Source organism: Lactuca saligna, chromosome 3, assembly GCF_052625555.1.
Source record: "Lactuca saligna cultivar CGN05327 chromosome 3, ASM5262555v1, whole genome shotgun sequence".
Lineage (NCBI taxonomy): Eukaryota > Viridiplantae > Streptophyta > Magnoliopsida > Asterales > Asteraceae > Lactuca > Lactuca saligna.
Genome location: NC_136419.1, coordinates 108,629,596 through 108,701,684, shown reverse-complemented (window position 1 = coordinate 108,701,684; position 72,089 = coordinate 108,629,596). Strand labels below are relative to the sequence as shown.

At 38.2% G+C, this 72,089-nt stretch overlaps 1 pseudogene; it reads right to left on the bottom strand.

Moving 5' to 3' along the window:
* Nucleotides 1-24,712: 24,712 nt before the first annotated feature.
* LOC145038060 (5S ribosomal RNA) lies at nt 24,713-24,831 on the bottom strand (annotated as a pseudogene).
* Nucleotides 24,832-72,089: the final 47,258 nt, after the last annotated feature.

Below are 72,089 nucleotides of genomic sequence, written 5' to 3'. Positions count from 1 at the left end.
GAATACTTGAAGATCTAACCAAAAAGAATGATTCCATAATTGAAATCAAAGGGTGATACAAGATCAAGAAGAATAACACAAACAGAATAAAAGGATTCCTTACTTTTTGGATGATCAAAGTGAAAACTTGATGAATGTGGAGAGGAAATCAGATTTCTTGAGTTAGAGGTGGAAAAACTGTTGAAGGAAGAAGGAATATCATACTTAAGGAGGTGAGTTCACGGCCAAGGAGGGGTTACGGCTATAAACTCTTGTTTACGGCCGTAAACTCCTTATGAAGGAGTTTCTGGCTTATATGTTGCACACTTAACTCTATAAGATACTTACTAACACTTATTCCTTGAAGGTACTAGGCTTAAAACACCCAAACATATCTTTAACTGGGCTAAAAGATAGCTAAAAACAAGTATGACTTTGATTGAATCAGATGGATGTACAAGATAGAATTTTCGGGTTGTCACATCATTCCCCCGTTAGAGGGAATTTCATCCCGAAATTAGAGTTTAAGCAATTACAAATAACTAAGTAAAAAGATGAGGATGTTTTAATTTCATTCAATCCTTGCGCTCCCAAGTGAATTCAGGTCCCGCTTGGCATTCCAGTGAATCTTCACTATTGGGATGCAAATTTTCTTCATTTGTTTGACCTCTCGGTCCTTAATCTCTATTGGTTCTTCCACAAAGTTGAGGCTCTCATTGATCTAGATCTCGTCGAGTGGGATTAAAAAAGTCTCGTCGGATAAACACTTTTTCATGTTCGAGACATGAAAGTAAGATGTACGTTACTAAGTTCGTGAGGTAGTTTGAGTTTGTAGGCTATAGGGTCGATTCTAGGAATAATATCGAAAGGCCCTACGTCTTGGATTTAGCTTTCCACTCTTTCCGAAGCGTATTAAGCCCTTCCAGGGTGAGACCTTCAAAAGAACACAGTCTTCCACTTGGAATTCCAAAGGTTTCCTTCGTTTGTCTGTGTAACTTTTTTGCCGGTCTCTAGAGGCTTTCAATCGTTCACGAATTTGAACGATCTTCTCTGTCATTTCCAATATGATCTCTGGACCTGTGAGTGTGTTGTCGGGAACTCGTCCTTTAGCTAACTGAGTGTCACCCACCTCAGCCCAACACAGAGGGGATCTGCACTTTTGGCCATAGAGGGCTTGAAAAGGAGCAACCTTTATGCTCGTGTGATAACTATTATTGTAGAAAAATTCGACAAGGGGTAGATAAGTATCCCATGCCTTCCCAAATTCTGTCACGTAGGCTCTCAACATGTTTTCCAAAGTCTAGATAGTCCTCTCACTTTGTCCGTCGGTTTGTGGATGTTAGGTTGTACTCATATCCAACCAAGTTCCTAGGGAACTTTGTAGCGACTGCCAGAACCTTGAAGTGAATCTACTATCTCTATCAGAGATAACAGATATAGGATAACTATGCAGTCATACAATATCCCTTATGTATGTTCTTGTAAGTTTCTCCATCTTATTAGTCTCTTTGATAGGCAGGAATTGTGCGGACTTTGTTAACCTGTCTACGATCACCCAAATGGTATCGAGACCACCCGTTGTCTTGGGCAACGTGGATATGAACTCCATTGTGATCCGCTCCCACTTCCATTTTCGTATCTCCGGTTGCTGTAGTAACCTTGAGGGTTTCTGGTATTTGACCTTAGCCTTGGCGCAAGTAAGACACATACTCATGAAGGTAGCAATTTAAGCTTTCATATTAGGCCACCAATATAGCTTTTTAAGGTCAAGATACATGTTATCTGACCCTGGGTGGACAGAATATCAAGTGTTGTGTGCTTCGGTCATTAGCAAATCTCTGAAACCACCGTGCTTCGGTGTCCAAATCCGGTCCATGAGATATAAGGCTCCGCCACCCTTGTTTTTAAATTTTTTATCCATCCCTTTTAGGGATGCACACACCACATTTTCAGGCTTCAAGGCTTCAAGCTGAGCCTCCTTAATTTGTGTGGACAAAATATTCTTTCCGACTTAAGGTGTTAGCTATTAAGTTGTCTTTAACCAGATGATAACAAATTTCACATTCGTAGTCATTCAGTTGCTCAACCCACCGTCGTTGTCTCATATTGAGCTCCTTCTAGTTGAATATGTGTTGCAGGCTTTTGTGTTCTGTAAAGACAGTGCTTTTTGTACCATACAGGTAGTGTCTCCAGATCTTTAGAGTAAATACAACTGCTCCGAACTCAAGATCATGTGTGGTGTTGTTGACTTCGTACATCTTCAGCTGTCTCGAGGCATAGGCGATAACCTTACCTTGTTGCATCAGGACACAGCGGAGCCCTTGGTTGGATGCATCGCAATAGTCCACGAAGTCTTCTATCCCTTCTGGGAGGGAAGGTGCCACACCCCCAAACCGAATTGGCGGAAACATTCGGGGGTGGAGGACGTCATATATAGTATCATAACAGTGCATAATAGTAAAAACAAGCAACAACATCCATTGCATTAATAGACTAGTTAAATACATGTGTGTTCTTTTGTAAGGTTTAAATGAAACTGAAAATGTACAATCAAAATAAAGACGAGTCTTGGATCCACTCCATCCTTCAAAAGCTGCATGGGTGTACCTGTCTTACTGGTTCCCTCAAAATACAAGTTATTTTGAAAGAGAAAATCAGCATAAAATGCCGGTGAGTTCATAAGTATTTAGTGTCATTTAGTAGTTCAAAACCTTGAAATGTTTGTATTAAAACCTTGAAAAGTTTGTAAAGTTTTCCCAGAAAATCCTATATTACCTACTTATAAATAAAGTAGCCTTCTACCCAATGCTCGACTATTTTACATGTCTGTTTTTGTATAAAAATGTAATGTTTGCATGTGTACTTATGGAAAAAATATAGTAGTACTTTGTTACTGTGTAAAAGTATGTTTTCTCCCATTTATCACTATCATCTATATGGAAAATAGAACATTTTATCTCAGTAGTAATACTACTGAAAATGAAGTGAATAAATGAAGACTCAAGGGTGTATTAAATGTACTATACTCCTTGGGGAGTCTTATTGCCTTTAATTCCTATTTGGTTAATTAAAAGTTTAGATGTGAATTAGTTTGTAACCATGTTGATTGACGGCTGAATACCTGACGACCTTTCGGTGTAATAAAATAGTGAGGTGCAAACATTTTGTCACCCATTGGCCTTACCGGCTGGGACTGTAGCTAACACTCGGGGTGTGTGAGTGTCTGTCCCATATAGATCTATACACACGATGCCCGCTCTCCCTCCAAGAGACTCTGGTTACAATGTGATCCAAAAGTGCATTGTTGTATCATGAACTAGTATTTCACATTCTAGTTATCGTATTCTAGTGTTTGTATAGTATGTTATAGTGTATTGAATGCTCTCTCTATACTAATGTGTAGTATGTTCTCTTAGTTTAACATTATATTATGTCTATTCTGTTTCTCATAATAGTAAGTTTGTATCCATTCATAAATGAATTGACTCTTGTATGTTTCATTGTACTAGAAATAGTGAGTAGTAATCTCTTAAACTATACCTATTATAGTTTACTAGTAAGGTTGATTGAAATGATTGTGTGTGTATTGAACTAAAATGAAATATTTTATATCTTTATGCATGTACATAATGTATAACTAAGGTTCAAACGATACTCGGACAAACAACCGAATACTCTAAGTCCACAACCAAACAAGGAAAATGAAATAAAGCGAGTTATCAATCCTAAGTCCTTTCAACCTTAGTTATACAACTATATCTATATAGACATGATTTTTGACAATATATAAGTTAATAGGCTTTGAATTCAACGTTTTAGTATGAAAAGAATTTCATAAAGATGTTTTGAAATAGATGTTTGATATCATAATTTGAAAGTATTAGAAATCTATCTGTTTACTTTAGTTATTAATCACATGCGATTGATATAATAACTATAATGATTTAACATGTATCCCCACCCCAATAAAAGCATTAAAAAATCATTTAAAAGGTAGATTAAGGGGTATGAACTCACCTGTAGTGAGTGGTTTGGATGAAAGAGTGGTATAGGATGCTAAGTGTCAGGTGAAGACTTAAGCACACACGGATCCTATTTAGCATATAATGACACATATATGTCTAAAATTAGTGTTTATCTAATTAATCAGATAAGGGAAACACCTTAAGGACTAAGGTACACTTGAATGGATAGGTAAAAATCACAAAGGATTGTGTATTAGGTGAGTTTACGGCGACACTTCGAGTTTACGGCCAAGTGCTCATGGACAAAGGTAGTTTCGGCCAATGAGTTTACGGCTAATGAGTTTACGACCGTAAAATCATGATGAAAAGTATCAATGGGGGTGGCCTAAGGTCTTACAAACCACGAGGAAGGGTTCTAGCCTCAACTCGAAGCCTTAGGAATAGTTTAAGGCACGTATGCACCTCAAACTAGGGTTTACGGCCAAGAGAATCTATGCACCTCAAACTAGGGTTTACGGCCAAGAGAATCTATGCACCTCAAACTAGGGTTTACGACCAAGGGAGATACTCTTGGCCGTAAACACCTCTTGTTCTTTGGAATGGACAATTTCAAGGTGTTTTGCATGTGATTTAACTAGATATCGAGTATAGGGAAGTAATATTTACAATATAAAAGTTTAAAAAGGGTGATTTTGGACCAAAACACAAATGTGTTCTTGGTGTTCTTGAAGATCTAACCCCAAAAGATGAAGTTAGTGTACTGAATCAAGCGGTATTGGTAGATAAGAAGGTGTATCAACTAGAAAAGTGAAGATTCTTCATGATAGTTGAGAGAAAAACCCGATTTCATGGCTTGGAAATGGTAAAAGTGTTGGAAAAATGGCTAAGTATCATATATATAGGGGGAGTTCTCGGCCAACCAAGAGTTTATGGCCAGCCTTGAGTTTACGGTTGTAAACTCCAATCCTTGGAGTTTTCCGGCTTTATATAGTATACTGAACTCTAGAATATACTTCTTATCATTCCTTATGGTGGGTACTAGGCTTAGAGTGCTTAACCAGACTCTAAACAGTGCTAAAAGTTAGCAGAAACAAGTTTGACTTTGACTGAATTGAATGGTTGTACATGATAGGAATTTTGGGTTGTCACATCATCCCCCCATTTGAGGGAATTCGTCCCGAAATTAGAGTATAATCAATTAAGTAGTTACAAAGAACTAAGCGCAAAGTTGAGGATATTCCAATTTCATTTGATCCTCACGCTCCCAAGTCAATTCAGGCCCTCGCATGGCATTCCAGCGAACCTTCATTATCGGGATACGACTTTTCTTTGTTCGCTTGACCTCTCGGTCAATGACTTCTATTTGTTCCTCCATGAAGTTGGGGCTCTCGTTAATATTGATCTCGTCGAGTGGGATTACAAGAGTGTGGTCGAATAGGCACTTTTTCAAGTTCGAGACGTGGAAAGTAGAATGTACGTTACTAAGATCGGGGGGCAGGTTGAGTTTGTAAGCTATAGGGCCGATTCTAGCGAGAATCTCGAAAGGCCCTATGTATCATGGATTTATCTTTCCACGCTTTCTAAAGCGTATCAAGCCCGTCCAGGGTGAGACTTTCAAAAGGACGCAGTCTGCCACCTGGAATTCCAAAGGTTTCCGTTGCTTGTCTGCATAGTTTTTCTGTCGATCTCTAGAGGCTTTCAATCGTTCACGAATCTGAATGATCTTCTCTGTCATTTCCTGAGTGATCTCCGGACCTGTGAGAGTGTTGTTGGGGATTCGTCCTTTAGCTAACTGTGTGTCAACCACCTCATCCCAGCACAGAGGGGATCTGCACTTCCGGCCATAGAGGGCTTCGAATGGAGTAGCCATTTTGCTCATGTGATAACTATTGTTGTAGGAAAACTCGAAAAAGGGGAAATGAGTATCCCATGCCTTCCCAAAGTCGATCAAACAGGCTCGAAACATATCAAGAAAGATTCAGTGTCATACTTCATTTAGGGTTATCAAGAAAGATTCAGTGTCATAATAGGACTTAAAAGAGATGACATTATAGTAGAAACTACTCCTGTCATTGTAGTTGGTGTGGAATTACATAGAGTTCAGAAAATTCGACCTTGGAGTAGGACTTGCATCATACCAACAAAGGAGCCACAAGGGGTAGGTTATTGACCTTAGGCTCGACGTTAGAGACCTCATAAAATCCCTCTGTGAGGTGATCGTCCAAAGGGATTGGATGGTTCTCTTCTGGCTCATCATCGAGCCACCCACCATTACTTTGGTTGGGGAAGTACGAATCGAAGGGGAGATTGAAGCCAACCATGTTATCTACGCGGGAATAGGGGAAAAAGAACAGTTAATAGACGCACTAATTAAGATAATTATAGGATGATCCTTACCAGTTACTTCAATACTTGCGCAGTGCATACCAGTCATATGTGACAAAAAATAGAATAGACCGTCGAATAGGTGACCCTAACTCCAAGTCCACAGCCAAACAAGGAACAGGAAATAAAGCACAAATCACAGGCTCTAAGTCTCTGACACTTTAGTCACATATAAACTTAGTGTATTGACTCCGCAACTATTAACCTATTGGTAAAGGAATTTTTAATTCTTAAATAAATAATTATGGTAGCACAAAATTCTCCAATAGTATTTTAAGTTTATGTTATGTTTTAATGTTTTCGTTGTAGTAGTGTTGATAAGTTTTTAGACTTGTTACAACAACACAACTATTCTTGGGCATATGCTAATCACTTCTCGGACTAACATAGTTGATCATGCTATGTCGTTCCCAGAACTGACCATACATCTCCAAGCCTACCATTGTTGTTCAACATTCGTAATACATTTGTTATGTTCTAGTATGATACTGACCTTGGTATGAATACATGTATGTATACTTAGTTAAATATTTTATTATTTAAAAGTATGAACTCTTGGTCGGAGTATTTTAATTCCGTTGTGTTTATAGTTTGTATATCTTGTATGGGTTGGTATACTCGATTCACTATAAAAATGCTCCGATATGAATCTATCACACCGCCAAACCGAATTGGCGAAAACATTCGGGGGTGCAGGACGTCATGTACAATATCATAAAACTGCATAATAGTAAAAATAAGCAAAAACATCCATTGCATTAATAGAATAGTTAAATACATGTGTGTTCTTTTGTAAGGTTTAAATGAAACCGAAAATGTACAATCAAAATAAAGATGAGTGTTGGATCCACTCTGTCCTTCAAAAGCTGCATGGGTGTACCTGTCTGACTTCTTCCCTAAAAATACAAGTTATTTTGAAAAAGAGTATCATCATAAAATGCTGGTGAGTTCATAAGTGTTTGGTGTCATTTAGTAGTTCAAAACCTTGAAATGTTTGTATTAAAACCTTGAAAGGTTTGTAAAGTTTTCCAAGAAAATCCTACATTTCCTGCTTATAAATAAAGTAGCCTTCTACCCGAAGCTCGAGTATTTTACATGTCTGTTTTTGTATAAAAATGTAATGTTTGCATGTGTACTTGTAATAGTATGGAAAAATATAGTAGTACTTTGTTACTTTGTAAAGGTATGTTTTCTCCCATTTATCACTATCATCTATTAGGAAAATAGAACGTTTTATCTTAGTAGTGATACTACTGACTATGAAGTGAATAAATGAAGACTCAAGGTCCTATTAATTGTACTATACTCCTTGGGGAGTCCTATTGCCTTTAATTCCTATTTGGTTAATTAAAGGTTTAGATGTGAATTAGTTTGTAACCATGCTGATTAATGGCTGAATACCTGGCGACATTTCGGTATCATAAAATAGTGAGGTGACATTTTGTCACCCCTTGGCCTTATTGGCTGGGAACGTAGCTGGCAATCAGGGTGTGTGAGTGTCTGTCCCGCATAGATCTATACACACGATGCCCGCTCTCCCTCTAGGAGACTCTGGTTACAATGTGATACAACAATGCATTGTTGTATCATGAACTAGTATTTCACATTCTAGTTATCGTATTCTAGTGTTTGTATGGTATGTTATAGTGTATTGAATGTTCTCTCTGTATTAATGTGTAGTATATTCTCTTAGTTTCTCATTATAGTATGCCTTTTCTGTTTCTCATAATAGTAAGTTTGTATCGATTCATAAATGAACTGAGTCTTGTGTGTTTCATTGTACTAGAAATAGTGAGTAGTAATCTCTTAAACTATACCTATTATAGTTTACTAGTAATGTTGATTGCTATGACTGGGTGTGTATTGAACTGAAATGAAAGATTTTATATCTTTATACATGTACATAATGTATAACTAAGGTTGAAATGAAAGTCGTACAAACAACCAAATACTCTAAGTCCACAACCAAACAAGGAACATTAAATAAAGCGAGTTATCACTCCTAAGTCGTTTCAACCTTTCTAATACAACTATATCTATATAGACATGATTTTTGACAATGTATAAGTTAAAAGGGTTTGAATAAATAGTTTTAGTATGAAAATTATTTGTTAAATATGTTTTGAAATAGATGTTAGATATCACAATTTGAAAGTATAAGAAATCTATATGTTTACTCTAGTTATTAATCACATGTGATTGATATAATAACTATAATGGTGTAGCTTGTATCCCCCCCCCCCCCCATAAAAGCATTTAAAAATAATGTAAAAGGTACATTAAGGGGTATGAACTCACCTGTAGTGAGTGGTTCGGATGAAAGAGTGGTATAGGATGCTAAGTGTCAGGTGAAGACTTGAGCACACACGGTTCCTATTTAGCATATAATGACACATATATGTATAAAGTTAGTGTTTATCCAATTAATCAGATAAGGGGAACACCTTAGGGACTAAGGTACACTTGAATGGAAAGGTAAAAATCACAAAGGATTGTGTATTAAGGTGAGTTTACGGCCACACTTGGAGTTTAAGGCCAAGTATTCATGGCCAAAGGTGTTTTCGACCAATAAGTTTACCACCAATGAGTTTACTGTTGGATTAGTGTCTAAGCCCGAAACTATATTTGGTATGTACTTGACCTGGTTGTGCATGGTCCTTTTTGGTTGCCTTCACCAAAGTAACTTGACTAGGTTATTTAAGAGAGAGAAGATATTATGGGTTTTTAATATATTATAAGAATAATATATTAAAGGAAAAATCACATTATTTTATTAATATTAATCATAAATTAATTAGGAATCAATTTGGTGACTAAAAGAGATTAATTGAATAAAGAGGCATAAATTGGCAAATGTGTGATAGTTGAGTTTTTGGCTGGGAAACCTAATGGACTAAGGGGGAACGACATTATGATGGGGATCCATCATATTTTTATCCAAAGGCCCTAATCTAGAAGGTTCCATGGGCTGCTTCGTGACTAAGCGGTCTATTAGGGTTTAGACTGAAACATTAGCAGCGTACACTATAAATAGATGCCTTTGGATGCAGTTTCTGAGACCTTGACTCCAAGTGAAACCCTAGGGCCGATTTCTACTGTTTTTCCTCCTCTCTCATAATAGCCTTCTTGTTTGTGGTGTTTCTGAACCATTAGAGGAGTTACAATTATGACTGTAAGCTCAAGATCAAGAAGATTCAAAAGATTCAAGCCAATTGAAAGAGGGAAACACTTAGATCTGTTCTTATAATGTTAATTTCGAATTATACATGCTAGATCTAGGGCAACAAGTCATGGATTAATTACGTATACAATAAAGAAGCCTAGATCCAAGCTTTAGGGTTTTGCATGAGCACATAGGATGTTCTTTTTCTTTAAAACCATTAGTGGTATCAGAGTCTTGATTGGTTTATGTTTTATGTGATGTAATTGTCGTGTTTTTGCTAAAAATCATTTTTCTGGCCTTTGGCTAATTGAACTCGGCGAGTTGGCCTAACTCGGCGAGTCTAATAACTGACTTGGCGAGTTTAGGAGTCAGACAGAGCATATCTCGGGATTTCTTGCTGTTTTGCTATAGGATAAATGCCAAAATCATTTTTTGATAATAAAATCCTAATTTTATTGTATATAAATGATTATCCTTACTAAAACAAAAGCTAATTTTAGATTTTTGAATAATAGGATCTTTATATGATAAATATGGATTATTTAAATTACTTGGTAATTATCTTGTCACTAAAATTGGATTAGGTCAAATATAGATAATCATGAAATTAATTGTTTAATTTATATTATTTTTTATTTCATCCCTTGTGTTTTGAAAAGTTCAAAACTTGTCCTCAAGTTTTGAAATTTAAATTTTATGACTAAAAGTTTAATTTTGAATAATTTAAATTTCAAACCCTTAGAATTTCACATGCTTAAAATTCATCCGTATACTATTATATTATTACAAGATTAATTAATATATATGTATAACTTAAAGTGCTAGTCTTACCGTTAGTAGGCCTCATTCACGAAGCCGATCTATAAGGGGGGTATAAGGTCATGGCCTATAAAATGGTGGTTTAATGGGTATCGACTCTTACCCACTGCTTCCTTGATTGGTGGAGGGTCATTAGCCGAACGGGTAGGATAAGGCAATCCTCTCCTCGTTAAAAGTATAATGAATGATACAAAGTAACTACAATGTTTTTTTGTTTTACAAATTCACAATATTAGATACTTTAGGGTAAAATGTGAAAAATGATGTTATTCCATGTAATTACACTTTGTACCCTTGTCAAATGTTAGTGGAGCGCGCATGGTTAACCAGCACACTAATTTGGGATTGACATTGGTAGCGAAGGGTCGTTTAATGTTTTTCATAGATCAATGGAGCGTGTGTGGTTTACCGGCACATTGATTAGGTGATAGAGACATTGAGTGCACCATGTTGATTCGCATGGTTATTCACACCTTATTAGTGATCCTCGGTATCCCAGTCACAAACTTGAAGGGCATATCAATATTTAAACATGCCATTGAAAAGTTCAATCAATCTCAAAAGAATCTAGGAGTTTTCAAACACATTTAAAAGTTATTTTTCTTTCATTTTTTTCATGGTTAAAATTAGTGAATCCTCATTCACTTACCTTCAAAATTATTTACTTTTAGGTTATGGCATCCCTTTTCTAAGTTGTGAATAATGTTTTTGGATCCTAGCCCTAATTTTTCATTTGGGTGTTTAATTAGGGATTCATTTCTAATCAAACGTTGTTCCTTTCTTCTTCAGATGTCTGCTAACAACAACAACAACGCTTCTGGGTCATTCTCGCTGATGAATCTATGTAAAAAGGTGACATTTGATGGGTCAAAATTCAACGAGTGGATAAGGTACATTCGCATGATCACTCTCTACGAGGACAAAGAATATATCCTCGATTAGAAGCTTGAAAATATCATCCCAGATGTTGGTACTCTTGAAGAGTTGGCCGCCTTTGAGGCCCACGAGCGTGATGCTGTGAAACTTCATTGCATCATGTTGGCCACCATGAACCTCGAACTCCAAAAGTCCTATGAGGACATGTATCCGTATGAAATGCATTAGGATTTGTTGGATATGTACCACCAAAGCGCGAGGCAAGAGCATTATGAGATCATTACAAACATGATCACCACTAAGATGGGCAGTGGAGAATCCCTAACCTTTTATTTGCAGAAAATGCATATTTATGTTAATCGTCTTCTCAAACTTAATGTTAAGTCTGATGAGGACTTGGCTATCGAAATCATCCTCCACTCCTTGCCTTCCCGCTACAACCAGTTCAGAATGACCTACCACATGAATAAAGAAGAGGTCTCCTTGAGTAAGCTTCAAGGACTACTGAGAGCAACCTTAAGGAGAAATCTGTTACACCATCCCCTACTATGGCTACTCCTGTGTTGGAAATGGCCTAGGGAAAGGAAAGAAGAGGAAGGCTCCTTCAAAGAGCCACCAAAAGGGAAAGTCCCGTGATTGTTCATCCTCTAGTAGGACCAAATCAGGTTCTACTAAACCCTCCTCTGACCCTAAGGAAGCAGAGTGCTTCTATTGCCACGAGAAGGGCCACTGGAAACAAAGCTGCCCTAAATATCTGCAACATATTAAGGATAGGAAGATAAAGCCCACCTTCTTAGGTATATATTCAATTAAATCTAACAACTCGTCACTTGCTACTTCATGGGTTCTTGATACAAGATGCAGTTTTCACATTTGTTCTAATTTGCAAGGCCTAAGAAGAAGTAGGGAGGTGGAGCATGGGAAAATAAACTTGATTATGGGAAACAAAAGATCGTCGCCTATGACCAAAGTGGGAGTTTATTCTTTAGTGTTGAGTAATAGGTTAGGGTTAGATTTAAACAAATGTTGCTATTTTCCAGATATGGCAAAGACCATCATTTATTTTCATGGATTATATACACGGGGTTTTAGATATTCATTTGATAATAGTAATGGTTCTATTAATGTTTATTTGAATGGTGTTTTTTATTTCAATGCATTTCATTGTAATGGAATATATGAATCTGTGTTGGTTGTAGACAATTCAGGAAATGATGTGTTGAATATTGATTCGTTTAATAGTCTAGACAAAGCATGCTTGTGGCATTATTGCCTTGGACATGTCAACAAGAAACGCGTAGCCCAACTCCAAAAGGATGGAGTGTTGGAGTCATTCGACCTTAGGGACGATGACGTGTGTGAATCTTGTTTACTTGGGAAGATGACCAAGTCATCCTTTACTGGAACTTGTGGAAGGGGTGAGGGTATATTGGATCTCGTACACACCGATGTGTGTGGGCCCTTTAGATCCACCACAAGGGATGCTAGCCGCTTCTATGTGACTTTTACGGATGATTATAGCAGATATGGATATATCTACTTGATCAAGCATAAGTCAGAAACCTTTGAAAAGTTCAAAGAGCTTAAGAATGAAGTGGAGAATCAGTTGGGAAGGAAAATCAAGATGCTTCGGTCAGACAGAGGAGGAGAGTACCTAAGTCTTGAGTTTAACAACTATCTAAAGGAATGCAGAATTGTTTTGCAATTGACGCCTCCGAGAAAGCCACATTTGAATGGTGTGGCTGAGAGACGTAATCGAACCTTGTTGGACATGGTTCTTTCTATGATGAGTCGGGCTTCATTACCAATAGATTTCTGGGGGTATGCCTTGGAGACTGCCGCCCATATCCTTAACCTAGTTCCCACCAAGAAGGCTGCCAAAACACCTCACGAGATGTGGATAGGGAAAGCTCCCTCGTTGGCACATATCAAGGTACGAGGCTTTCGTAAGACGAGAGATCACGACAAGCTTGAATCTCGTAGTGAGAATTCTTATTTCATCGGCTATCCACAAAAGTACTTTATCTATATCTTCTACAGACCGAGTGACAATGTTTTCTTTGTTGCCAGAAGAGGGGTTTTCTGAGAAAGAGAACTCATAAGCCAAGAGGAAAGTGGGAGGAAAATTGATCTTGAAGAGATTCAAGAGAAAAGCGATGAAGGAACTTATAACACTAGCACTCAACCTGAGGAGGAAAATCCTATTGAACTTGTTGACGAGTCTTTAACTATTAGACGTTCCAGTAGGGCTAGTATTCCACTTCAGTTGTATGGATTCAATATTACTACTAAAGGGGATACATTTATTAGTGATTGTACACTAGTAAATTTAGACGAACCTAGCAGCTATAAGGAAGCCATGGAAGGCCCGGAGTCTGCTAAGTGGAAAGAGGCTACGGACAACGAGATTCAGTCCATGTATGACAACCAAGTTGTGAATTTGGTTGACAATGTGTCGAGTTGTAAGACAATCGGGTGCAAGTTGATCTTCAAGAAGAAGACAGAAATGGATGGGAATGTGAACACTAATAAAGCGCGATTGGTTGTGAAGAGCTTTACTCAAACTCCTAGAGTTGACTATGACGAGACCTTCTCGCCAGTTGCCAAGATAAAGTCTATTAGAGTGATGCTCGCAATAGCTATGTTTCATGATTATAAAATATGGTAGATGGATGTGAAAACTGCTTTTCTTAATGGAAACTTGGCTGAGGATGTTTACATGAATCAGCCAGAGGTTTTTGTCAAAGCGAAGCATCCGAATAGAGTGTGTAAGCTTGAGAAATCCATTTAGAAGCAAGCGTCTCGCAGATGGAATCTTTGTTTTGATGAGAAGGTCAAAGAATTTGGTTTTCTACGAAGCGAATATGAGTCATGTGTGTATTTCAAGGCCAGTGGGAGTATGGTGAGCTTCCTCGTATTGTATGTTGACGATATACTACTCATAGGAAATGACATCCCAACCTTGCAGGAGGTCAAGTCCTGGCTTGGGAAGTGTTTCGCTATGAAGAACCTCGGAGAGGTTGTGTATATTATGGGAATAAGGATAGTAAGAAACAGAAGTAAGAAACTGATAGGACTCGGTCAGGATACATACTTGGATAAGTACTAAAGCGTTTTAGTATGGAAAATTCCAAGAAAGGGGAGTTGCCAATCCAAAGCAATACCAAGTTGAGTAAGACTCAAAGCCCGAGTACAGAGGCCGAAATAGTTGGTATGATTCGAGTACCTTACGCTTCCGTAGTTGGCTCGATCATTTATGCTATGACTTGTACTCGCCCTGATGTGGCCTTAGCTTTGAGCGTGGTCAGCAGATATCAGGGAAACCTTGGTAGAGCACATTGGACCGGAGTTAAGAATATTCTTAAGTGCCTTCGGAGGACAAGGAATGGTTTCTAGTCCTTGGTGGGAGTGATGAGTTAAGGGTGCGAGGGTATAATAATGCTAGTTTCCAGATAGATCGGGATAATTAACATTCATAGTCAGGCTGGGTCTTTACCCTTAATGGAGGAGCGGTGATTGGGAAAAGTTCCAAGCAGGAGACTGTGGCTGATTCAACGTGTGAATCAGAGTACATTGCAGCAAGTGAAGCATCAAAAGAGGCAATATGGTTGAAGAACTTCATTGGAGACCTTGGAGTTGTTCCATCCATAAAGGAGCCCATGGAAATTTTATGTGATAATGAAGGAGCGGTTGCCTTAACCATGGAACCAAGGGATCATGGTAGATCCAGGCATATGGACAAAAAATACCATTTTATCATACATCGGGTAGAAGAGGGACTCCTCATAGTGAAGAGGGTATAGGCAGAAGATAACCCAACAGATCTCCTTACGAAGGGATTGAGCAGGGTTAAGCACTTGCAGCACACTAGGAGAATTGGGCTAAAGGATGATATGAGTTTAGATTAGATAGATAGCAAACGTGTAATAGATAATTTGTACTTGACATTTGATATAAATAAAGGTGTTTTGTTTAATAGTAAAATTACTATCTTGTGTTGGTTATTTATCTATTGTTTCAGTTTTGCATGTTTTGACTTCCTAAATAATAAGATTATTCAAACGATCCACAGTCATTCATATGTTGGAATTAGATATGAAAGAAGACTGTCATTAACCAGTTTGTAGATTGTCTAAAAGGTTTTAGTCATAGCAATAGTCTGTTGCAAAGTTCATGAGTGCTTATGAATTGTTATTTGAGTATTGGAATAAGCCCGCGTTTATTGTTATCACTTCTTGGTATTTTACCTGGGGTGATCGCAAAGTGATAATATCTTATAGTCTTAAAACATAGAGATATGGTTATTGTTTGTTGGTTAGTTGTGCATTGATGATGTGTATACGCATTGCTAACTTGATGTTATAAACACATTATTGTGCATGATTTAATTAGTTAATAGTAGTTGCATATGAGTCGAAGTGAATATGTTCCTTTTATTCTAAGATAATAAAGGTGATATCTTGGCCACTCGATTATTTGATTTGACTTATGTGTCGGGCCTGGTCAGAACAAGGTTGATGTGTTCAACTAAGTTCTATGTCAAACGAATCGGAGATCGAGAAACAAAGTGTTGAATGATAAGTATGGTAAGCATGATATTTAGAACAGAGGATTATATGATCCCTTATCTGAAGGATGAGTTATTGATCAGAGTTGACAGCGCCGTGTAAGAGCTACGATTGCTAATCAGATCCTGAAGACATATGTAAGGTATAGTTACTAGACTTATCCAAGTGGGAGACTGTTGGATTAGTGTCTAAGCCTGTAACTATATTTGGTATGTACTTGACCCGGTTGTGCATGGTCCTTTTGCGTTGCCTTCACCAAAGCAACTTAACTAGGTTATTTAAGAGAGAGAGAGAGAGAGAGAGAGAGAGAGAAGATATTATGGTTTATTAATATATTATAAGAATAATATATTAAATGAGAAATCACATTATTTGATTAATATTAGTCATAAATTAATTAGGAATTAATTTGGTGACTAAAAGAGATTAATTAAATAAAGGGGCATAAATTGTCAACTGTGTGATACTTGAGTTTTGGGTTGGGAAACCTAATGGACTAAGGGGCAATGAAATTATGATGGGGATCCATCATATTTTCCTCCTAAGGCCCTAATCTAGAAGGTTCCATGGGCTGCTTGGTGACTAAGATGTGCATTAGGGTTTAGACTGAAACCCTAGCAGCCTACACTATAAATAGAGGCCTTTGGTTGCAATTTTCAGGACCTTGACTCCAAGTGAAACCATAGGTCCGATTTCTAGTGTTCTTCCTCCTCTCTCATAACAGCCTTCTTCCTTGTGATGTTTGTGAACCATTAGAGGAGTTACAATTGTGACTCTAAGTTCACGATAAAGAAGATTCAAAGGATTTCAAGCCAATTGTAAGAGGTAAACAATTAGATATGTTCTTATAATGTTAATTTCGAATTATACATGCTAGATCTAGGGTTACAAGTCTTGGATTAATTACATATACAATAGAGAAGCCTAGATCCAAGCTTTAGTGTTTTCCATGAGCACATAGGATGTTCTTTTGCTTTAAAGCCATCATTTATGGCCGTAAACTAATCATGAAAAGTGTCAATAGTGGTGGTCTAAGGTTTTACAAAGAACAAGGAAGGGTTCTAGCCTCAAGTCCAAGCCTTAGGAATAGTTTAAGGTGCATATGCACCTCAAACTAGGGTTTACGGCCAAGGGAGATGCGCTTGGCCGTAAACACCTCTTGTTCTTGCGAATGGACGATTTCAAGGTGTTTATCATGTGATTCAACTAGAGTATATGGAAGTAATACGTATGATATAGAAGCTTAATAAGGGTGATTTTGGACCAAAACACAAATGTGTTCTTGGTGTTCTTGAAGATCTTGAAGATCTAACCCCAAAAGATGAAGTTAGTGGATTAAATCAAGGGATATTGTTGGATAAGAAGGTGTATCAACTATACAAGGGATAAAACACTTACATTTTTGGTAGAAAAGTGAAGATTCTTGATGATGGTGGAGAGAAAAACCCGATTTATTGGCTTAAAAATGGTAAAAAATGTTGTAAAAATGGTTAAGTGTCATATATATATATATATATATATATATATATATATATATATATATATATATGGGGAGTTCTCGGCCAACCAAGAGTTTACGGCCAACATTGAGTTTATGGCCGTAAACTCTAGTTTACGGCCATAAACTCCAATCGTTGGAGTTTTCCGGCTTTATACAGTGTACTGAACTCTAGAATATACTTCTTATCATTCCTTATGGTGGGTACTAGGATTAGAAAACTCAATAAGACTCTAAACAGTGCTAAACGTTAGCAAAAACAAGTCTGACTTTGACTGAATTGAATGGTTGTACATTATAGGTATTTTGGGTTGTCACAGAAGGATCGGTGCGCATCATAAGGCTCGTTTTAGAGTTTGGAACAATTTTTTTTGTTTCCCCTCCTAGTCAAAGGCCACACCTTTCTGATTCAATATAGTAAGTGGCTTCGTGATCCTAGAGAAGTTTGGTATGAACCTGCGATACTAGCCAGCGTGGCCTAGAAATTGACAAATTTCTGTAGGTGTCTTTGGTGCTTGCCAATTCTCAATGGATTTATTTTTGCAAGGGTCTACATAAATTCCTTCTTAACTGACAACGTGACCCAAGAATCCGATTCTTCGGATCCAAAATTTGCATTTAGAGAACTTCATGTAGAGCTTCTCTAACCATAGTGTTTCTAAAACCTATCGTAGATGTTTAATATGCTCTTCCTTACTACGAGAGTAGATAAGTATGTCATCGATGAATAGAATGACAAACTGATTCATGTAAGGACGACACACCCTATTCATTAAGTCCATAAATACTGCGGGTGCATTAGTTAATCCGAATCGCAATACTATGAACTCAGTGTCCACAAAGAGTTCGGAAGGCTGTTTTTGGAACATCTTCCTCTAGAACTCGCAACTGGTGATACCCAGATCTCAGATCAATTTTTGAAAAGTAATTTGCCCCTTGCAGTTGGTCGAATAAATCGCCTATGCGAGGTAGAGGGTAACAATTCTTGACGGTAAGCTTGTTGAGTTCTCTGTAGTCGATACACATACGGAACGATCCGTCTTTCTTCTTTACGAATAATACCGGTGCTCCCCAGGGAGAGAAGCTTGGTATAATAAAGCCCTTGCTGAGCAGTTCGCTAAGTTGACCAGCTAGTTCCTGCATCTCAGCTAGGGCTAGGCGATAGGGTGATTTGGCTACTTGGGTAGCCCCTGGACCTAAGTCGATTCTAAACTCGACTTGTTGTTGTGGTGGCAATCACGGTAGTTCTGCTGGAAAATTCTCGGGAAAGTCACGTACTTCCGGAATTTTCTTTAGGTCCTTTGACTCTTGGATTGTATCAACAACATGAGCAAGGAATGTATGACATTCCTTTCGTAAGAACTTTTGGGCTTGAATACTCGAGATGATACGAAGATTCGTGTCGGGTTGGTCGCCATAGATAACTAGAGTTTTGTTGGATGGAAGATTAAGATGAACGAATTTTTCATAAGACATGATGTCAGCGCGATGAAGACTCAACCAATCCTTGTCGATTATGTCATCGCAACTTTTAATCGAGACCGGCATGAGGTCAATTGGAAAGGAATGGCTATCTAGAGTTAGAGTACATCCTATGTATATACTGTTAGTGCTATCTGTTTTCTCGTTAGCCATTTCTATAATGAATAGTTCGTTAAGTGCACGTGATTGTTGTTTAAGTAAGTGAGCAAAATTCTGGTTCACGAAACTCCTCTCTGCTCCGCTATCAAATATTACACACACATAAGAGTTATTGAGGAGAAACGGACCAGTGACCGCAGTAGGGTCGGCTACCGCTTCCTTGTGGCCTATAGCCTAAACTCTTCTAAAGCCTCCCGTGCTCACTGCCTTCAGGAATTTCCTTTTGTAGTGTCCCACCTTGGCATATCCATAACAAGCCTTACCCACACCAGCGTCGGGGACTTGGTTAATAGGCCTTTCTGGAGACTTGCAGAAAATGGGCTGTGTGTCCCTTCCTGTTGCAGTTAGAGCACTGCATTTCCTGGCAGGGTCCATTATGGTGGAAGATGTAATTGTTGCACTTGGTCAAGCTTCTAGCATACTTCTTCGTAGGTGCAGAATCAATAGGTGTTATCGCAGCACGAATAGCCATGACCTGCTACTTTTTGGCAGTGTTTTGTGCCGTTTTTTCCTTCTTGTTACCCCAGTATTTCCAATTTTTGTCAGTCCTCTTGGAAGGTTTTCAGATGGCAAGGGTTGTTATTTACAGGGTGAGGACTCTGTGATCCACGAGCCACTGTGCCAGTTGCTTGGCACTATCGAAGGTAGTGGGGTTCGAAGCTAAACATTCCCCTGGAATGGAGGCATCAGCCCCCAAATATACCTCTGGATTTTCTTTCCCTCCGTAAGGACCATTCTGGGACACAATCCAACCATATCGTTCAATCTAGGAGTGTAGGCAACTACGTCGAAGCCCTTCATGGTTAGGCTCCATAGTTCCTGTTCAAGTTTCTGAACCTCGCACCTCGGATAGTATTCCTCGATCATGAGATCCCTCAGAGCTTCTCAGCCCATTGTGTTAGCCACTATAAGAGTTAGTGACTTGACATGGCTATTCCACTATGTGAGGGCTCTGTCCGAGAAGGTGCAGACAACAAAGTTTACTTTGCTTCATTCTTGGCAGGAGCATATCTCAAAGATTGACTCAGTTTTATCGAACCATTGCAAGAGGGAAACGATTCCACCGGTCCCGTTAAAGGACCTGGGCTTACAGTTGGTGAAGTCATTATATGAACACTCCCTAGCACGCACTGGAGCATTAACTTGAGCAGATTGAGCAGCAACACCACTTTCGCTAGTACCGCTAGCACTCAATTGAGCTAGGGATGCCACAACATCCGCAGATACCACAACTTGGAGAGCTACAAAGTTGTGTTGTAGAGGAGGTGGTGATGGTTGAGTTGGAGTTATCGGAGGGTTGCATCTTATCCCTCTTCATGGAGGCATTGTTTGTTGAAAGTTTATAATTATGATGATGATAGTAAGACTTAATTGTAAGTATAATGAGAGTGGTCCTAGGACTAAATCGCCATAAGCCAACAAAACAGATAAGAGTATGATGGTAATAGAGATCTATCAATAGAAAGATGAAAGCATTTGGATAAAGATATCCCATGAGATTAGATTTTTGTCAATAACATTGTCATAAATGATGTAATAAGTTCAGAAAAACGACTTAGAAGTAGGTCTTACATCAAACCATACAGAGAAAATTTTAACAGCTTGGAAACGTAGTAGACTGAAGGTTCAAAGTCTTACCATAGACAGGAAATTAAAACTATAGTTTTTACATAGACTTAAGTTATATCCAAAAGAGAATATAGAATAGGCTCTATCTGAGTCGAGAGCTAATGGAATGAGTCGTTGATTCTTCCAGGAGACGCTCCATGTATCATATCCGCTTTTTAAAGGTCCCACGATGGGCTCGCAGTCCCCTAAATTCATCTTGGGTTGCAATAAGTTCTCTCTGCGGGGATGCATTCTGGTTCAGGGTCCTTCCCTGAGTACACTCCGGATGGAGTATGCGAATGGTATTAATTCCCGCATCGGCATCAACCTCCATGACTCGCTCGATGTTTTCCCTTCCCTGTTCCACATTACAAGCAATCCTGCGAACCGGAATAGGTAGGACTCTGTCCGTTGAGCCTCCTTCGCTCAAATTGTAGAAACTTATGTCTCCGTTGTAGGCTAAGGGTTGACCTTGTTCATGAATCCATCAGTTCAAGTTTTTGTTTCCCACAGAGGGGTGGGGTCTTGAAATCCCGGTCGAGGGTTAGGATTTGGAATAGGAGCCACTGGGGGTAGATTATTGAATTCTGGCACAAAATCAAAATCCTCCGAAACCTTGTCTGCGAAGTCATCATCCAATGGGATTTCCTGATTCTCTTTTGGCTCTGCCTCGAGACATCCAGCATTGCCTTGGTTGCGAAAGTACGGGTCACCAAGGAGATGGAATCCAACCATGCTATCTACGCAAGAATAGGGATAAAAGAGATAGTATAAGATGTACTATGGCAGATAATTATAGCCTAATCCTTACCAGTTACTTCAATACTTACGTAGTGCATACCAGTCATATGTAACCAGAAATAGAATAGACATTTGAAAAAGTGACCCTAAGTCCAAGTCCACAACCAAACAAGGATCAGGAAATAAGGCAAAGATCACATATTCTAAGTCTATGACACCTTAGTGACATATAACCTTAGCGTATGCACTCAGCAACTATTGACCTACTAGTAAAGAACTTTTTAGTTCTCAAATGAGTAATTATAGTAACACAAAATACTCCTATAGTATTTTAATTTTATGTTATGTTCTATAGTTTTCATTGTAGTGGTGTTGATAAGTTTTTAGACTTGTTGCAACACTACAAACATTCTTAGGCACATGCTAATCACTTCTCGGAACAATATAGTTGATCAGGATATATCATTCCCAGACCTGATTACGTCTCTAAGCCTACTTGTGGTGTTCAACAATCGCAATACTTTTGTTTTGTCCTAGTGACACTGATTTTAGTGTGAATGCTGGTGTGTATACTTAGTTAAATATTTTATTAGTTAAAAGTATAAACCCTTGGTCAGAGCATTTTAATCCCATTGTGTTTATAGTTTTTATATCTTTTATAGGTTGATATACTCAATTCACTATAAACAAAGCTTTGACACCAATCTCTCACACCGCTAACCGAACTGGCGGAAACATTCGGTGGCGGAGGATGTATGTACAGTATCACAATAATGCATAATTGAAAATAAGAAACAACCTCACCCATTGCACAAATAGTATAATTGAATAAAAGTGTGTTCTATGCAATAATAATAAGACACCAAAAATGAATAATCAAAATAAAGATGAGTCTGAAAGTGCTCTGTCTTAACAAAACCTATCATCTGTACGTATCTACCGGTGACATGAGAATACAAGTTATTTTAAAAGAGAGGATCAGCATTTAAGTTGGTGAGTTCATAAGTATTTACTGTCAAATGTTGTATATGTCTGTAAATGTTTGTACTGAAAGTTTGTTGTAAATGTTTGTAGTAATTCTTTGAATCTCCTAGAAAATCCTATATTTTTTATTAAAATATAGTATTCTACCATGACCCGAATGTTCTGAATGCTTGTTTCTTTGTAAAAGTGAGTGTTTTTCCCAAGTGTGACTATCATTACCAAAATATAGTTTTACATTACCATTTATGTGAGAAGATCACAATGTGAATGCAATATGAAAATAATAAAGTACTGTACAATTATATATAGTAAAGACGGTTGTACCAACTACCTTAATTCAATTGTTAATTAAAGTATAATGTGATATGATTGTAACCATACTTGACCGACTAGTGGAAAACACGACGCTTGAAGACGTCGAAATGTTATGACATCCATCACCTGTAGACCTGCACGTCCCACTATACCTAGCAGCAAGGTGTAGGATTGTTAATCCAATATAGATCTATACAAAAATTCACGCTCTCTCCCTCCAGGAGACTACGGTTACAAAACGAGAGATTGTTAATCCAGTATAGATCTATACACAAATTCACACTCTCCCTCCAGGAGACTATGGTTACAAAACGAGACACAACAGTATGATGCCATGCCCCGAATAGTGACTCACATTTATGTTATAGTATTCTTGTATTTGTATAGTACGCTCTATCTGTTCTAGTGTATTGTATGTTCTCTTTGTATAGTATGTAGTATGTTCTCTTTGTATTGTGTATAGTATGTTCCTCCGTGTTTCTCATTATAGTATTTTCTTTCTGTTTCTCGTTATAGAATGATTGAACTGACTCTTATATGTTTCTTTGTACTAGAAATAGTGAGTAGTAATCCCCTACACTATACCTATTATAGTTTACTAGTAATTTTGTTTGAATGACAGGGTATGTTTATACACCTTTGTTATCTAAAAGCATTGAACTAATGTAAGAACTTTTATATCTATACATATATACATAATATATAACATAGATTCAAATGACATTCGGACAAAAACCTGATACCCTAAGTTCACAACCAAACATGGAACAGGAAATAAAGCGAGTTATCAATCCTAAGTCCTTTCAACCTTATTTATATAACTATATCTGAATAGACATGATTTTGACAATATATAAGTTTTAAAAGAGTTTGATAAAGAGTTTTTTCATATAAAAGTGTTTGATAACATGTTTTGAAAGAGTTTTTTGATAACATAGATTTGAAGTACAAGAAATCCATCAATTTGATAGTTATTAATCACATGTGATTGATATAATAGCTATAATATATCAACTTGTATCCCCCCCCCCCCCCCATAAAAGCACTTAAAATCATTTAAAAGGTTAGTTACGAACTAGGAAACACTTATATTGAAGTGTTACAACCACAAAGGATTGCATTTAATGTGTTTACAGCCACACTAAGGTGTGTACAGCCAAAGAGGTATACGGCCAAGGGGAGTATACGACCCTTGGTGTATACGGTCCTAGAGTGTACTGTCAAGAAGTTTACGGCCGTACACTCATGGGAGGACTTGAAAACAAGGCGTTTTCATGGCTCTAACAAGCATTCCCTAAGTGTTCTCGGTCCTAGGTTTGGTTTTAAAGGATTTTGAGGCCAAAACATACTCCAAACACAAGAGTTTACAGCCACGCAAGGGTTTACGGCAGTAAACTCTTGATGTTTATGGATTTTATGATGATTCAAGGCTAAAATAAAGAGTTTAACAAGTCTAAAAAGGAGATAGAATAGTTACTCACGTTCTTGAAGCTTGTAGGGGGGTTTACGGTCCAAGAACAAGTATGTGTTCTTGGTGAGAGTGTTGAATACTTGAAGATCTAACCAAAAAGAATGATTACATGGATGAAATCAATGGGTGATACAAGATCAAGAAAGATAACACAAATAGAATGGAATCATTGCTTACTTTTTGGAAGATCAAGGTGAAAACTTGATGAATGTTGAGAGGAAATCCGATTTCTTGAGTTAGAGGTGGAAAAGTGGTGAAGGGAGATGGAATATCATACTTAAGGTGGTGAGTTCTTGGCCAAGGAGGGGTTTACAGTCGTAGACTTCTTGTGAAGGATTTTCCAGATTATATGTTGCACACTGAACTCTATACGATACTTCCTAAGACTTATTCCTTGATGGTACTAGGCTTAAAACACCCAAACAGTCCTTTAACAAGGCTAAAAGATAGCCAAAAACAAGTCTGACTTTGATTGAATCGGATGGATGTATAAGATAGAAATTTTGGGTATTACTATGGACTCGTAGTGTCCGCATCAAGTTTGGAAGATTGTCCTCGGGACATCCTCCTTTAAAACTTGTAACTGATGATGTTCGGACCTCAAACCTATTTCTGAAAAGTGAATAGTTCCTTGCGGTGGGTCAGCCAATTCATTTATGTGAGGTAGAAGGTAATGATTTCTAATGGAAGTCTTGTCGAGGTCTGCACTACGAGGACCTCCCAAGGTATCACCCATCCTAGTATTACTCTCTCCCAAACACGCTTAACTGCGGAGTTCTGATGGGATCCGGTGCATTAGTGCTGGTATGATCGCACCCGCTGAAGTCTGTCTTCTTGAAGAATAACACTGAGCTCTCAAAGGTGAGGAGCTTGGTCTTATCATTCTGTTGTTGAGTATCTGTTAAGTTGTCCGAACAGTTCTTGTATCTCCATTGGTGTGAGACCGTAGGGCGATCGGTTTACAGGAGTAATATTGGGTTCTAAGTATGTTCGCATGACGATGCGATCACTCGTAGTCTTGGGCAGTTCTCCGTCCTTAAGTTCATATTAGAAGTCATACATGGTTCATCAATCGCAGTCTCGTGTATACGAGTTGTATATAATTAAGATTGAAAAGGTAATCGAATAACTGATTCTTCTTTAAGCTCACATCCTAATGAGGAAAAGAAGTTAAAGTGGAATCATCAATTTTAAACCTGTAGAACCTTGATTATATACCACCCCTATGTATACATTCTACAGCGATAGATCAACCATATGAATCTTTGGATTGCACTTGACGTACTGTACAAGTGGTACTTTGGGAAGGTGTGCTGAGATTTCTTCGGAAAGGATTAGAAACATGAGGTACTCCATGAATGAGTACTTTGGTGTTTTGGAATGACAGCTTCGCTAGAAAGACAATTTCGGAGAAAGAGATGTGCGCATGAGACTGGTATTGCAAGGATCGAATTGACTCAAGTTGTGTCATAAATTAGGAATCATATGAAAACTAAAGACATTAGATTTGAACATAAGGCGTTACAGACAAAATACAACATTGCAACCTTTAACAAAGTTACTGTACTTTAGATTTACTACAAGACTATTGTTGCGAACAAGGTATACTACAAAAGACAAGTATATGCAGCACGAGGATCCTTTAACTGACGGGATCTCACAAAAGATAAGACTCCAGTTGCACTAGTTCTAAACAGTTTATGAGTATGTTACAAGGAACTCCTTAAATACTTTAACGTGGGTCCGGAGTAGTCTCTCCTGCGATAATGATCGTTAGCATCCTTCCGTCTATGCCAGCATTCGCTGCCTCTGGATAGTTTCTTTTCTAGTGACCCACTTTACCACAACCGTAGCAAGCCTGGCTAACACCGGCGTTGGGCACTTGGTTGATCGGTCTCGCTGGGCTCTTGCAGTAATGTATGGTGTGTCCCTTTCTATTGCATTTTAAGCACTGCATCTCTCGACAAGGTCCGTGGTGGTCATAGTTGCATTTGTTGCACTTTGGGAGATTTCCCACATATGGCTTTGCTGGCAACGGGTTATTAGAGGCTATTGTAGGTACTGTAGCAGCATTGACTGTAACTTGTTGTTTCCTTAAGGATCTTTGTGAGGACTCGTCTTTCCTCGTGTTCGTGTTATTGTTTCCTTCTTGTTGATCTTGTATAGAATTTTTTTAGTTCCGATGGTTTCCGTGGTCAATCAGAGATTGTGCTAGTTCTTTGGCACTATCGAAAGTATTGGGCCTTGATGCTAACACACTTGACTGAATTTGGGGAGATAGTCCCCAAATATACCTCTCTAATTTCTTGCTCTCAGAGAAACCATATCTGAGCACAAGTTTGCCAGATCACAGAATCTACCCGTATAGGTTGATATATCGGTACCAACCATTCCCAGACTCCAAAGTTCCTGTTCAAGCTTTTGAACTTCCCCTCGACGACAGTACTCTCTCACCAGCATGGCTTTCAATTTTTCCCAGCTGATAAAATTTTCCACTACAATAGTCAGAGACTTAACATGACCGTTCCACCAAGTTAACGCTCTGTCAGAAAAGGTACAAGTAGCAAACTTGACCTTTTTGCCCTCCGAGCAGGTGCATATCTCAAAGACTGCTTTTTTATTTTCAATCTACTGCCTTAGGACCATAACCCCACCAGTTCCATCGAAGTTTCATGGTTTAGAATTTGTAAAGTCCTTGTAGGTGCATTCTCGGGGATGGCCATGGCTCTTGCCGTGGTTGGAAGGATGTGCACCTGTTCCCGATCCACTAGGGATAGGAGTATTGATGGCTGACACGGCAACTGCTACTGCTGCCGTGAAGGCGGCTTGGAACATGGCAGTATCGAAAGGAGGAGGTGGTGGTATTAGTGTTTCATTATTAGGGTTACGCCTTGGAATTCTGTGAGGCGGCATCTTTTGACTGTACGATTAAAAGATGAAAATATGGTAAGAATAAATGAATAAGGAGAGTGACTCATGGACTAAGTCTCCATAGTCCAACTACACAATTTAATAACATGTTTGAATGAGGATATAGTATTGAAAGGTGAAAGCATTTGGACGATAATGTCCATATGATCTGTCAAAAATACTCGAATTATAGATGTAACATGTTCTAGAAAACGTGGCCTAGGAGTTTTCCTTTCATCAACCATTGATGGGAAAGTTTTGAAAGAACAACAACTTAATGAAGACCTAATAGATCGAAGATTTACAAAGATAGTAATTTAGACCAGAGTTTTACATAAACTAGGTTATATCTGAAAGAGGAGTCGATGAGATTCTATCGGCGATGAGAACTACTAGAAAAAGTCTTTAATTGAGTGATCATTCAAAGGGATTGGATGATCATTCTCTGGCTCCTATCCGAGCCATCCAGTATTGTCGTGACTAGGGTAGTACGAGTTGTCATGGGGATGGAATCCGGATGGAATCCAACCATGATATCTATGCGAGAAAACGGATGTAAGAAGTAACTAAAATAGACGAACTAACTAAGATAATTATAAGATAACCTTTATCAGTTGCTTCAATACATGATTAGTGCATACCAGTTATATGTAGTTAGGATAGGATAGACCTTCGAATAAGTGACCCTAACCCTAAGCCCCCAACCCAACGAGGACAGGACATAAGGCAAAGATTCACAGATTCTAAGTCTATGAGATCCTAGTACATATAACCTTAGTGTATCCACTAAAACACTATTGACATATTAATAAAGATCTATTTAATTCTCAAATATGTAATTACAGTAAGACCAAATACCCCTATGGTATTTCTTTGTGGTTGTGTTGGTAAGCTTTTAGACTTGTTGCCACATCACAACCATTCTTGGGCAAATGCTAATCACTCCTCATACCAACATCGTTAATCAGGATATGCTACTCCCAAGACTGACCATACATCCCCAAGCTTACTTGTGATGTTCAAAAATCGTAATACTTTTGTTCTTGTCATTGTGACACTGATTTTAGTATGAATGTAGGCATGTATACTTACTTAACTATTTTATTATTTAAAAGTATAAACTCTTGGTTAGAGTATTTTAATCCCATTGTATTTACAGTCTGTATATCTTTTATGGGTTGATATACTATATTCACTATAAACAATGCTATGATACCAATCTGTCACACCCCAAAACCGAGAACGACGGAAACATTCTGGGGCGGAGGACGTTATGTAATGTATCACAACAATGCAAAGTAGTAAACAAGCAACAGCATCATCCATTACATTAATAGTATAATTTTAGTTACAAATGTGTTCTTCCATAGTATAAGACAACATAATCAACAATAAAAACAACATAGGAGTCTGAATTTCTCCGTCTTCACAAAACCTGGTCGTCATACCTATCTATTTGTGACCTGAGAATACAAGTATTTTCAAAGAGAGTATCAGCAATAAAGCTGGTGAATTCATAAGTATTAATGTGTCTTTGATTTGTAAAACTGTAAAGTAAAGACTTGTAAAAATTTGGAAAAAAGATTGTATAAGTATGAACTGTTTGAAAGTAGTTGAAAGTGTTTGAATACTCTAGCAAATCCCTATGATTTCTATTAGTATAAAGAGTAGTCTTTTACCAAGACTAGACTGTTTTGAAAGTAACAAAGCTAGTTTTTCCCTTGTATGACTACTATTAACAATATATATAGTGTACCTCGTTGTTTATGTGAATTTATCACAAAATAAAAGTAATAGAGAAAATATAGCCATGTAAGTTTTATCCTTTTGTATTAGGATCAACCCATCATCGCGACTGTCGAAATAGTATTATCTTTGAACGTCTGCATATGTTCATTTTCCTCTGTAGCTAATAGCAGGGCGTAGGAATGGTTAGTCCCGTAAAGGTACCCTAGTATATATAAATATTAACCTTAGGCATCCGTAGGTGTTCATTACCTTTGTTGGTAACAATTGGGTGCCGGAATGGTTAGTCCCGTCTTGTATCCTTTTGTACTAGGATAGACAGAACTAATCTACACATACAATGGTTAGTCCCGTCTTGTATCCAAGTAAGAGGATCCAGGTAAGTGTATTTCTTCATATAGCATTTAGTATAGACTCATGAATGATCTGACTTTGGTGTACTAGTAATGTACAAGTATCAACGAAGGTATACCTTTGCTAGCCAAAGGTACTGAACTGAATGAGGAAAACTTTTATGTCTAGATATGTATATATGATATATAACTAATATTTTGACAATACTCAGATGGGTAACTAATACCCCATAGCCACATCCCAACGAGGAAAAGGAAATAGAGAGAGTTAGCCTTCCTAAGTCCTTTAAAAATTATTTATATAACTATACATATATGGGCATGAATTTGACAATATAAAAGCATAAAAGGAGTTTTGTAAAACCTTTGAAAAAGATTAATATCTTAAGAAAAGATCGACTTGATGCCAGTTTATAAAACGGTTTGAAAGTATTTTGTTTGAATAAACATGTTTAAGTATAAAGGAAACCCTTTTTTAAAATACATTTGTAACAGAGTTTGAAAAGAGACATACAGTGTATAAAGCAGTTTGATAAAGAGTTTTAAACATCTAAAAACGTTTAAGAAAGTTATTTGAAGAAATCTATTTGGTAAAACAGTTAACGTATAGTAAATCCATTTGCATGCTAGTTATTAATCACATGTGATTGATATAATAACTAAACATGATTTAACTTGTATCCCCCCCATAAAGCATTTATAAACATTTAAAAACATTTAAAAGGTTAATTAAGGGGTATGAACTCACCTGTAGTTGTTGGTTTGGATGATCGGAAGATGTAGGATGCTAAGCGTCTAGTGAGGACTTGTACATACACAATGATCCTAGCTATCATATAATAAACATATATGTAATTTAATTAGTCAATTAATAACTAATTAATAATTTTAAGACACCCTAGGTCATGGAAACACTTTAATTTAAGTGCTTCAGGTACCAAAGGGTTGCACCTAAGGGTTGTATGACATGACATTGTTGTTTATGGCCCATGAACCACCCGTTTTGGAGTTTACAGCCCATGACCATTTCCCCATGAGTTTAAGGCCGTAAACTCATGGTACTAAGTGCTAAATTGTGCTTTGAGGTCTTACAAGTCATGATTGGGCATCAAATGATCAAGTCCAAGCCTTAGGATAGCATTAAGGGCACAATAACACTACCTAGTGGAGTTTACGGCCTAAGGACGCTTTCCTTAGGTGATTACGGCCGTAAACTCTAATGGGTATTTGTTTTGACTGTTTTTTAAGGTGTTAAACACTTCAAGGAAGGATCAAGGTTGGCATCCAAGACATAGGAAGGAACTAATGTCCAATTTACCACCTTGAAAGGGGTTTACGGCCCAAGATCATCCTTGGCTATAAACGCCTTTTTTCTATGGTTTCTGGATGATTTTCAAGTGTCATTAAGATCATACTAAGCATACAAGAATCTAGGGCAAGTGCACTTACAAGATAAGAGCTCGATTGGGTGTTTAAGGTCCAAGAACACTAGTGTGTGTTCTTGGTGTTTTGAAGATCTAATGAAAATCAACAATTGAATGGATGAAATGATGTATAATGACTCGGTGATAGGTTATAACAACAAATCAAGTCAAGTAATACTTACATTTTCCGAAAATCTGGTGAAGAACGCTATGATACTTGAGAGAGAATGGCTTTGGTTCTTGAGATAGGAAAAAGGGAAATGATAGAATGGAGAGTAAACTCATGCTTAAGGCATGAGTTTTCGGCCCTAAGAGAGTTCACGGCCCAAACTCTCTTTGTTTAGCCGTGAACACCAATTCAAGGTGTTAATCGTTCCATTACATTCCCGATTAACTAGAAGTCACTTCCTTTTATCCATCCGATTCATGAATAATTAATTAAAATACTCAAACGGACTTTAAACTGGCTAAAAATTAGCAGAAAAGTATTTAACTTTTAATTGAATTGTTTGACTATAATGGATAGAAAATTTCGGGTTTCACATGTGTGGTTAATCGGCACATCGATTAGGTGATAAAGTTAAGGGTACCATGTCAATTTGCATAGTTATTCACACCTTGTTTGTGATCATCGGCATCCTAATCACAAACTTGAAAGGGAACAATCAAGATTCAAACATGCCATTGAAAGGGCAATGTATCTCAAAAGATCTAGGAGTTTAAATTCCAAATAAAACTTAATTATATCTTGTTTTTCATGGTGGAAATTGGTAAATCGTCATTTACCTACCTTCAACTATTTTATAACTTAGATTATGGCATCCCTCTTCCAGTTATAAATAGGTTGTTGGGTGCTAGCCTTAATATTTCATATTAAGGATTTTAAATCAACTGACTTGAATTTCTCCCTTATAGATGTCTAGTTTAGATAGCTATGGTCTTCCCAAATCTTTAGGAACAAGCTTCCTAATGAATATGATATCCCAAAAGGCAATCAAGCTGCAAGACTAATCCCTTTATTGAGCACTAATGGGACTGGAAATCATACTTCATTTCCTCCACCTCCTTCAATAATTCTCCTTATCCCACAAGTTTCAAGACTTGAATAGTTATAAGTCACTCGAGCCCTATTGACAATAAAAGTATATATGTGCTTACATCTTAGAGGTTAAGTCACATATTGACAAGCCGAGAGAGTTGGGTGTCAAAGTCTTGAGGAAAGTTAGCTATTGACTGGGTTCTTTAGTCACTTCCTGATAACATACTATGACATGACCCTTAATGATCTTAAATATTTGATTGATGATGTTGAATCAGCAACGATTTGGAGCATTGGTAAAGCAAATTAGATTGGAAGATCTACTTCCCAAACCTATTTTGGTCATTGCCAATGGTAACATTGAAAGTCTAGAAAAACTTTCTCTTCCTAATTGAAAGGGATTGGCCATGGTCAAGTCATTTTGACCCAATGGTAAAGAGAAAGGCTAAGTCTGTGATAGTCCCGTGTACCATTTCGAAAGAGTCCATATGTTTTCTTTTGCCAGTAGGAGGGGAAATGGTTGCGAAGCTAGTAAATTTACCGGAAACCTCATAAGGATGGTAAAGTCAAAAGTTTGACTCTACTTCAGGTGAAGTCCGTTATCTAACTATATTAAGTCTCTTTTGGAGATTCTTAATACATGATGTAATGTAATTACATTTTGATGTTTTGAAAGAATCAAACGAAGCTTAAAGTATGATTATGTTGATTCTGATCACGAAGACGGATTTCGATTACATGGTTCGGTGATCAAATCTTTGAGTTGTTACTTAAGAGTTATAATATATTGCTTAGGAATAGATAACAACAAGTTTTCCATATGAATTTGCATGGTAAGGATAAGTTTTTCTGCAAGTTTTAAAATAAAAGAAAAAGTTTTGATTTTATATAGTTTAAGTATCCATACAACGACATTTGTGAAAAAATTTTGTTTATATATTTCCATTGTTAAGCAATATTGGAAAATGAATTTGATTTTTTTCATTTGTGGTAGTGCCATAATTTACTAAATAAGGAAAGATTCTCATCACCCAAGGTTCAGTTGGATAGAAACTTGGAATCATGCGACTTGTATTGTATGATGAATGAGAATTTTTCATCTTCGGGAAATTAAGACAAATTCCTTGTTCACATGTATATGTGAATCAAGTGAAGGACAAAGGGATCGGGAACACTTGGGTGTGCGCTGATCAGGTCCACCACAAAGACTATTCGTCATGATTTACTAAAGTTTAGTAAATATGGTTATGCTTACAAGTTTAAGAGTAATTCTGAAACATTATAAAGGTTTCAATGTATGGTAGAACGGATAAGAAGAATCGAATAAGGTAGAAAGATAAAGTTTCTCTAATCTGAAGAGATGGGAGGGTAGTTGAATATCTTGTTTTATGATTATCTTAGTGATTACAAAAACATATCACAAATGATCCTCTAAGGACACCTTAGTGCATTTGTTGGCTAAGGAGAGGAATCGTGAATTGTGGAAATGGCTAAATCAAAAGAAAAATCATACTTCATTCCAAAATCAAATTTTAGAGTCATACTGCAAGATTGAGCCTTGAGTGACATAATCTTTAGAAAGTTTATAACACTTTTCAAATGTAGAGTAAGATGTTTCCTATTCTTTTACATTTGATATTGGTAAGTCGTGATGTTTTGGATAAAACAAAGACCAACTAAGACCAATTATGTGAAGTGTTTAACTTGATAAGATTTTGCACTAACTCTTGAATATCTGTTTTGCCAATGAATGATTCTTGACAAAGAGAATCTTATACGTCAAGAGGACAGTGGGAGTATTGAGATAGTTTCAATAACTAATCAAGAGCTTTGTTAATTGCTATCCCAAGACATGAGGTCTGTAATGTATAGTGTTGACATATTCTTATTTCTGTGTCTATTCCAACAAAAGTTGACTATTCTTGTGAGTTCTATGAGTTCTAAATTGTTTGCATAACCTGGAAGCAACGGTAGGCCCTTGTGCTGCCGGTTGGCAAGAAATTAAGATTCAAAAAGTTCAGTTCACATGTGTTTGGATTTGCCACTAACCTTGTCTTGTGATCATGCTTATGAAAAATTCAAATGGATAGGAACACTTACATCATAAAGTCTCAGTGTCATAAGGTTTCTCTTGGATTCATGAAAATGATGGTGAGGAAACTCTTTTACTAAGTAGATTTTAAGTAGATAGAAATTGTGAGAATAACAAAAGGTCTAAACATTATGATTACGACATCCCTCTTCGTAACTGTTTATACAAACAAGTGAGCTATCTAAGGAAAGGTGTATGATTTTGATAAACTCTTATCAAAGCAATTGCATATCAGAAATCTAAAATTTGATAAGAAAGTCAATAAAGTATTGATTTATAAAAGTCTAGCTGATCTTTGGATACATGTCAAATCTAGTGGGAGCATAAGTGATATGCTAGTAAGATAATAATTGTTATGTTAGTGGGAGCATGATTATTATGTTAAGTGTTGCAAGTTAGAAATATTAATTATAGAAAACAAAAGTTTTAATTCGCCTTGAAAAAGTTGTTTTGATATAATTAAGGGAGATGACTTTATACTTCAGTCCAATTCTACAAGCTTAGATTGAGATTTTAATCTACTTTAGTCAAGGATATATAAGAATGCTATCTTGGAATGGTTCAAAATAAGGAAATTCTATATATGTTGCGTTCTCAAAATTCGATTATGATTACGACATACCTCTTCATAGTTAAAATTGTGATAATATGGAAAATAAAAATTTATAGCATGAATCGTGTCCTATATGCTTCGGGTCTAGGTTCGATTACATGTGCTATAATTTGTTCTAAATTTTCCAAATGCCTAGGGCAGTAAGATGGAAAAAGGAATAGAACTGGAAATGACTAAAATGATTAAGCAAATTGTCAAGGAAAATCTGAGGTTTACCAAAGATTGGTTGCTCATGGAAAATTAGAAGTATAGAGTAAGGACCATATTGACATATTTGGAAAAGATGCAACTCTTGTTCAGAAGTGATGGTCAAAATGTTAATATGGAATTGTTTCCATAGGTGGAAGTTATTCATTGAATCTGTGTATGATTAAAGAATGTAATGAAGAGAAGGATGTTTAAAGGAATCTACTTTGAATTTGAGACTTCATTTACATTGAGTTGATTTCCATTGGAATACTCTGTAATGTCTGTCGCCAAGTCTTTGTGACTTCTATGCATATTAATTAAAAGGGGATCATTGCATATAAGCTTAGAATCTGAAAGATTATAGTAAATGACAAGAGTTTGGTATTCTTATGTTTACAATAAGGATTGGAATTGTGAAGTAACCATCATTGAATTGTTGTCAATCGATCTGTTTCACAAAGAGAGGACCATATATAAACATAGTGTGCATACTTGGAGAATGGCATAGCTATTGTTTAGACAAGCGTAGTGTGCATGCTTCGAGCATGGCATCACCACTGTTTTAATTCAAGTATTAAGTTGATTAATCGAAACATGAATAATGAGTAATCCATATGGTGCTTAGATAAAGGTGTTTTATTTACACTCAAAGTGTTGAGGCCATACAAGATTAGTATTATTTTTGTGTTTCACTTTGCATGTTTTGACTTCCAGAATAACTAGGTCATTCTTCCCGAATGACTAAGTTATTCAAACCATCCACAGTCGGTCATATGTTGGAAGTAGATATGAATCAAAATTGTCATGAACCTGGCTTGTAAGATTTGTCTAATGTGCATTATACATAGCAATGGTTTCCACAACATTCATGAGTGCTCATAAGTTCTTAGTATTGGATTCAACCCACGCTCATTTGGATTCACTTCATGGATTTTATCATGAGTGAATTGTGAGACGATAATATCTTATATTCTTCAAAACTAGAGATATGAGTTGTTAACTATGAGTTGGTTATACATTGATTGCACGAAAACGCATTGGTAACTCGATGTTATAAAGCATGCCTTTGTGTATGATTCAAAAAGTAGTCAGTACAAGCATATGAGTCGAAGTTTATTCATTCCTTTTACCCTCAAAGGGATAAAAGCCATATATGTGGGCCCCTCGATGATTTAGTGATGACAAAATGTAAGTGCTCGGCGGGCCTGGATTGATTTTGATTTGTTAATTTAGTCAGTCGTCATAAATCGGAAATTAGGAAACAACAAATGGATAGAGAGAATGATTATAATCCATGTATCAGTTCATACGATATCTAGAATGGAGGAGTATATGATCACTTATCTAATGGACGCGTCATTGATTTGTTCAGAGTTCGGCAACAACTTTTAAGAGCTACGATTGCAGGTCAGGTTGTGAAGTCGTACTTGAAATAATAGTTATCATACTTATCCAAATCCGAGACTATTGGATTAGTGTCTAAGTCCATAACTATAATTGGTATATACTTGACCTGACCCGACATGGTCCATTTGGGTTGCATGGCATCATGCATTTGGATAGACTAAAATGAGATAAATACCAGTTAAGGTTAATTAATATATTATAAGTTCTAATATATTAATAAGATTATTTAATTAGTATTGATCCAGAATTAATCTAGAATTAATTAAGTGATCAAAAGAATACTAATTAAATATATGGGTTGATTGTGTAAATCATTCGTACTTGTATAGTGGGCTAATGCTCCATGGATTATCAAGTTGGGCTAAAACCCATAAGATGCTCCATGGTGTATTTGAACCTATGGATCCAAGGAAATGGAAATCCATGACAATTAGGGTTTACCCTTATTGTGTCACACTATATAAACATATCATTCTTTTCAAAATCGGCCACTAAGTCTATATGTGGAGGGCAAGCTGATTTTTGAAGTGATTTATTTTCTCTCTAAGTTTTTCCAAATGCATTTGATGTTGTGTGGACCATTTGAGGTGTCACACTTAGGGCATTAGGCTCTCATGCTACATGAAATCAAGAACCAACAAAGAGGTATGTAATTATACTAGATTTTATATTATTTCTACTACATAATATGCTAGTTAGGATAAATACCTTGGAAATTGATATTTGCATGTATAATAGAGAAAACACAGATCCAAGGTATTTTGGGTTGCATGTACACCATAGGAGTGTTAGAATGCTCAAAACCCATCACTTACTTGCGCTATGGTTAAGGTCAAATAACAGAAACCCTCAAGTTTACTACACCAACTGGAGATACCAGAATGGAAGTGGGAGCGGATCACAATGGACTTCATAACCAAGCTTCCCAAGACAACGGGTGGTCTTGATACCATTTGGGTGATCGTAGACAGGTTAAAAAAAGTCCACACACTTCCTGCCTTTTAAAGAAATTGACAAAATGGAGAGACTCACTAGAACATACATTAGGGAGATCGTACGACTTCATGGTGTTCCCATATCCATTATCTCAGATAGAGATAGTAGGTTTAGTTCAAGGTTCTTGCAATCGCTACAAAGTTCCCTAGGAACTAGGCTGGACATGAGAATAGCCTACCATCCACAAACCAACAGACAAAGTGAGAGGAACATTCTAACATTGGAAGATATGTTGTGAGTTTGTGTGATAGACTTCCGGACAGCATGTGATACACTTCCTATGTGTACATGCAACCCTAATAACCTTGGATCTATGTTTGTCTAACTATCATGCAAAGTTGAATTCCAAGGTGATATTCCTATCTAGCATACATGGGGAACAATATTTAACTTTAATGGAAGATAGAATAACTTACCTTGTTGTTGCTTGTGATCCTTGAATCCTTGTGAGCCTAGCACCCCAAGTGTGATGCCTTAAATGCTTCACACAACACCAAATGCAAAGGAGTAAACTTTGAGAGAATCTTACACTTGCTAAAATCATCCTAGCTCTCACTTGTTCATGTGTATGTAGCCAATTTTGGTGGAGAATGGGTTCCCTATATAGTGTTGACACATCTAGGGTTACACCATGTAAACCCTAATGTGTCATGACTCTTCATTTCCATGACCCATGGGTTTGTAACTCCCGTGGAGAATCCATGGAGCATCCTATGGGTGAAACCCAACTTGATAATCCATGGAGCCTCTTAGCCCACTATACAAGTATGGATGATTTACATAATCAACCCATATATTTAATTAGTTATCTTTTGATCACTTAATTAATTCTAAATTAATTCTTGATCAAACTAATTAAATATTATTAATATATTAGAACTTATAATATATTAATAAGCCACAAGTGTTATTTCTCTCATTTAGTCTATCCAATTGCATGGTACCATGCAACCCAAATGGACCATGACAGATCGGGTCAAGTACTTACCTGAAATAGTTATGGACTTAGACACCTTATCCAACAGTCTCCCACTTGGATAAGTCTAATAACTCATATAATCCTCTGTTCGAGATATCAGCAGGATAAATACATGGAACAATGTATTACTTATTGTCCGGAAGTTTGTTTCCGGATTTCCGATTTGTTTGACAAAGAACTTAATTGAACACATCAACTTAGTTTCTGATTTGTTTGACAAAGAACTTAATCCAAGAAGGAATAGATAAACTTCGACTCATATGTTTGTTCTACCACTAATTGAATTATACATAAAAGCACGTTTTATAACATCGAGTTACCAATGCATTTACGTACAATCAATGCAGAACCAACTCGTAAGTAACAAATCATATCTCTAGGTTTGAAGACTTATATGATATTACCGTCTCACGATCACTCGATATAAATTCCATGAAGTTATTCCAGTGAGCATGGGTTGTGTCCAATGCTCAGAACTTATGAGCACTCATGATTGTTGTAACATCCCGGAAATTCAGAAGTAAAGTTGAAGGGCTAAAAGTGTAAATAAGAAGGTTGACTCGGCGAGTCGATGGATAGACTCAGCGAGTCGAGTCGCGTTTCAGGTTGTGTGTTAAATGACCAACTCGGCGAGTTGCATGGGTGGACTCGACGAGTTGGTGTTGTGTGTAGATGTCACACCCCGCTAAAGCGGAAACACAAGGTATGACAGTGATAACGGTTTCATTGCAAAAGATAAAGATACATCACCATAGTAGTATTTAAAGTTTACAACCCATAGCTTCAAAAGAAACAAAATACATGTTTTTCAAAATAACATTGTTCAAAATATAACTTCATAATAGCTTCAACACGATGCAGCATGCTCTATGATGATGAATCTTCACATCCACTTACTATTTATTTCCTGAAAAAGCATGTAAAACGAACATCAACTATGAAAATAGTTGGTGAGTTCACAAGTTTATAAAATCGAGGGTACAATAATGCTTTTTCGTAAATACAAGTACATTGCTTCAATGATAAACAAGTTGATTGCTATTAATGAATACAAGGTTATTGCTATAACGAGAAACGATTTTGTATGTGTATGAGCAAACAATGAGTCTCAACCGAACCTATGACTGAAGCCCTATTGAGATCTATGCTTATCGTTCCATAGATGAATATGGTATCATGCACTCCAGCGATTCGGGCGAGTGAGGGGTAGTCAATTCCTAATAGCGCTATCCATAATGACCATTGGCTCAAAGAGTCAATGGTTAGAGATAAGGGAAGGGCCTTAGTACGATAAGTTCTCATGTTCCGTGTTGCATAGACATACATAAAGAAACATAGCAATACAATAGCAATCATGTTTGATACAATTCAATTTAAATACAATATGCAAACAATAGTTTTTCTGGACATGCTTTTCCACCCCAAAACATAAAAACCGAAAATAGGGGATTGCGTGAATACTCAAGATGTTTTGTGTAGGCACAAGCGGTACTTTGGGATGCACCAACGTCTTACTACTGGGATCCTACGACATCAAACACACACACTAGTGAGTTTCCATGTCGATATCTAATGCAAATATACTAAACTCTACATATAGGGAAATTCCAATTTATGTTTTAGTATTGGATTTTATATCAATTGGTTACACTTTTTCTGAAGTATTGAAATTTTACAAGTCGTGCTATTAATTACAACCTTGGAAGGTTAATTTTCCAAATTTTAAGTCTCAATAACAGCATAAATTCACGAAAAATAGCATTCGAGGGATAAAAATTCTCAAACTTTTTATTTAATTGTTATTATACATAACTCGGCTGGAAAAATATAAAAGATATTTTTTAGTAGGTATTTCTATTTTTCCTTGTTTTATTTCTTTAAATAGTCATTAATTGGAGAAATAATATTAAACAGTTAAAGTAAATCACCATAAATTTTTGTAACATCATTTACAGTATAAATATCCTGGGAAAAATATCAAAAGTGGTTTTCATAATGTATAAACTGGTTTTGGGTATTTACGTGTATTTAAGTGCATTTTAATGCAATTAACTTTAAAAAATAAGAGAAAAATAGTTTACATTAGAGAAAAATCCACAAAATTTTTATGTAACCTCCTACTGTATAATATGATATCCTGGTAACTTTTCATGAATTTTGAATAATCAGAACTATTTTTCCCATTTTTAGACCATTATAATTACCGAAAATTGGGAAAAATAGTAAGACACGATGAAAAATCTTGAAATTATTTTCTGGAGTCACCAATCACAGGTAAGGTATGCGAAAATTGTTAGATACAATTTTCACATTCTCTAAAGTGGATATGTGATTTATTATGACCTGAAAAAAAGAAAATAGGAAATCGTATTAAACAGTAATAAAAATTGATGAAGCTTAGTGAGGGGTCATTATTCCCCATAAGGATCATCCACGAATTTAGTTGGGGGTTTATTGACCTCTGGAAGTATTTTATATGATTTATGCCCTTGGGTTTAGCAATAATTCTAATAAATCAAAGGAATAACAAAAGCTTTCGAAATTTTCCAGATTATCTCATGCATGCAAGGGCTTTCAAAAGGAAAAATGTTAAAAATGTATTCAGAAGAGAAATGAGGGTAATGATTCCAAACAATTTAAGAAAAGTTGCATGCAATAATGAATGAAGTATAGATGTGGCTGAAGTTCATGAATTTTTGTAGCCCATTCAGTGAGGTTTTAAGCCACGAAATTTCAACCATCATTCACTAGATATCTTAAGTTGCTAAGGTATTTTTCCTCAGATTTATGGTTGGGTTTATGGCCATTGATCATGCAAGACAAAAATAGTGATCACAGAAAAAGAGCTGTATGCGCAACCATTTTGTAAAAATTTCCAAAAATCGGATATTTAATATTTTACATTGAGACCAGTTGGTTTTGAAAGCTAAGTCATGGAACTAACCAATACAAAAAGAATATCATGATTTGGTTAAGAAATGACTGAGTCATGGCCGTTGAAACTCGAACAAAGTAATCTGGGAGATTGCATGTTTGCTTGTGTGCATTATTAGGGTATTTCAACACGAACATCATGCATGCCTTTGGTAAGGTCCGATTTCTAACACATGCATGGAATGAATGAGCATCCAAGATGTACTAGAAATGGTTTAAATGCTTTTGGTCATGCATAAACACAAAGGAAATGGAGAAGAACATGAAATATTAGGTTTTGATGTCACATGATCATATGTGCATCTTTTTCACTCCTTGCATGGGTTTGATCCCGGATGTTCACCATCTCTAACACATGCATTGTGTTATGGTGAGAATCTACAAACCACAAGGGAAAAATAAAGATTTCTAGCCATGGAATGGCATAGAATCCGAAAAGAAGAGAAAACTAAGAAAGAAAAGAAGTAAAATCATGTAACTATGGAAGAAGATGATGTTATTTACCTTGGTTTTGACCTTGAGCGAAGTAAGAACACTTCAAAGTCTTCAAAATCTCGAAATTTGGCAGAGGAAGGAGAGAAATTTCGTTATTTAGAGACATAGAGGAAGAGTGTTTGTGTGTGTTAGGTGGGTGGAGTGTTAGAGAGTGAAGAGAGAAGAGGTAGAGTGTAGGAAATGAGTTAATGATTGAAGTTTTTGGGAAGAGGGAGCATGGGGAGGGGAGAATGGCCAGATTTTTGAGGCATCAAAGCTTCCTCTCTCCTCAATTCAAATTTTATAAAAATCCCTTCTTAATTTTTATAAAAAGTGATTCTTCAAGCAATTTTTGATTTATTTAAAAATCTTGTTTTTAACTAATAAATTATGATTAATGTATGATAATTTATATTTCTATTTCATTGGTATAATCCATAATTTGATTAATAAAAATTTGATATTAGGTAGTTTATAGCCAAATTTTATAAAGTTTTTAAGCTTTATAATTTATAACTTTGGATATTTGGCTCTTTAGGTTTTTGGGAATATTGTTTGATGTTCATCATCATGTTGAAGTATAATTAGAATGTTTTAATTTATTTTTAGGGTTTTATACCCTATTTCAATTATAACAAAGCTTGAAGCTTTATTCTAATTATAGTATTGGCATTTCCTATTGTAGCTAAGCAACTTACTAGAATTGTAAGTATCAAGTATATTAGTCCTAGACCTTAGTTGGATCCTAGTTTATGCAAGATTTTGACCTAATTTATACTACTTGGTCATGGCATTTTGTGCATGAATGGTTTTTATAAAGATGCATGAGTCCGAGAATGACCTGAATTGGCAGTTGTCAAAGTATCCCCCACTTAAAAAGAATTTCGTCCCGAAATTCATTCTATGTCATCGTTTGTCGTCGCAAGGGAAAATTTGTGGATACTTTTCCTTTATGAAGTCCTCGCGCTCCCAGGTGTACTGCGGCCCGCGTTTTGAGTTCCATCGAACTTTCACAATCGGGATCTTACTCCGCTTAAGTTGTTTTACCTCCTTGTCAAGAATTTCTATCGGTTCCTCAACGAAGTTTAGCTTATCATTGATCTTAATTTCCTTCAGGGGTACTATCAATGCTTCGTCGGCTAGACATTTCTGAAGGTTGGAGACATGGAATGTGTCGTGAATGGCTCTTAACTCTTGGGGCAATTGAAGTTTATACGCCACCGGACCAATCCTTTCAATGACTTCAAAGGGTCCAACATATATCGGGCTTAGTTTTCATTTCTTACCAAAACGTACAAGCCCTTTCCAAGGCGACACTTTTAAAAGTACCTTGTCTCCTACTTGGAATTCTAATGGTTTTCGACGATTATCCGCATTACTTTTCTGACGATCTCTGGAAGCTTTAAGCCTATCCTTGATGATAGCAATCTTGTCAGATGTTTCCTGGATAAGTTCGAGTCTAGTCAACTGCCTGTCTCCGATTTCTGTCCAGCATAAGGGCGAACGGCACTTGCGTCCATACAATGCTTCATGTGGAGCACATTGGATACTCGTGTGGTAGCTATTATTGTAGGAAAACTCAACTAGAGGCAAATGAGTATCCCAGTTTCCTTTAAACTCAATGACACACGCTCGTATCATGTCTTCCAATGTTTGTATTGTTCTCTCCGTCTGCCCATCTGTTTGAGGGTGGTAAGCTGTGCTCAAATCTGTCTAGGTTCCTAGTGCCCTCTGTAACATCCACCAAAATCGAGATGTAAAACGACTATCTCTATCAGAAATGATAGATAGGGGTACACCATGCAGAGAAACAATTTTGTTGATGTAGATTTGGGCCAATTTTTCCATCTTGAAATCTTCTCGAATGGGGAGAAAGTGAGCAGATTTCATCAGTCGATCCACTATGACCCAAATTGAGTCATGACCTTTAGCCGTTCTAGGAAGTTTGGTAACGAAATCCATAGATAATTGCTCCCATTTCCATTGGGGAATTTCAGGTTGTTGCAACAGCCCGGATGGTTTTTGATGTTTAACTTTGACTATTGAGCATGTCAGACACTTCCCAACATACAAGGCAATATCCTTTTTCATTCCAGGCCACTAATAGTACTCTTTAAGATCCTTGTACATCTTATCCACTCCAGGGTGGATTAAGTATTTAGATCGATGAGACTCCTCTAGTACCATGTCTCTCAGGTTGTTAACCGTTGGAATCTAGACCTTGTCCTTAAAATAACGAACTCCATCAGGTTTGGTTTCAAATCTTTCTTCCAAACCATGTAAAGTCTCGCCTGGAAGATTTTCCTTGCATAACGCTTTCTCCTGGGCATCAATGATTTGAGATTTCAAGCTTGTCATAATTACCATTCCCAAAGCTCTCACACGGGAAGGTTTCACTCTTTCTTTCCTACTAAGAGCGTCGGCTACTACATTAGCCTTTCCTGGGTGATATCGTATCTCACAATCGTAATCACTAAACAACTCTACCCATCTTCTCTGCCGCATGTTTAACATTTTTTGATCTAGGATATGCTAAAGGCTTTTGTGATCGGTAAAAATCGTGCACTTGGTTCCGTACAAATAATGCCTCCATATCTTAAGAGCGAAAACTATTGCTCCTAGTTCTAGATCATGGGTGGTATAATTCTTCTCATGCGGTTTGAGTTGTCTGGAAGCATACACAATGACCTTATCTTTTTGCATTAACACACATCCTAACCCTTGATGAGACGCATCACAATACACCACAAAGTTTTCTGATCCTTCTTGTAAACCCAGAATTGGTGCATTGCACAGCTTGATTTTCAGGATTTGAAACACCTCTTCGTGTTTCTCCTCCCAGAGAAATTTTCTATCCTTTTGGGTCAAAGATGTTAATGGTTGAGCAATCCTAGAGAAATTCTCAATGAAGCATCTGTAGTACCCAGCTAATCCTAGGAACTGTCGTATTTCTGTCGGGGTTTTGGGGGCCTCCCATTTCTTGATTGCCTCTATCTTAGTTGGATCTACATGGATTCCTCTTTCGCCAATCACATGACCAAGAAAATGTACTTCCTGAATCCAAAATTCACACTTAGTGAACTTGGCATACAATTTCTGCTCCTTCAACAGCTCCAACACTAGCTTCAGATGTCTATTGTGATCTTCTTTGGTCTGCGAGTAAAAAAGTATGTCATCGATAAATACAATTACAAACTTGCCTAGGTATGGTCTACAGACCCTATTCATAAAATCCATAAAAACAACAGGTGCGTTCATTAGTCCAAAAGGCATGACTAAGAACTCATAATGTCCATAACGGGTTCTAAATGCTTTTTTGTGAAGTCCTCTTCGTGAATTCTTAGCTGATGATACCCTGACCGAAGGTCAATTTTTGAGAAGTAGGAAGCGCCCTGCAACTGATCGAACAAGTCATCTATTCTACGGAGGGGATATCGATTCTTGATTGTCAACTTGTTCAGTTCTCTGTAATCAATGCACATTCGGAATGACCCATCCTTCTTTTTGACGAATAACACTGGGGCTCCCCAAGGTGAAGAACTTGGTCGAATAAACCCTTTGTGTAGAAGTTCTTGAAGTTGTCCGGATAGTTCTTGCATCTCGGATGGTGCAAGGTGATATGGTGCTTTTGCTACCGGTGCCACTCCGGGAATTAAGTCTATCCGAAATTCGACCTGTCTATAAATGGGTAGACCGGGCAATTCCTCCGGAAATACTTCGCGATAGTTTTGAACCACCGGAATCTCCTTGAGTTGCTTTGCTTCAGGTTCTCTTTCTAGCACATGAGCCATGAATGCAATACAATTCTTTTTCAGGTATTTGTGAATCTTCATGCTTGATACTATGTTTAAACTTCTTCCTGGCTTCTCACCATGTATGATAAGGGTTTCTCCATTAGGGAGAGGCACTCTAATGACTTTTTCGTAACAACCAATGTCTGCTCTATTTTTGGATAACCAATCCATCCCTACTATCACAACAAAACTACCTAGCTCTATAGGAATTAGGTCAATGCTAAAGAGTTTATCAGCTAAATTCATAGTACAACCAGGAATTATATCATTAGCCCTAATTTCATACCCATCAGCAAGTTCAATAGCATAAGCATTCCTCATATTTCTCGATTTCAAGCCAATTAACGGTCTAAATGCTAAAGAAACAAAACTCCTATCTGCTCCCGCATCAAATATTACTGATGCAAAATGGTTGCTCAGGAGAAACGTACCTGTTATCACTTCAGGGTTCTGACGAGCTTCTTCTGCACCAATCACAAAGGCTACACCTCTTTGCCGTCCAACTTGATTTCCTTGGAAGTTTTGCCTGGCTTGGCCTTGTCCATTGTTACCATGTCCATTGTTCAGTTTGGGACATGCTCTATGGAGATGATCAGTACTCCCGCACTCGTAACATGCCCTTTTTCCCTCCTTATTCACCTTACAATACTTCGAGTAATGGCCTGTTTTCTTACAGTTTTGGCACACTGGGCAAGCTCCCTAGTGATGGAAGTTACACTTATTGCACTTTGGAAGCGGCCCTGAGTACTGCTTTCGCTCCTGCACTTCCCGTTCTTGAGTTTTCACTGGTTCTTGCTCCTGGGCTCTTACCATGAAGTTTCTTGAGACTTTTTGCTTCCTCCCTGACTTGCCTCCATGCTTCTTCTCTCCCTGATCTGCTAGCTTCCTCTTGCTACTAGAGCTTTCCTTTGTCGATGCTCCCATCCTTATCACATCATTGGTTAGTCGATTTTCTAGACTTATTGCACTCAGAATAGTAGTTGGATTTGTTGAGGTAACCATTCCCCGAATCTCTGGTGCCAGACCACAGATGTATCGATCTATCCATTTCTCCTCAGGAGTAACCATGTGAGGTACCAGCTTTGCTAGTTCATGAAATCGGGCTGTGTACTTCTCTATTTGTGTTCCAACCATAGAATGGTTCCAGAATTCAGATTCAAGCTTCTGATGTTCATCCTTGGGACAATATTCCTCTATCAACAGCTTGTTTAGGTCTTCCCAAGTTAGCTGGTATGCTGCTGTACGGCCTCGGGTTTGCACTAGAGTATTCCACCAGGTTAATGCCCTATCTTGGAGTAGGCAAGTTGCATACTCAACTTTGTTGCGCTCGAGGCATTTGCTAATGTGAAGGACCGACTCCATGCTGTCAATCCATTTCAGCAACCCGACCACACCTTCCTTTCCATGGAACTCCTTAGGTTTACAGGCCATAAAGGACTTGTAGTTGCATTCTTCTTCATTGTTTCCCTGGTTTCCTCCACTACTTCCTTGGTTAGCATTAAGTCCTGCAGTTACTTGAGTAACAATGTTTGGAATTGCTTGCATGAGTTGTTGTGCTATAACTTAAGCAACATCGGGTGTTTCGTTCTGTGGGCGCCCGCGACTAGGCCTTCCTGCCATGGTTCTATGACACAGGAAAAGAAATACGTATAAATACATAAAATAATGTATAATATGTAGTTCACAACTATTTTGAAAAATGTAAGTGTTGTCAAATCATTGGTTTGCAATAATACTAGGCATATAGATTTTTGAAAGAAAAGAAAAGAAAAATCTCTTTTATTCAACCATTTACCAAATAAAGTTTAGGGTTTGACCTCATAGTAAATGTTTTCAAACATAAAATAAAATTCTTCATTACCATTTGAGATAATCTTAAAACCAAACCAATACATCAATCCCAAAATAAAGTTTTAAATGTTTTTCCCGAAAGACACCCAACATGGGTTTTCATTTCATGACAAAATAAAATAAAATACTGAAATCAGAACCAAAAGCCAATCGCTATCCCAACAAGAAGCATCAACACCACAATCAGGAACAGCCCACCAAACATATATTTTGCTGTCATCGCATGACCTGCCTCTCGTCTAGCAGCACTAGCAGTGTTAGCAATCTCCATCGAATGCTGATACAAGATTTCCATCCCTTTCATCACTTCGTTCAATACCTCCTGTTGCCCAGCTATTACAGGGAGGCTGTGGCACAGATCTGCTGCCATCGAATGCATCCTCCGGGACTCCTCCGGGGTCATACCTGGCTGCCTGACAGGTATTCCTATGACTCGCTGTGGTGGCAGTGCTCTCAGTTCTGCAATGCTGGGTCCTGCTCCGCTAGGTCCTGTCGTGCCATGTTCTGCTGTACTAGCGGGTATCCTTCCTGGAATGGGAACACTCTTCCTCGCCGTCCTTCGAATGTGAAGTCCATAAAGCGGTGGCTGTGGCAACACCGATGTAGGTGATGCCTCGCGTCGTTGACTCGAGGCGTTGTCATTGTTGATCTCCACCGAGTTACCTGTATCTTCTGTATCCTCTAATGGGTCTTCTTCTACCGAGGCGGGGGGATTACGTCTAGGGATAACAGTGACGTAGCCGGACTCATCGGCTGAGGCGGTAGCGCGGGAAGATGACGATATTGACATAGTGGACTGTGACATAGTTTCAATGAGATATGAAATAAATGACAATGTATGCCTATAATATGCAATGCTTACACACACCAAAATTAACCATTTTGAATTTTTGAAATAAAGTTTTCTCAAATATTTTTGTTGAACACATTCCCATTATAATTAGCTCAGGCTTTGTATAAATCTTTCCTTAATTAAACATAGGTGATCAGGCTATGTTTAATCGAGGTCCAACGATACAACTCCCGACCTAATTATACTAGTAATATGTTTGATGTAAAAAGAATTTCTTTGTAAGTTTTAGTTATAGGTTGTGTTTTCTTAAAGAAAAACCGGTGTTCTCTATAACTTTAGCTCTGATACCACTTCTGTCACACCCCGCTAAAGCGGAAACGCAAGGTATGACAACGATAACGGTTTCATTGCAAAAGATAAAGATACATCACCATAGCACTATTTAAAGTTTACAACCCATAGCTTCAAAAGAAACAAAATACAAGTTTTTCAAAATAACATTGTTCAAAATATAACTTCATAATAGCTTCAACACGATGCAGCATGCTCTATGATGATGAATCTTTACATCCACTTACTAATTATTTCCTGAAAAAGCATGTAAAACGAGTGTCAACTATGAAAATAGTTGGTGAGTTCACAAGTTTTTAAAATCGAGGGTACAATAATGCTTTCGTAAATACAAGTACATTGCTTCAATGATAAACAAGTTGATTGCTATTAATGAATACAAGTTTATTGCTATAACGAGAAACGAGTTTGTATGTGTATGAGCAAACAATGAGTCTCAACCAAACCTATGACTCAAGCCCTATCGAGATCTATGGTTATCGTTCCATAGATGAATATGGTATCATGCACTCCAGCGATTCGGGCGAGTGAGGAGTTGTCAATTCCTAATAGCGCTATCCATAATGACCATTGGCTCAAAGAGTCAATGGTTAGAGATAAGGGAAGGGCCTTAGTACGATAAGTTCTCATGTTCCGTGTTGCATAGACATACATAAAGAAACATAGCAATACAATAGCAATCATGTTTGATACAATTCAATTTAAATACAACATGCAAATAGTAGTTTTTTTGGACATGTTTTTCCACCCCAAAACATAAAAACCGAAAATAGGGGAGTGCGTGAATACATGTTTTGTGTAGGCACAAGCGGTACTTCAGGATGCACCAACGTCTTACTACCGAGATCCTACGACATCAAACACACACACACACACTAGTGAGTTTCCATATTGATATCTAATGCTAATATACTAAACTCTACATATAGGGAAATGCCAATTTATGTTTCAGTATTGGATTTTATATCAATTGGTTACACTTTTTCTGAAGTATTGAAATTTTACAAGTCGTGCGATTAATTACAACCTTGGAAGGTTAGTTTTCCAAATTTTTAGTCTCAATAACAACATAAATTCACGAAAAATAGCATTCGAGGGATAAAAATTCTCAAACTTTTTATTTAATTGTTATTATACATAACTAGGCTGGGAAAAATATAAAATATATTTTTCAATGGGTATTTCTATTTTTCCTTGTTATATTCCTTTAAATAGTCACTAATTCAAGAAATAATATTAAACAGTTAAAGTAAATCACCATAAATTTTTGTAACATCATTTACAGTATAAATATCCTGGAAAAAGTATCAAAAGTGGTTTTCATAATGTATAAACTGGTTTTGGGTATTTATGTGTATTTAAGTGCATTTTAATGCAATTAACTTTAGAAAGTAAGAGAAAAATAGTTTACAGTAGAGAAAAATCCTCAAAATGTTTATGTAACCTCCTACTGTATAATATGATATCCTGGTAATTTTTCATGAATTTTGAATAAACAGAACTATTTTTCCTATTTTTAGACCATTATATTTACCGAAAATTGGGAAAAATAGTAAGACATGATGAAAAATCTTGAAAATATTTTTTGGAGTCACCAATCACAGGTAAGGTATGCAAAAATTGTTAGATACAATTTTCACATTCTCTAAAGTGGATTTGTGATTTATTATGCCCTAAACAAAAGAAAAAGGGAAATTGTATTAAACAGTAATAAAAATTGATGAAGCTTGGTGAGGGGTCATTACTCCCCATAAGGATCATCCATGAATTTAGTTGGGATTTATTGACCTCCGGAAGTATTTTATATGATTTATGACCTTGGGTTTAGCAATAATTCTAATAAATCAAAGCTATAACAAAACCTTTCGAAATTTTCCAGATTATCTCATGAATGCAAGGGCTTTCGAAAGGAAAAATGTTAAAAATGCATTCAGAAGAGAAATGAGGGTAATGATTCCAAACAATTTAAGAAAAGTTGCATGTAATAATGCATGAAGTATAGATGTGGCTGAAGTTCATGAATTTGTGTAGTCCATTCAGTGAGGTTTTAAGCCACGAAATTTCAACCATCATTCACTAGATATGTTAAGTTTCTAAGTTATTTTTCCTCAAATTTATGGTTGGGTTTAAGGCCATTGATCATGCAAGACAAAAATAGTGATCACAGAAAAAGAGCTGTATGCACAACCATTTTGTAAAAATTGCCAAAAATCGGATATTTAATATTTTACAGTGAGACCAGTTGGGTTTGAAAGCTATCTCGTGGAACTAACCAATAAAAAAAGAATATCTTGATATGGTTAAGAAATGACTGAGTCATGGCCGTTAAAAGTCGAACAAAGTAATCTGGCAGATTGCATGTTTGCTTGTGTGCATTATTAGGGTTTTCAACAAGAACATCATGCATGCCTTTGGTAAGGTCCGATTTCTAACACATGCATGGAATGAATGAGCATCCAAGATGTACTAGAAATGGTTTAAATGCTTTTGGTCATGCATGAACACAAAAGAAATGGAGAAGCACATGAAATATTAGGTTTTGATGTCACATGATCATATGTGCATCTTTTTCACTCCTTGCATGGGTTTGATCCTGGATTTTCACCATCTCTAACACATGCATTGTGTTATGGTGAGAATCTACAAACCACAAGGGAAAAATAAAGATTTCTAGCTATGGAATGGCATAAATTCCGAAAAGAATAGAAAACTAAGAAAGAAAAGAAGTAAAATCATGTAACTATGGAAGAAGATGATGTTGTTTACCTTGGTTTTGACCTTGAGAGAAGTAAGAACACTTCAAAGTCTTCAAAATCTCGAAATTTGGCAGAGGAATGAGAGAAATTTAGTGAGTTAGAGAGAGAGAGGAAGAGAGTTTGTGTGTGTTAGGAGGGTGGAGTATGAGAGAGCAAAGAGAGAAGAGGTAGAGTGTAGGAAATGAGTTAATGATTGTAGTTTTTTGGGAAGAGGGAGCATGGGGAGGGGAGAATGGCCAGATTTTTGAGGCATCAAAGCCTCCTCTCTCCCTTAATTTTTATAAAAATCTAATTTTTATAAAAAGTGATTCTTTAAGCAATTTTTGATTTATTTAAAAATCTTGTTTTTAACTAATAAATTATAATTAATGTATGATAATTTATATTTCTATTTCATTGGTATAATCCATAATTTGATTAATAAAAATTTGATATTAGGAAGTTTATAGCCAAATTTTATAAAGTTTTTAAGCTTTATAATTTATAACTTTGGATTTTTGGCTCTTTAGGGTTTTTGGAATATTGTTTGATGTTCATCAACATGTTGAAGTATAGTTAGAATGTTTTAATTTATTTTTAGGGTTTTATACCCTATTTCAATTATAACAAAGCTTGAAGCTTTATTCTAATTATAGTATTGGCATTTCCTATTGTAGCTAAGCAACTTACTAGAATTGTAAGTATCAAGTATATTAGTCCTAGACCTTAGTTGGATCCTAGTTTATGCAAGATTTTGACCTAATTTATACTACTAGGTCATGGCATGTTGTGCATGAATGGTTTTTATAAAGATCCATGAGTCCGAGAATGACCTGAATTGGGAGTTGTCACAGTAGAAAACCCTAATCCCAGGGGTTGAGCCCTATATAAAGAACATAATACCCTCTCCCTAGCCTCTTTACTCTCCCTTGAAGTCAAGAAACCCTAACATTCGTTTGTGAGAGAATTAGAGAGCATTTGGACCCTGAAGGAGTGTTTGTTGAAGAGATACTTGAAGACTAGGAGGCTTGGAGCAAGGGGATTTACAAGGTTTTCACTTATTCTTCTGTTGGAGTTTTCTCTTGAGGTAATGATTCGTTACTTGAGCTGTTATCCATCTAGATCTATCATTTTGTGGGATTCTTGGGAGTATATTTTGTGCTATCTTGAGTTTGGAGGTTGGATCTGAGGTTGCTACCTCAGATCTAGTGTAGTGATGATCCAAAGGAGCACAAAGTCCTTGTTCAAGAGCTATTGATGGAGCCTTTTAGTCCCAAACCCTATCTGTAGAGTATATTATGCTTTGATCTCCTTGGATTCACGTAAACTTTGCCACTTTACATGATGGATGGCTTGTAGAGGAGTAGATGTATGGATTTAAGACCCTGCATGGCTTGGAAAACCCATGTATGGGTTAAGAGCTAGTGGTACTCGGCGAGTCACATGGGTGTACTTGGCGAGTTGCTTGAAGATAGGCAACAACTCGACGAGTTGCAAGAACAACTCGGTGAGGTTGTTGAAGATAGCCTTGGACTCAGCGAGTCTGTTCTTTGACTCGGCGAGTCTGGTCGTAAGTCCTAACCTTTCTTGGTTGAGCTGTGAATCGGTGAGTCAAGGGACGACTCGGTGAGTTGAGAAGGAAGTGACTCAGAGTTCGTGGGACTCGACGAGTCTTGGGGCGACTCGGCGAGTTGGGTCGCAATACGGGAGTTTTCAGAATTGAGGGACTCGACTACTCAGTGGGCTGACTCGTAGTGGGCTGACTCGTCGAGTAGGGTCAGTCAGGAAGTTTGACTTCGACTAAGGACTTTGACTTTGACCAAGAGTTGACCAGTTGACTTTTAGGGGTAATTTGGTAACATTTGGTATTTATTGAGTTCGATCTTCTGGTATTGTCAGTGGTGGAGTTCGTGTCAGAAGTTGGAGCAGCGTGATCTTATCTTTTCAGTCAGCAGTTGCAAGGTGAGTTATCCTCACTATATCAACATGGTCTAAGGCACTAGGGTTGGCCCTTTATCGAATTGTAATCCGGGTATCGTTATTATGTTGTTGCTTTGCTATTTTTGCCTTTTGGTAGTTAGGATGGTATATGTTAGAGACCTGGTTAAGGTCGATATCTTGGTATATAGGATGATGTTATGCTAGTAACCGGTTAGGTCGGTATCCTGTTTAAAGTATATTATGTTATGTGATCTGCTAGATCGGTTTGATTGGATGTGAATTGTTATATGATTGTATGTTTATGTGCACATACATGTTTGACTGGGGTTAGGTTGAGGTGGGTCCTGTTTTGTGTTGTAGGCCAACATACCGAGGGTGGACCGGTTATCCTGAAAGCCCAACGAGTTGTCCGGATAGGCTGTAGGCCCCACGAGGGTGGACCAGACGTACCGAGGCTCGGAGAGTGGACCAGGCCGACTGAAGGACCGATGCGGGCAGACCAGTAATACTGGAGACTCAGAGAGTGGACCAGGTTGGTTGAAGGCCCGGTGTGGGCGGACGAACCACACTGCAGACTCGAAGGATATGGCTAGACTCGGAAGGTGGACTGAAAGCCCGGTGCGGCGGACCAGTCGCCCAGTAGACCCGAAGTGCATGGATGTTCTGTTGGGTTATGATATGTTATGCGTGGGAGATGTGGTTGGTATTTTAGGGGTATCTCACTAAGCTTTCGGGCTTACAGTTGTGGTTTAATGTTTTTCAAGTACTTTAGGAGACCGTGGCAAGGAAAAGGCATGATCGTACCGCTCCTCATGTTTATGTTTTACAATATGGTTCTGGGAAGACTCTGATAATAATTGTATTGAAAACCTTTTTGCGATAATTTAACGAAACTGGGTTATTTTTAAAAAGTTTAAATTGGTTTGAATTTTTAGAGTGTTACAAGTTGGTATCAGAGCCTTGGTTTGAGTGAATTGGAGGAACATTCGTGTGAATCCAGTCTCAAATGAAGGAGGGTTTTCAAAAGATAATTTAAAATGGTTTTCAAAATGAGTAAAAGAGGACGCAGAGGTACGATCAGCCGGAGCCAGTAAGTAGCCCCAAAATACCATGCAAGTTATTTGTTTATGTGTTATGATAGAACAGCATGCTAGTACTAGGCTAGGGATCTTCAAGAATTGCATGATAGTGTTGCCTGATTTGTAATGCTTGCTAGCCTAGGGTTTCTTTCTGTATGAGATTTCCAGTGTTCCTCTAGGAGTGAGGGTTGGGTGCTTTGTATGCCTGTTCTTTACTAGGGTGTTGTGGGGATACTTGGTTAAAATATGGGTAGGTGTGGAAGGTAGTATGGGCCCGTACTACTAAAAGCACAGAAACCATACGCGTATCAAGGAAGTCACAACCCCTAGGGCAGTGATGAGAGTTGGTTCCCGGGTTAGTGGGAGGTATCTGATGTCTGCGGTATTTTCTTTTAGTATGGTGGTTACGAGGCATGTTGGGAGCGGATCCGGATCAGGATCGGGAGCAGGAGAGGGAGGTCAGGTGGGTCAGCACCACCCAAGGTTATCGGTCATAAAGCACAGACGAGTTGGATGCTAGGATTCGTGAGATCCTGCATGATGAGGTTGTTGCGATGTTCCGGACTGAGTTTCCAGAACTGTTTGGGTCGATCAAGACCACTATGGTTGAGTATATTGATGAGCGTTATGCAGTTCTTATAGGGACGGCTGCCGCGGAAGCTACAACGGCTGTAGCAGCGGCAAGGGGAGGAACCGATAGAGGTTTTCTGTATCGAGACTTTGATAATATGAAGACCGCTACCTTCGATGGAGTTCAGGACCCGATTGTTGCTATGAGATGGTTGTCAGATGTGGAGGGGTGTTTCTTCATGTGCTCGTGCCCTGCTGATCAGAGGGTGAGGTGTGCTCTGAACCTTTTGAGGCTCGGGGCGAAGGATTGGTGGAGGTTGACCACGGGATTATATTCTGATGCGCAGCGAGCTGCGATTTCTTGGTATCAGTTTGGAGAGATGTTTAGTACTCGCTATGTTCCTCGAGTTGAGAGGGAGAGATTAGCTCAGAAATTCATAGAGTTGAAGCAGGATTCGGAGTTGGTGACGTAGATCACCAGGATGTTCACTAAGAGGGCGATGTTTTTGTTGGATTAGTGTCTAAGTCCATAACTATTTTGGTATGTACTTGACCCGATGGTGCATGGACCTTTTGGGTTGCCTTCACCAAAGCAACTTGATAGGATGATTTATGGAGAGTAAGGATTAAATATGATTTATTAATGTATTATGAGAATAATATATTAAAGGAGAAATCATATTGTTTAATTAATATTAGTCAATAATTAATTGGTAATTAGTTTTGTGACTAAAAGAGATTAATTAAACTTAAGGGACTGGAATTGTAATTATAGGATAATTGCAATTTGGGCCATGGATTGCCTTATATTAAGGGATGGACGAATTCTAATGGGAAACCCATAAGGAAATCGTCCATGGGCTTAATTAAAGGAGTCTATGGGTTGCTTAGGGCTTAAGCATCCAAATTAGGGTTTCCTTGTTAGATAACCCTAATAGCCCAACTATATAAAGACCCCTTAAGGCTCAAAAACGTGGCTAATGTTCTTGTAAGGGTTTACACACATTTTTGGCAGCCTCCAACCTCTCTCCTCTTCATCCTCTTGCTTATGGTGTTTGTGAGCCATTAGAGGAGTGACACTTGTGACTCTAAGCCTTCCAAAGTCAATACAAGGAGATTTAGGATTGTTATTGCTACATAACAATTAAGGTAACACTATAAACTTATTCTCATGTTAATATGATTATATGTATGCTAGAATTAGGGTTTATAGTCTTGGATTCAAAGCATGTACAATAGAGAAACCTAGATCCAAGCATTAGGGTTTGTATGAGCACATAGGATGTCTTATGACCAAAACCCATCAGTGGTGTCAGAGACTAGCTTGGTTTCAATTGTATTGATGCATTGTATAACTGGAAAATCGTTTTTTTTTGGGCTTTATGGCTGAGGAACTCGGCGAGTACAGTGTAGTACTCGGCGAGTTCGAGCGTCAGATAATGCTTATCTCGGGATTTCTTGCTGTTTTTGCATTTGGATAGTTACCTTATCATGTTAGATCAATATAAATCCGATTTTATGATATATATGACTATATTCTTGATCTAATTAAAGATAATTATCAATTAACAAGATAATTGTTTCCTTATAAGATAATTGATTAATTATTTTGAGTAAATTGATAAATTGTTTTGCAAGAAATCATTAAATAAATCAAATATAGATAATTATGTGATTAAATTTTAATTTAGATTATTTGTTATTTGATCCTTGTTGTTATGAAAAGTTTCATATTTTACCATTTACGTTTTATAGTTTAAATTTGAACCTAAAAGTTTTGTTGTTTTGAAATTTAAATAGTTAAAACCCTGATGTTTTGAAAAAGGTTTCAAAACTTGCCCTCAAGTTTTGGAATTTAAAAGTTGATTAAAGGTTTAATTAGAAATGTTAAATTCTAAAACCCTAGTAATGTTTTGAAAAGTTCAAATCACACCCTTATGGGTTTATTAATTAATTAAGGAGTATAATTAAAAGAGGTTTAATAAATCCATAAAAGTTTAGGTTAACCATTTAATTGAATTAAAAGTGTAATTATTAAAGTTAACCATATAGTATTTTAAAAGTGTGAAATACACCCTATACTATATATATAACATTAAAGGTCTAACATTATATATATGTATGAGTAAAAGTCAGTCTTACCGTTAGTAGGCCTCATTCACGAAGCTGGTCTATAAGGGGTGTTTAAGGAAATTGCCTATAAAATGGCGATTGAATGGGTATCCACTCTTACCCACCGCACTCTTGACTAGTGGAGGGTCGTTAGCCGAACGGGTAGGATAGGACGAAATCTTCCATTATAAGTATAATGAAATACAAAGTAACTAAATGTTTTTCTAATTCCCAATCTTAGTTACTTAGGCAAAAGTGAATTGATGCAATTCCATGAAATTACACTTTGTGCCCTTGCGAAGATGTTAGTGGAGCGTGTGTGGTTTACCGGCACACTAAATGGTTCTAAGAAAAGGTAGCAAAGGGTGACTCAATGTTTGTCATAGTTCGGTGGAGCGTGTGTGGTTTACCGGCACATCGAATAGGTGACTATAACATGTGAGGGCACCATGTAGTTTGCATGGTTATTCACACCCACTTTGTGATCCTCGGCATCCCAGTCACAAACAAGAGGGGCATATCGAGATTTAAACATGCCATTGAAAGTTCAATGAATCTCAAAGGATCTAGGAGTTTTCATAGATTTAAAACTTAAATTCTTTTTTCGTTTTTCATGGTGGAAATTAGTTAATCGTCATTCACTTACCTTCAAATGTTCTGCAATTTGGGTTACGGCATCCCTCTCCCGAGTTGTAGGATATTGTGTTGGGTCCTAGCCTTGGAATCTCATTTGGGTGATTTACTAAGGACTCAATCAATCAACTAACTTGAATTCATTTTCTCCCGTTTTGTAGATGTCAAAGTTCGACAACTATGGTCTTCCCAAATCCCGTGGAACAAGCATTCCACATGAAGATGATATTCCACGATTCGATCGAGGAACAAGAGATCATGCTTCACTTCCTCCTCCTCCTCCAATTATTCTCCCTAACCCACAAGTTCAAAGGCTTGAAAAGTTCAAGATCACTCAAGCCCTTTTGGCAAGTGAACATAAAGAAGAAAAGTCGGTGTGTGCACACGTCCTATGAAACGACCCAAAAATACGACCAAAAATTTCGTTTTTCAATATAATCAAAACCATAATATGAGTATGATAACATAAAAAAAAACATACGCGAGGTATCCCCAATCGTAATAAAATACTGTGCGGAAAACTGTATCATACTATATCAAATCCAACACAACTAAAACCATCCCCAGGATAAAAGCTAAACTGTGGTGTGTGCGATGCTATCACCCCGAGCTCTTCCCTTTGCTTGCGGAAGTACCTGAAACCAAAACTGAAACTGTAAGCACGAAGCTTAGTGAGCTCCCCCAAACTACCACATACCATACAATAACATATAAACACATATTGGGCCTCGCCCACTGCATCGGGCCGAAGCCCGGAAACTGCATCGGAGCAAAGTCCGGAACTGACTGGGACCTTGTCCCCTGCATCGGACCGAAGTCCGGAACTAACTGCATCGGACCGAAGTCCGGAACTGACTGGGACCTTGTCCCCTGCATCGGACCGAAGTCCGGAACTAACTGCATCGGACCAAAGTCCGGAACTAACTGCATCGGACCGAAGTCCGGAACCGACTGGGACCTTGTCCCCTGCATCGGACCAAAGTCCGGAACTGACTGACTGAACATGGCATAGCATAACACATCAACTAGCATGAACACATATACGGCATACTACATCGGGCCGTAGCCCGGAACACATAACATTTAACGCATAAAACATAGCACACAATTCCTGTTCGAGCCACGAAGGCCTCAAACGTACTAGCTACTGCATCGGACCTAAATCCGGAAACTACTGCTAACTGAACGGGCTGGAATTGTAGCCTTAGACCCATTCCTACTGGAAGGAAACTCACCTCGTAAGCTGGCTGCTGAGTGTGTGGCTCGGGAAGCTAACGGCTGCTGCTCCTGAATCTCCTCGGCTACAAGTCCATAACACACTCAATCAAAAACTAAACACTGCGCTTGGGGTAAAATGACTCTTTTACCCTTGGTCAAAGTCAACTCTCTTTTGGGCTGACTCGCCGAGTTGGGCCACCCAACTCGCCGAGTCCTACTCTCACTTCTCAGTTCTGCACGCTGCTACTCGTCAAGTGTGGCATCGACTCGATGAGTACCCTCTTGATCCAAGAACTCGGACAATCTTCATCCGACTCGTCGAGCCGTATGAACAAACTCGACGAGTTGTTCTTGATCCTTAAGAAGATTGCCTTGGACTCACCGAGTCAAGGCATTGACTCGCCGAGTCCTAACATGGGTGAGTTCAGCTCCCAACTCACCGAGTCACCCCCTGTGGCTCACGGCTCAACTCGACACATCCTGAAGGGACCAGTCCAGTGACTCGCGACCAGACTCATCGAGTCACATATACGACTCGCCGAGTCGCAGCCATGCATCCATCAAATATGCCGATTTGCTCAATTCCAGTCCATGCCATTCACAGATCTGGGCTTCTAGGACACAAATCACACGTAAAGTTTCCAACTTTACGTGTAGATATTCACCAATATGGATTTTAAGGCTCAAAGTGCACCAAAAGAGGTAGATCTAGGGCTTTCATGCAATATGACCCCATAAAGGCATTAGATCCAAGTTCCAGGGACTAAATCATGCCTAGATCTAAAGGCTAACAACTTATTACAACCCACAAAGCACAAACAAGCTTGGGGAAGAGCCCAAGAAGGACTCCTATGAAGCTAAAAGAGATTACAAGCTTGAAAACAGGGGGGAAACGAGCTATACCTCAAGGAAAACGTTGGGATGACACAAAGATGCCTGGTCTCCTTCTCCTCTTCTTGATCTACTCTTCTTTCTCCTCAAAATCTTCAAGAACACTCCAAAAACACTTCAATCTCTCAAGGAAATAAGGTAAAAGCGAGGTTGGGAGTTCTGGGGGGGTGAATGGGGACGAGGTTGGGCGGAATGAGGGTTTAAATAGGGTGCAAACCCTTGAAATTTAGGGTTTCATCCAACAGCGGTGACTCGCCGAGTCCGGGATATGGACTCGCCGAGTTGCCAACTTAAACGTGTCCTGAGTCTCGTCCCTACTCGGCGATTCGGACCTTATGACTCGCCGAGTCCAAGGCTAAAATAGGGAAATGCTCAAATAACATTCACATACCGGAAACCAAGTGCTACATCCTAAGGATGAAGTCACACATTGATAGGTTAAGAATGTTGGGATCCGTTGTCTGTGAGGAAATGGCTGTTGATTGGGTTCTTCAGTCACTTCCTAACTCATATAGTGAGTTCGTAAGAGAGTACTATATGATGAACCGCGATGTGACCCTTATAGATCTCACCTATATGCTTATTGCTGCTGAATCAGCAATGGTTTAGCGCAATAGAAAAGCAAAGTTGATTGGTGAATCTGCCTTCGAGACCTCTATGGATATAGACAATGGCAACGAAAGACATGCTATGATTGAAAAGATTGATCATAAGAGAAAGACGATGTCTGAAGTAGTTCCATGTCTTGTTCCAAAAGAGTCAATTTGCTTTTATTGCCAAGAGAAGGGGCATTGGAGATGAAGTTGCCCTATTTACCTAAGAGATCTAAGAGATGGGAGAGTCGAAATGTATGGCTCTAAGTTAGGTAAAATCCATTGACTAACTCTTTTAAGCTTCATTCTAGATTCTTAATACATAATGTGATAAGATTGCAATTGATGTTTTGAAGGATCGAAGAAAAGAAAAGAAGCTTAAGGGAAGAAGTGAGCAGAATCTAACCGTGAAGGAATGGATTTCGATCGCGTTTCTCAAAGATTAGATTCTTGAGCTACTACTTAGAGTTAGAATTAGATTGCTAAGAAAGATGTATTAGCATAAGTTTTTCAATGAATTGCATTGTAACGACAAATTTTTCCGCAATAAAATAAATTTTGATTTTAAATTTTATTTATTTATCCTTACAATGGCGTGTATGAAAAATTGATGTTAAAACTATTAGCAATAATAGATTTGTTTCTTATTGTGTTATGGAAAGTCAAGAATTTACCAAATAGGGAAAGTTTTTCATCGCCCAAGTTTCAATTGGAAAGAAACTTGGAATCATGCAACTTGGTTGCATGATGAATGAGAAATTTCGTATTTGGAAATTGGACTAATTCATTGACAAAGTGTCAAGTGAAGGACTAGGAGATCGAGTACACAAAGTTGTGTGTTGATCAAGTTCACCATAAGAGTAACAAAGATATTCGTCATGATTTACTAAAGGCTTAGTAAATATGATTACACTTACAAGATTAAGTGTAATTTTGAATTGATTAAAGGGTTTAGATCAATAGCAAAACGAATAAGAAGAATCAAGTAGGCAGAAAGATAAGAGTTTCTCCATTCTAAGAAGAAGGGAGAGTAGCTTTTATGCTTTATGATAGGTCTTAATGATTAAGAACCATATCTCAATGGATCCTCTAATGAGTCTTGGTACAATTGTATGTTCAAGAAGAGGAATCAAAGATTGAAGAAATGGTCAAATCAAGAAGTCAATCATACTTCGTTCCAAAACAAGTCTTAAAGTCAAGATTGTGACATTAAGTGAATAGTATTAAGAAGGTTTATAATATTCATCAATTGTGGGAAGTTGTGATGTCTTGGATAAGACAAAGACCAACTAAGACCAAAATTATGAAGTGTTTTGATATAAGCTACACTAACTCTTGAATATTTGTTTATCAAAAATGTTTTGATAAGAGAATCGTATATGTCAAGGAGTCAGTGGGAGTCTTAATAGTCTTGAAAAGTTTCAAGAACAAATCAAATAAGCCTTATCCATCATCACTAGCACACGAGTTGAGGTTTACAACCTATCGTGAAGACATTATTTTGTTTCTGTGCCAATCCAATCGAGTTAATTATGCATGTGAGTCCTATGAGTTCTCATTTGAATGCATAAAAGGCAAGGACCTTGATCAATGGAAAGTACATTGATAGGAAAAGGTGAGCTGCTTAACTACTTGGAAGACGTGGTGGGCAGCTGTGCTACCATAAGGCAAGAAATCAAGATTAAGGAAGTTCGATCCATATGAGTTTGAATTTGTCGTAAGCTTTGGTTTTTAACAAATTCACATGGATGGGAACACATACACCGTTTAAATCTAAGTTTCATAAGATTTCCTCCTTCATGAAAATGATTGTGAGGAAATGCTTTCACTAAGAAAGATTTTAAAAGATAGTGATTGTAAAATTGCATTCTTGAATTCGATCATGGTTACGGCATCCCTTTCCATAATTTGAATTGTGAGGTTTGGCAATTAGTCTTAATTGTTAAGACACACATATGAAATATCTAAGGCAAAAGTGTATAAGTTCAAGAAGTCTTGATAAAAGATTATCAAAGCACTAAGTATTAGAAACATGAACTTAAGAAATTCAATAAGTATTGTTTTTCTGAAAGTTAAGATGTTTATGAATACATGTCGAAACTAGTGGGAGCATAAATGTTATGTTTTATAATAATCATCATGATAGTGGGAGCATAAATGTTATGATTGTATGATTATTAAGGCAAGTATTGCATAGTTGGCAATATTAATTATAGAAAACAAGAGTCATACTTTGCAAAGTTGTAAGAGTTGAAAGGTTGTTTTGCTATAATTAAGGGAGAGAATATTATGCTTCATTTCAAATCTAAAGGATTAGGTTGTGAAATGTTGAAAAATTTAGTCAAAGGTACATAGTGTGTTCTTAAAGTTTCGATTATGATTACGGCATTCCTCATCACAATTCGAATTTTGAGAACATAGAAAATAAAACATTGTGCATCATGTCCCATACGCTTCGGGTATAGGATCGATTGCAAATGCTTTAATGTTTGACCATTCTAAAATTTTACAAATGTCTAGCGCATTTAGAGGGAAAAGGGACTAGAATCGGTTTTGACTAAAATAATTAAACAACTGTCAAAGAACAATCCAAAGTTCGACGAGGATTGGTTGCTTGTGAGTAGTTGGAAGCATGGTATTAATGGACCATATTGGCATTATGATGAATAGAAAAGATTCTATTAAGAAATGAGTTGTCATATGGAAAGTATGGAAATGTGTCCATATTGGGAAGTAAAGATTGAAAATCTATGTCTAGATTAGAAACTTTTATGCAAAAGGATGTTCAAAGGAATGTACTTTGAGTGAGAGACATCATATCTAAGGAATTGTCTTGTAACAATCTCCGATAGAGGAATTTGTAATATCATTGGCAATAGTCTTTGAGACTTTGGTGCAGTGACATTACAAAAGGATCGTTGCATAAAGTGTTAGAATCTAGTATATTCTATAAGTAACAAGAATTTGATATTCTTACACTTAAGAAAATGGATATGGAGTTGTGAAATGAGAATGATTGGAAATGTGTTCAATTTGTCTATTTCACAAAAGTAAGAACCATAGGTAAACATTGTGTGCATGCTAGGAGCATGGGACAACTGTAATGATTCAAGTAAAAAGTTGATTACCAGAAACGACAAATAATGAGTAATCGATATGGTGATAAATAAAACGTGTTTTGTTTATACTCAAAGGTTTGAGGCCATATGGGATTAGTATTATTCTTGTGTTTCACTTTGCATGTTTTGACTTCCAAAATAATTGAGTTTATTAAGAATAATCGAATTATTCAAACGGGCCACAGTCGTTCATATGTTGGAAGTAGATATGAATGAAGATTGTCGTGAATTGGTGTGTGGATTGTCTAAAAGAGTATTAGACATAAGCAAATGTTTGCTTCAACGTTCATGAGTGCTTATGAATATGATTTGAGCATTGGATTAAACCCACGCTCACTTGGATCACTATCTCGAGTGATTAGTGAGACGATAACATCTTATATTCTTGAAACCGAGATGTGTGAGTTGTATCTTGCGAATTGGTTGCACATTGATAATATGTAAACGCACTAGTAAATTGGTGTTATAAAACATATTGTTGTGTGTGATGTGGTTAGTGAGTGTAAGCGAGCATTGTATCAAAGTTTATCCGTTCCTCTTATCCAAAGTAGGATAAAAGCGATATCTTTGGGCCCCTCGATGGTTTAGTGATGACATACGTAAATGCTCGGCCGGGCTAGGGCTAATTTGATTTGTTCAATTAGTATGTCGTCATAAATCGCAAATCGAGATATAGTACAAAGAGAATGATTTGAAATCATATCTCATACGATATCTAGAATGAAGGAATATATGATCCCTTATCTAAGGACACGCGTATCTGATATGATCAGAGTTGAAAGCGGCTTTGGAAAGCTACGATTGCAGATCAGGATCTGAAGTCATACGCAGAATAGTTGTTAGACTTATCCAAGTGGGAGACTGTTGGATTAGTGTCTAAGTCCATAACTATTTTGGTATGTACTTGACCCGATGGTGCATGGTCCTTTTGGGTTGCCTTCACCAAAGCAACTTGATAGGATGATTTATGGAGAGTAAGGATTAAATATGATTTATTAATGTATTATGAGAATAATATATTAAAGGAGAAATCATATTGTTTAATTAATATTAGTCAATAATTAATTGGTAATTAGTTTTGTGACTAAAAGAGATTAATTAAACTTAAGGGACTGGAATTGTAATTATAGGATAATTGCAATTTGGGCCATGGATTGCCTTATATTAAGGGATGGACGAATTCTAATGGGAAACCCATAAGGAAATCATCCATGGGCTTAATTAAAGGAGTCTATGGGTTGCTTAGGGCTTAAGCATCCAAATTAGGGTTTCCTTGTTAGATAACCCTAATAGCCCAACTATATAAAGACCCCTTAAGGCTCAAAAACATGGCTAATGTTCTTGTAAGGGTTTACACACGTTTTTGGCAGCCTCCAACCTCTCTCCTCTTCATCCTCTTGCTTATGGTGTTTGTGAGCCATTAGAGGAGTGACACTTGTGACTCTAAGCCTTCCAAAGTCAATACAAGGAGATTTAGGATTGTTATTGCTACATAACAATTAAGGTAACACTATAAACTTATTCTCATGTTAATATGATTATATGTATGCTAGAATTAGGGTTTATACTCTTGGATTCAAAGCATGTACAATAGAGAAACCTAGATCCAAGCATTAGGGTTTGTATGAGCACATAGGATGTCTTATGACCAAAACCCATCAGTTTTGCCATGAGTTTTCTTCTAAGCAGGCCTAGATGTCCCGATATCTGAGTATGCTGAAGAGGGATATCAAGCAGTTTGTGTCTATGCAGAGGTGCGAGACATTGTTGGAGTTGCAGGAAGCCGCTAGGCGGCGACAATTGGAGATCGAGTTATAGTTGAGAGAGCAGAGGCAGGCTCCGGTACAGTCGCAGCCGACGCCAAAACGGTTTAAGACCGTTGATTTCAGTTTGAGCAGTCAGAGTAGCCGCACTTGTGAGAAGTGTGGGAAGGGTCATCCCGGAGCTTGTAGGTCCAGTGGTGCGTGCCGCAAGTGCGGGAGAGAGGGTAACTACGAGAGGGATTGTCGTCAGTCAGCCTTAGCCCAGGATATGAGGATTTGCTATCAGTGTCATAAGGTTGGTCACATGAGGGCCAACTATCCACAACTGGTTGGGAGGTCGGTGCAGGCTCCAGCACCGGCCACATTTAGGATTACGGGTGGAGGTCAGGGTGGAGTAGATCCCCCGAGGGCTCAGGGTCGTGCTTTTCAGCATACAGTAGAGGAGGTCAGGGCAGTGTCGGATGCAGCTGTGGGTATGTTTCCTTTTTGATATTCTGTTATCTTGTAATTATTATGGAGTATTGTATATCTGCTAGTTTTGTTGTGTGATTTTTGGTATTATATTTGTTTTCCTTGAGGGTTATGGTATGGTTAAGGGTTTTGGGAATTGGAGTTTCGTTGGTTATCATCCATGGGGTTTATTAGTGGGAAATCAGGCTTTTGGTTGGAATGTCGGGTAGCATCTCCAGTCTGAAGAGTGGTTAGCTGAAGGTCGAGCTTCTTTCAAGTCCGAAATGATCAGTGTTGATATGTGATTTTGTGAAGGTTATTCGTTCTAGTGGGAATCAGTTCGCTTGTAAGGGAATGTGTTGTGTAGGGATGTTAAGGGAGGTCGGTTATGGCGACTGGTGGTTGATAGTCAGAGCTCTAAGTGGGGAGAATTGGAAAATTCTCCGGAAGATCGACAAGCATGAGAGATTGATTAGCTATTTGGGATTTAGCGGCGGTACTGTCAGCCAAGAGCGTAGGCTGGTATGGGCAAGCAACAGGCAAGCGGGGCGGGATACAGGCCAAGGGTTTTGTGGAAAGGGCGACTGATTGTGGAGGACTAGGATCAGGTCGGGATTGAGTATGTGGGATGGAGTTAGAGTTCGGAACCCCTAGAGGGCTAGAATAGTATGCATGGGAGTGTTTTCCAAAGGGATAATTTTGGATGACAAATGCTAGTCGAGCGATCCGGACAGACTGAAGGCCGGTGGGCGTACCAGTCAGGCCGAAGGCTCGGGAACAGTCCAGATAGCTGAAGGCCCTGGAGGGCGGTCCAAACATGCTAAAGGTTCTGAGAGTGGTCTAGATTGGCTGAAGGCCTGGTCAGGCGGTCTAGTCATGCTGAAGACTCTGCATGTGTTAATTGATTTGTTTGAGGAGATGAAATGAGTATGTTGCAATGTGATAACATCAGAAGGTCTGGCACCGGGTATTGATCATGATTAGTGGAAGGTAGTGCATGGACTCGAGAGTCCTTGCGAGCAGATTTAGAGCATGTGTGGTGCATGGAATAGCAGTTTATGCTAAAAGGGAATGGTGTAGCGTTGGGCGAGCACTGTGGCACTTGTTGTAGTGACAAGGCGGCCAAGTAGATTTCCTTGGATAAGGAAAGGGAAAGGTATGTAGCTCCGAGAGGGAGTGTAAGTTCACGGAAGCAAAAGCAGTAGCGCGGAGGTATGATTGAGGTGTTCCAAGCACGGTTATTGAGCAGTATGTTTGCGCTGGTGGTATGGAATCACATCTAGGTTGGATGTCTACGGAGGACACGGAAGGAATTCCGAGGGTTTAGAGCCAAATAAGCTCGGGAGGGATGCAAGGATGGAGCCTTGGATTCCCAGTTTGGTGTGAACAAGAAATTATGCATGTAGCGGTAATTCATCCTGGGGGATGTTTGGATGTGTCGTCAGTACGTCGGGTTTTCCCAACTCGAGAATGCTAGAGCTAGTTCAGCGTGTGTATGTGATTGCGGAGGAGAATTTATGGGAGTTTCTCTAAAGCTGAAGGATGTGTCATCCCGTCAGCATGGAAGGGATAGAGTTGGCGGTACCGGATCGGGATCCCGGTGGTTCAAGGTTATATCTAGCTTATAAGAGTCAAGTGATTGTTGTGATCTGGAACGAGTGAAGTACCATGGAGTGGGACTAGGCCGATAAGTGTGGTTATCAGAGGATGAAGCCGGTGGCCGGCTTGAGGTGGTGGTCAGGACACCGCAGGGGAAGATTTGGGTTTCAGGTTTTGATGGTAGTGTTTTGAGGGACCTGGTTTGGTTAATTCCAAGTGGTGCATTGCGAGAACAGTTTCTGGAGTTGTGTTGCCCCAGGCTTCGAGGACGAAGCCTAATTTAAGTGGGGGAGAATGGTAACATCCCGGAAATTCAGAAGTAAAGTTGAAGGGCTAAAAGTGTAAATAAGAAGGTCGACTCGGCGAGTCGATGGATAGGCTCGGCGAGTCGAGTTGCGTTTCAGGTCACGTGTTAAGTGACCAACTTGGCGAGTCGCATGGGTGGACTCGACGAGTTGGTGCTGTGTGGAGAAAACCCTAAACCTGGGGGTTGAGCCCTAAATAAAGAACATAATACCCTCTCCCCACCTTCTTTACTCTCCCTTGAAGTCCAGAAACCCTAACATTCGTTTGTGTGAGAATTAGAGAGCATTTAGACCTTGAAGGAGTGTTTGTTGAAGAGATCCTTGAAGACTAAGAGGCTTGGAGCAAGGGGATTTACAAGGTTTAGGCTTATTCTTCTGTTGGAGTTTTCTCTTGAGGTAATGATTCGTTGCTTGAGCTGTTATCCATCTAGATCTATCATTTTGTGGGATTTTTGGGAGTATATCTAGTGCTATCTTGAGTTTGGAGGTTGGATCTGAGGTTGCTACCTCAGATCTAGTGTAGTGATGATCCAAAGGAGCATAAAGTCCGTGTTCAAGAGTTGTTGATGGAGCCTTTTAGTCCCAAACACTATCCCTAGAGTATATTATTCTTAGATCTCCTTGGATTCACGTAATGTTTTCCACTTTACATGATGGATGGCTTGTAGAATAGTAGATCTATGGATTTGAGACCCTTCATGGCTTGGAAAGCCTCTGTATGGCTTAAGAGTTAGTGGTACTCGGCGAGTCACATGGGTGTACTCGGCGAGTTGCTTGAAGATAGGAAGCAACTCGAAGAGTTGGAAGAACAACTCGGTGAGTTGGTTTAAGATAGCCTTGGACTCGGCGAGTCTATTCTTTGACTTGTCGAGTCTAGTCGTGAGGTCCTAACCTTTCCTGGTTGAGTTGTGAATCGGTGAGTCAAGCAACGACTCGGTGAGTTGAGTAGGAAGTGACTCAGAGTTCGTGGGACTCGACGAGTCTTGGGGCGACTCGGTGAGTTGGGTCGCGATATGGGAGTTTTCAGAATTAAGGGACTCGACGAGTCTGCGGGCTAACTCGGCGAGTAGGGTCAGTCAGGAACTTTGACTTTCACTAAGGACTTTGATTTTAACGAAGAGTTAACCAGTTGACTTTCAGGGGTAATTTGGAAACATTTGGTATTTATTGAGTTCGGTCTTCTGGTATTGTCAGTGGTGGAGTTCGTGTCAGAACTTGGATCTGTGTGATCTTATCTTTTTAGTCAGCAGTTACAAGGTGAGTTATCCTCACTATATTAACAGGGTCTAAGGGACCAAGGTCGTCCCTTTATCGGATTGTAATCTAGGTATCGTTGTTATGTTGTTGCTTTGCTATGTTTGCATTTTGGTAGTTAGGATGGTATATGTTAGAGACCTGGTTAAGGTCGATATCCTGGTATATAGAATGATGCTATGCTAGTAACCGGTTAGGTCGGTATCCTGTTTAGAGTATGTTATGTTATGTGATCTGCTAGATCGGTTTGATTGGATGTGAATTGTTATATTATTGTAAGTTTATGTGCACATGGGTGTTTGACTGGGGTTGGGTTGAGGCGGGTCCTGCTTTGTGCTGCAGGCCAACATACCCAGGGCGGACCGGTTATCCCAAAGGCCCAACGAGTTGTTCGGATAGGCTGTAGGCCCCACGAGGGCGGACTAGACGTACCGAGGCTCGGAGAGTGGACTAGGCCGAATGAAGGCTTGATGCGGGCGGACCAGTCATACTGTAGACTCAGAGAGTGGACCAGGTGGTTTGAAGGCCTAGTGCGGGCGGATCAACCACACTGCAGACTCAAGGGATATGGCTAGACTCGGAGGGTGGACCAGCTGGACTGAAGGCCCGGTGCGGCGGACCAGTCACACAGTAGACCCGAAGTGCATGGTTGTTCTGTTAAGTTATGATATGTTAGGTGTGGTATATGTGCTTAGTATTTTGGGGGTATCTCACTAAGCTTTCGGGCTTACAGTCGTGGTTTAATGTTTTTCAGGTACTTTAGGAGACCGTGGCAAGGCGAAGGCGTGATCGTACCGCCCCTCATGTTTATGTTTTACAATATGGTTCTGGGAAGACTGATAATAATTGTATTGAAAACCTTTTAGTGATAATTTAACGAAACTGGGTTGTTTTTAAAAAGTTTAAATTCGTTTGAATTTTTAGAGTGTTACAATTGTTGTAGCCATGTCCAACACCTTAGACCTCTACAACCAATCATGACAGTCTTGATTCATACCTACTTCCGACATATGACCGACTGTGGAGGTTTGAATAATATGATATACCGAACATAACTATTCTAGAAGTCAAAACATGCAAAAGAAATATAGTAAACGATTGACACGAGATAGCAACACTTTACTCATAAATAAAACACATTTTGTTCATCATCTAATTTCAATTACACTCTACAAATTTCAAGGTTATGTAACTACTAAATCTAACATCATCCTTCAGCCCTATGCTCTGAGCATGTTGGAGATGCTTAACCCGAGTCAGTCCCTTCGTGAGGGGATCTGCTGGATTCTTATCCGATGATACCCTGTTTGCTACGAGGAGTCCTTCTTCTATTCGATGTATGATGAAATGGTATTTTCTGTGGATCTATCTGGATCTCCCGTGATCCCTTGGTTCCTTGGCTAAGGCAACAACACTTTCACTATCACAGAAAATTTCCATTGGCTCCTTAATAGCTAATACAACTCCAAGGTCTCCAATGAAGTTCTTCAGCCATATCGCCTCCTTTGCTCCCTCGCTAGCTGCTATATACTCTAATTCACAAGTTGAATCAGCCATTGTCTCTTGCTTGGAACTCTTCCAAGAAATTTCTTCTCCATTTAGGGTAAAGACCCAGTCTGATAGAGAGCGGAAAGTATCCCTATCAGTTTGAAAGCTAGCATCACTATACCGTACAACTCTCAAGTCTTCACTCCCACCGAGGGTAAGAACCCAGTCCTTAGTCCTCCATAGATACTTGAGGATAATCTTGACCACAGTCCAGTGTGCCTTGCCAGGGTTCCCCTAATACTTGTTAACCATGCTCAAGGCAAAGGCTACATCAGGTCGAGTACATGTCATAGCACACATGATCGATCCTACAAGCGAAGCATAAGGTATTCAACAAATTTATGCTATCTCAGCCTCAGTACTAGGGCTTTGTGTCTTACTCAGTCTGGTGTTACTTAGGATGGGTAACTCTCCTTTCTTGGAATCCTGCATGCTGAATCTCTTCAGCACTGATGAGAATCAAACTCTAGATCGATTAGATCTTTCACAGGTATGATTATGAAAATCAAACAAGACAAATACATTAAATGAATGAACACAGAATATAATCAAAAGTATGCTTATGCTTCAATACAGTCACGCCTCAACAGAGCTTGACAAAGAGCTTCTGCTGTAAAGGCGAGCTAGGGTTTACAAAACTTAAAGAGAAAAATTATTAAAGCGTTAACTACAAAGACTGCATGCATGCAGCTTATATACTAAACCCTAGAACAAAATATGCACGGTTGGACAGGCCCAATACCGGCAATCAAAACTGGACTAAGGACCGAGCCCATGACGCAATCTAATAATCCCAACAATCTCCCCCTTTACGTCAAATGAGGCGAGAGATTATTTCTTCTGTGTTGGCTTCACGGTCTTTATTACTTTGAACAGCCGAGGGATTATTGCAAGAAGTGTCTGCCGAAACTGGATATACCATATCAGCATATCAGTGAACAACTTCTTGTCAGCTGCACTGTTCTAATCACACCTCTGAATAATCTCTAAGATACGCTCCAGGCACGATGTTGAGTAGATATGTTTGTAAACGAGAGCGAACAAAACTTTCTGACCTTCGCCCCAGAGGAACATAACAGTTTGGTAATTTGTATCAATCTTCCCCTTGACCATAGTGTTGACATTGCCTGCTTTTCCCATAGCCTTGACCGTGGTACGCTTGTGAATGGCAGAGGCAATCTCCTGGTCCATCTTTGCTACCTCGTGAATGTAGCACACAAGCATTCGCTTGACATGGTTAATTATTGGCTGGTACTCCTGTGGATCTGACAGTAGAATATTGTTGAGGAGTATCCAGTCGTGGGGATTAAGGTTTTGTAGATCAGCAAGGGTGAAGTTTTAAACCGAGCCTTCGGTGCCTCGAGTCAATTTGAATTGAACGTTAATAACTTCCCCGCTGAGTAGGGCTTAACAACCTTGACAGTTGTAATCTTCTTCAAACTCCAGGTCAAGTACAGGGGTTGAGCAAACTCCAAGTAGAACTCCAGCAGATCCCTATCTACCTTCGGGTCTGGGGAAGGAATAACAGCAGTCGAATTGAAGCAATGGAAGATAAATTTCTTTTGTGTGATTGGCATGTTAAACTGTGTGTCCTTGGAGTTCTCAAGCCCAAATGACATGAATGGCTCAAGCCAAAGTATGCTTGGCTCATCGATTGCGCATCTCTGAAGCGAAACTGTAGTCCAGACAGGAAACATGGACTTTTTCTTCTCTAGGAGCTCCATCTCCTTCTGCTTTAGCTTGAGCTCAGCCTGTTGTTTCTTGAGTTTTTCTTCCATCTCTTTTTCAGAGAGCTTTACCTTCTGAAAAGCATTTTTAGGATTCTCAGCATAGACGTCATCCTCATCATCTGTGTCATCTTCTGCAATCTTCTTCTTCTTTTTCCCTTTGTTAGTAACCGAAGCTTCATTACCCTTCGGTTTAGTAGATGGTCTCGGTCCAGGAGGAGGTTGAGTTTGCTTTTCTCCCCTTTTTTTCGATTGGACACCAGTCAGTGGAACACCCTCGATACGACTAAGGATGTCCAATGATGGCCTATGTTTATCAGCCAGATGTCGTCTGGTTGTAATAGTGATGTTTGGATCGTGCGCTTCAAGGAGATGAAGGAGGATGGAGTGACCATCAGCCACCGAACTCCGAATGACTTCCTTTTCTGACTTCAAATCATTGAGCTCAGTAGTAGCAGTACGTAGCTTGTAGTTTTGCATTTTCAGCTGTGAGGTTCGCCTGTAAGGCTCATCCATGATGCGATTCTCTACAACTAATTCGGCCTCAAGTTGAGTAAGACGATCATTAAAATTAGCATGTAGAGAGGAGTTTGC